The sequence below is a fragment of the Amblyomma mixtum genome, chromosome 7 (genome assembly GCF_055824585.1).
Source record: "Amblyomma mixtum isolate Tamu chromosome 7, ASM5582458v1, whole genome shotgun sequence".
In the NCBI taxonomy this organism is placed as follows: domain Eukaryota; kingdom Metazoa; phylum Arthropoda; class Arachnida; order Ixodida; family Ixodidae; genus Amblyomma; species Amblyomma mixtum.
This window is the reverse complement of record NC_143018.1, coordinates 82,818,011-82,890,099: the sequence shown is the minus strand read 5'-3', so window position 1 is coordinate 82,890,099 and position 72,089 is coordinate 82,818,011. Positions and strand designations below refer to the sequence as shown.

At 51.1% G+C, this 72,089-nt stretch overlaps 1 pseudogene; it reads right to left on the bottom strand.

The window, feature by feature from the left end:
- Positions 1–39,785: 39,785 nt before the first annotated feature.
- On the bottom strand, positions 39,786–64,709 carry LOC149336638 (uncharacterized; annotated as a pseudogene).
- Between the last annotated feature and the right edge of the window lie 7,380 nt (positions 64,710–72,089).

Sequence of the window (72,089 nt, the reverse complement as noted above, 5' to 3'; positions counted from 1 at the left end):
CTGGATCTGCAGGCCCAATACACGGAGGGTGCCAACCTCAGGTGCTGGGTCACCATTCAGTTCAATGGCAATGGGGGAGCGGGGACAGCGGTGGTTCTTAGGACGGATGAGGAGCAGTTCGGACTTCTCTGCGGAGCAAGACACTGCGATGGTCCGTGCGTAATTTTGGTTGAGTGCACACACACTTGAGTGCAGTGGGGTCGTGCGGGGACCCTGGGGCGTGCCCCGAATTCCTTCTACAATAAAGTTTTTTTTCTCTCTCTCTCGCCTCCACACTTCAACAAATCTGCTGTTATCTGATCCTCATCAGCTGCTCTTCCCTTTTGAATTTCTCCTAATGCTCTTTACTTCCCCCTTCGTAACCGGCGGGGTAATTTGTGCCGAATAAAATTACTTTGACTAAGAGTTTAGTGAAAATTATGTAATAGAGCGTAGCTGAAGATTTTTACATTTTTGCTTTGAAAAATTTCAATCTGCTATTGGAAATTGGGCGAAATTCTTCATTACACCATGCTGCGTTGGCTACAGAGGTATTGGTTAACGTAATAGAGTAGGTTGGTTTTTTAGCACGTTCCCTGTCTCGCTCTGTAACTGGTTAGTGCGATGGGGTGTTTTACGCTCCAGTACCTGTCCGAATTGCCCACTCCCGGAATCTAATCGCCACGCTACAGTCACCTGCGTGGTAGCGCGTGTCTTTTGGCGCGCGGTTCATGCGGGATTCAGTGGGCAGGGCATTTCGTACTTCGTCTCCCGCGGCCGATTCCCCAGCGGCCGTTTTGCTCGCCTGTTAATTGTTGCGGGTCTTTTTAGTTTATGGCGCAGTCGATGCGCCGCGGTCGCTGGTGGCTTTCGACGGCTCCTGGGCGCCGCCTGCTAAACCGCTTACACATCCAACACGACTGCACTCCAGAGGAGGCGGAGCGTATCCCAGTACTATGGCGCCATATGCTCTGGGTCTCCCCGCTCCCCCGTAACATGGACACCGACATGCATGAAAACAGACGACAAGCGCGGGCTCGGGCTCTTGAGAGACAACACGGCTCCCGACCCGGTGTATATTATGTTGACGTAGCAGGGCCATCGCCCACGGGATTTTACTCGGCCGCTGTCGTTAACCAGGAAATGCACGTTGATGGACTCTCCTTTCGAGCCCCGAATTCAATGCGGGCCGAGGAAGTAGCGATAGCGCTTGCTGCCGCCCACGCCAATTCGAGAATAATCATCACGGACTCCCGAAAAGCTTGTGGACATTACTTGGCAGGGGTTAGCTGCTTGTATTCTACGACGGACTGCCACTGATCCAACACCCAAACGAATCATTTGGGCTCCTGGCCACCAGGGCTTACGAGGTAATGAGGCCGCTGACGCGGCTGCCCGAGCGCTTACTCACCGGGCTCCTCATCCCAGCTCTTCTGGCTCGGAGACTAACCAGCCGCTGCTGCGATTCAGGGAAATATTAACACATTATAGCGACAACCACCGCCTTTTCCCGGCCCCTGCAAAAGGGCTGAGTAAGACGGAGGAGCGAACTTTAAGGCGCCTGCAGACAGGTACTCTACTCTGTCCTGCAATACTAAAACATTACGATCCTAACACGGATGGGCGATGCCCACACTGTGGGGAGACCTGTGATATCTTCCACATGGTGTGGGCATGTACTCAAAATCCCCACTTCCCCCCTTCCCCTACCCCTTCCAGAGAGGCATGGGAGACTGCCCTCCTCAACTGCTCCTCGCTTGAGTCCCAAAGGGCTCTGGTGAAACGGGCGAGAGACGGGGCCTCGTCGTGCGGTGTCCCGGACTAGGGACGCCGACCATGTAGCGGGGCCACTCTGTGGCTCACAAACTCTTTTTCCTAAAATAAAAGTTTTCACCACCACCATTCATTTCTGTGAATAATAGTCGTCTTGTCCTGGTTTTTAGGCCAAACTGGCGCTAAGGTGTCTTTTTAAATATTTCAATGTCAAATTATTGCCTTTTCACCCTTGTGTCAATAGGTATTCTATCCTGTTTTACATCGCCCACGAGCAATTCATATTAGTTAGAGATGTTTATGGTAGCTGTTTAATTGGCTCGCCTTACATGCTTATAGTTATGTGTTCTTGAAAATGTAACTGTACCTGGTAACCTTGGCATGTGTGCATATGTAAATAAAATTTTTTCTAAGCATTTAATATAGAGGCACGAACTCGGCCGCTTTGTTCTGCTGAGTGTGATCACAGTGCACGTTACTGACGATGCACCTAACGCTTCAACAATTACCGCACACCTTCTAGGGACCTGCGTAGGAGTTAGACGCCATGAGCACTGCCGTGCCGGTAGGGGTGCCACTTAAATCCCTCTTCCGGCCAGATCCGGGAAGAGATGTTGAGCAAGCTGGCCACGCTTTCTGGCTCGACACGCGTTTGCTGTCTACGGTGAAGTCTTGTCGGATCCTACTGGCTCAAATAAGCCGTTGAGATTTTACTGCGAAAGGACTACTACGCTAGGTTTTCAGCCATCCGCGTGCTCCCGGCGATAACCACGTTTGACCTTTAGACGTTCCTCGTAGGGACGTCGCACAGAGCGGAAGAAAAACTGGAGACCAGCTCAGCTCGTCGGCGCGGTCCCAGGGTAACCACGGCGCGCCGCGCATCTGCTGCGACTGCTGCGCCCCGCAGCAGCGAGGAGGCCCTCGCTGTGGTGACGTCATACCAGCTGCGAAAAAAAGGGCCCCCTGCTCGGCTCGTCGGCGCGGTCCCGGGTAACCACTGTGCGCGGCAAGCAGCCGCGAGGAGGCGCTCGTTGTGGTAACGTCACACCAAGCGCAGAGAAAACTGGAGACCAGCTCGGCTTGTCGCCGCAGTCGCAGGGTAACCACGCCGCTGCTGCTCTCTCTATCTCTCCTTCCCTTCCTCTTTCTAAGAGAAGATTACGTGCGGATGTGTATATATAAGGTGTTTCGACCAAGGCCTCGCTTCGGCGAGCGCGGCTTCGGCCACTTCTTTTTGAGCAGCGTCCGCTCCGGCGGACGCAGTTGTTGCAGCAACGCGCGTCTTTTCTTTCCATTTTCTCTTTCCTCTGATCTTTTAACTCTCCTCTATCTGCACGTGGCAGCGGTGGTGGCTTGGCTCGAGCCAGTAGCAGGTCCGTGCTATTTCCTCTTCATCCTTCTCTCAGTCACAACAACAACAACAAGGCCTCGTTTGCTTTCGCAACCTACTGGGCTTAACCGAGCTAAGCCTCTGCCAATTTTTTTTTGTTTTAGAGCGAGGTTCTTTGGCACCAGTTTCTGTGTTCTGGCGGCGTCCCTGACGCCGTTGTCCGTTGTAACCAGCCGTGGACGCCTCAGTCGTGCTTTAAGCTGCGAAACCAATGGAGCGGCAGTTTGGAAAGCAAAGGCGCATAACTGCCCTCTTGGAACAGTGGACACCACAATCGTGATTTAAGCTACGTGGCGGTAATGAAATATGTGCGCTGCATGCGTTGGCACTGACGTTGTGCCATTTTAAGGAGAGGAAGTGCACATAACTGGCTCCTGGGTCAGTGGAAGCCTGAATCGCGCTTATAGTTAGGTGGGGTGATGAGAGAGAGATGTGGGCTGCAGGCACTGACAACGCTGTGCCAGAAACGCGGCGCTAAAGCCATAGGCCGTGGCGTTCATTGTGCTTATTGGCGTTGGCAATGACAATGTTTTACACTCCGATCATTTTAAGGAAATAAAGTGCACAGAACTGGCTCCTGGGTCAGTGGACGCCTGAATCACGCTTATTATAGTTAGGTGGGGTGATGAGAGAGAGATTTGGGCTGCAGGCATCGACAACGTTGTGCCAGACACACGGCACTGATGCCATAGGCCGTCGGGGTACATTGCGTTCATTGGCGTTGGCGTTGACAACGTTTTAAACTCCGATCATTTTAAGGAAAGTAAGTGCGGGTAACTGGCTTGCTGGGTTAGCGGATGCCTGAATCGCGCTTATAGGCACATGGGGTGTCGAGAGAGAGATGTGGGCTGCAGGCGTTGCCGCTGACAATGATGAGCGAACTCTCGCGATCAACCATTAACTGTCACCTGCCAGGGTCTCAGGGTGGGCGGGGACTTTAATGTACATATAAAGACAAACAGGAATTTTACCAATTATGCGGGAGAACATCCCGTTCCTCTCGCTGGTAACGCCTCCTAGAGCTGCGACAATCTCGCGAAATAAAAAAAAAATTGTTTGAGGAAAGGAAAAGGCGCAGTATCTGTCTCACATATCTCGGCGGACACCTGAACAGCGCCGTAAGGGAAGGGAGGAAGGTGGGATTGAAAGAAGAAAGAGAGAAAGAGGTGCCGTAGTGGAGGTCTCCGGAATAATTTTGACCACGTGGAGATCTTTAACGTGCCCTGACATCGCACAGCACACGGGTGCCTTTTGCATTTCGCCTCCATCGAAACGCGGCCGCCGCGTTTCGATGGAGGCAAATACTTGCGCAGATCTTGTCTTTTAGAAGCAGGCATTGGTGCAGCAAGTCGAGCGTAGGTGCATCTATTTCTGCGCTGTCCAGCTCGAAGCTTGAAGAGCAGCTCAAGCTGATCGACAGGGCTTGCAAGACTGCAAAGGCCGCTGGGGCCCTGGACTGAGGGCTCCACCTACTCTTCGATAAAGAACACTTGTTGTACAATAAAGTTTTTCATTCATTCATTCATTCTCCGACCACAAAGCTTCCTTCATGACAATAAATAACTGTTGCACATACATTTCTTGCTCAAATTCATTGCTTCACTGTATAGAAAAGCTGAATTAGCTGATGAGCTGTGCTCAAATTTCTGATTAAGAAGTAACGCAGTCATCAGCGTTTTTTTGTTTTATAGTGCAGGATAATTCATCGTCTGAAGTTGGGTGTGGCGCATGATGGCCATAGCCGCCTATGTGCTGTTAAACCCAACACAACACAACATTGTATTACGATAGTGAAGACACAGATAGACGGGCGCTTTACGAGAGTAGGCGCATATTCGACGTCGTGTGTTATGACGAACAGTATGCACACGTGCTAAGTGCTTATGGCAAGAGCACCGACGCCTAAATGCGAACTACAACTGCTTGTAGTTACTTTCGTTTCTAACTTCCAAGAAGTATATGTACGCTGCATGTGCTGTGAAGCCGATCTTTAATACATGTCCGGCGTCTAGCACAGCAACCACGTCCCACAGAGCGCCGGCTACGCAAGCCAGCGTAACGAGCGGCTTACGGCACTTGGTTTGGTTTGGTTTATGGGGTTTAACTTCCCAAAGCGACTAATGCTATGAGAGACAACGTAGTGGAGGGCTCCGGAAATTTCGACGAACTGGGGTTCTTTAACGTGCACTGACATCGCACAGTACACGGGCCTCTAGAATTTCTCCTCCAAAGAAATTCTAGCCGCCGCGGCCGGGATCAAACCCGCGTCTTTTGGGTCAGCAGCCGAGCACCATAACCGCTGAGCCACCGCGGCGGCTATACGGCACTTAAGTCTTGGCACTAAATTACCACACCAATACATAAAGACGGCGCGGTGGCTCAGTGGTTATGTCACTCGGCTGCTGACCCGAAATACAGGGATTCGATCGCGGCCGCGGCGGTCGAAATTCTATGGAGGCGAAATTCTAGAGGCCGGCGGCCGCCAACCTCTTAGCCGGAGGTTCATTAAACCGGGATCAGGTGGCCTCGGATCGGGAATTCACAAAGGAGCGCATGCACTCATTCAGCGAGCGGACTCAGGCGTACAGAGCCTCACGCCAGCTCTACCCCCCGCCCCAGCACTCCGTTGATAACAAACACGCAACACTCCGGCGCAGACTACAGACACACACTCTCCCCCTCGCCCTGTACCCTAACCCACTATCATCCCTCTTTCCCCACTCCTGCTTGAGGCCTATGCCCAGAATACTTGGAGTCTTCCATCGTCATCGTCTCCCTCTGCCCGGTGGATCTTACCCCGCGGGGTCTAAGAGCCTCAAGACCATGTTGGGTATGGGGGGTTCGGTGTCATTGCTAGCTCGCTGCTGCTGCTGCTGCTCGCTTGACGGAACCGTGGTCAAGCTTCGACACCCGTTCCCAAACTGGTTGGCAGCGGTGTGATGAACCTGGTGACATGGTGCTGCATCTGCGGGTGAGTGTTTGGTTTTTGCTTTGGATCCTCCAGGCTTCAAATTCTGGGTTAATAATTTGAACAGCTGGTTGATCGGGTGTATGTGTGTAGCACAGGGGTAGTTGCTCAGAATCACCATGAGCGAGCAAAGCCAATATTTAGAAGAAGCGACCGTGGACCTGACGAGGTTGTCGAGGACAGAACTGTTGTTCTTGTGCGAAGAGTTAAGTGTGGATGTGGAGGAAAGAGCGAAAGATTCGGATATTATCCAGGCAATCAGATGTTTTGAAACGGAAGAAGAGGATGATTTTGAAATTGCTTGGGATAATATGCACAGGTGGGCAAAAGAACAGGAGGGTGAAAGAGCTGAGCAAATGGAATTTGAGGAGAGTAAAAGAGCTCGGGAAAAGCGTATGGAGAAACTAGCTGCGGAGCTGAAAGAGCTTAAACTCGAGGCTGAGAAAAGGCGGATCGAAAAGCTAAACGGGCTTAATGGGGACGAAGTAGCAATGCGTGACGCTATCTTCGTCCAGACAGGGCTCTCAACGTTCCAGTCCATAGCCGAATCGGAGAGACGTGACGCCGTAAGAAAGGATTGCGAATTTACGCACAACCGGCATGGATGGTACACAACAGAGCGCGGCCAAAGTAGAGAGGCTACAGAGACAGTCTCAGAGTTAGCTAGGAGTAACTCCGCTAGAGCTCGTTCAGAAAACGAGTGGAGAGGGCACGGATGGCGTCGGACAAAGCCGAGCCAAGAGATACTTCCTAAGCTGGCTAAACAGACCGTCGCCCCAGTCAGAGAGTCGCAAACCTGCGAATAAGGGCCGAGAAATGAGTCTAACCGGCACAGACGGTTTAGAAAAGAGAGAGCTCCGAAGAGAGGCTGTGTAGTGAGAGTAGGAACCGTGGCCGAGTTGGTTAAGCGTGAGGACGCTAGAAAAGGGCCTGTACAGGCGACTAACCAGCACGGATGTGAAAGGGATAACTTCCCCAAAGGTAGAGGTTCCAAAAGGGAAACAAAGGGGAGCCCTTTATGAATTGTGAATCGTGGACATCCGATTTGAGGCGTCACTGCGGTGACAGTGACAAAGCCAGGGTTGTGACTACCTCAGCGAAGCTGGCGTATCAAGAGTGCGAAGCTCCTGTTGAGCTAAAACGCAGTATTGAAAGCCAGGCTGAGACAGAGGAAGAGAGCCCGATTCGAAAAGAGCAGTGCGTTTCAGAGGAAAGCACTGAGAGTGATAAGCCAGCTGCGGAGGACTACCTTTAGGGGAGCGAACTGCTCAACTCCGGGCACCTGAAGGTATGTCTACCAGCTCTGTGGAGATGACCATCTGTTGCGAAGGCAAAGAGGTCAGTTTGGTGCCTAATGAAGGATCACGCGATGCATATCAAGGGCTGGAGGAAACAGTCTGTGTTCAGGCGATGCACGCGCAAAGTTCTAAGAGAAAAAAGAAAAGGGCAAGGACAAAAAAGAAACGGTTGAAATGTCAGGCCCTAAATTCAGGCACGCGGACAGGTGATAATGTTATCGGGGACTGAGCTTAGGGTGACAGATATGTGACGGTATCGCCGGAAACCTGTCCAGTAAACGCGTATGGCAACTCCTCCGACACCTCATTGACCCCACACGAACCAAATCAGCAACATAGCACCACGTGACACGCCTCACACATGAACACATTGACGATCCCGACACCCTTCTAGACACACTTCAAACCATGTACACATCTCCAGGCGGCCCTATACCTCTACCGCACTACACAGGACAAGCAAATCCAACACTCGACACCGACATCACGGAGACGGAAGTCAGAGCAGCCCTCCTGACTCTCCGCGCCAACTCCGCACCTGGTGCAGACCAAATCTCAAACTCCATGCTCCGTAATCTGGATGACCAATCGATCACCCACATTACGAAATACTTCAACCAGTGCTGGAGGGAGGGTAACCTCCCGCAGTCCTGGCGCCACGCGAAGGTAATATTCATACCTAAACCCAACAAACCACTTACACTTCAAAACCTTCGCCCTATTTCGCTAACCTCATGTCTTGGGAAGCTCCTAGAGCATGTTGTGTTAGCGAGACTCACAAGTCACATGGCGGACAACAATCATTACCCGCATAGCATGGTAGGATTTCGCCCCAATCTATCCGCACAGGACGCTATGCTGCAACTCTATCACGACATTTTCGACCCGCTTCTTCCGGGTCACACCAAGGCAGTCTTAGCTTTGGATCTCTACAAAGCTTTTGATCGCATTGAACATCAGGCGATCATGACTGCTCTATCCCCCTTGAATGTGGGTGCGCGCACGTATGCCTACATTCAAGCATTCCTCACCGACCGCACAGCTGAGATACACTTCGGCCCTCTGTCTTCCCCCTCCTACACTTTTCAGAGTATCGGCACCCCTCAAGGGTTCGTCCTTTCCCCCTTTCTCTTTAACATTACCCTCATCCCCCTCGCCCGAAAATTGGCAACTATTCCCCACCTTAAGCATGCCCTTAGCGAAAAAGAGGATGTGCTAAAAATGCATTTCGAACGTATTGTATTAATTTCATATTTATTTCGCATTTTTTTGTCCCTATGCTTAAACTGCAATACGAATGCTTTCTAAGTATACTAGGAATAATATTTTAAACGTTCTTAAAAATACGTGAAAAGTACATTTTTGCCCGCTTAGCATATTTATAATGCATTAAAAATATAATAAAAATACACATTAGAAATATACTAAAAATATACATTTAATACATTAAAAATGTGTTTACTCGGGCTTAAAAAAAGGCTACTGGGCGGCTGCATGGAATGACACGGGTTAATTCATCAACAGGAGTCTGATATTATAAGGTCACGTGATTGAATGGGAACGGCAGACACCTAGATACAGCATACCAAGACGATAGCGACACAGCAAACAACAAATCCTACAACAAGCGCTAAGCTTGGCTTGCGGTATATATACCCAGCGAAAGCGACGCACTATTTTGCACGGTGATGCCTTTTTTTGCACAAATACTGTGGGCTTCCAATTTATCGCAAAAGTACCCTACTGGTTGCGTTCGAATCTGGGATTAATTGAGAACGGAATTGCTAGTTGAAACTTGCGTCAGGCACAGGTCAGGAGTCGAACTGTCAACCAACAGATACATGGGCGTGTAAAGGAGCCGGTCTGCCCTGCCACACGGGGTCCTTTCCGCTGGCTTATTCGGACCCATAAGTACCCAAGGCGCTTTTGCTGGTATAATGCTATCACGTTCTCACACGGAAATGTTCGAATGACATTGAGTGGAATGGCATTCGAGAATAGCAATGACATTCGGACTCGATGGACTGCCGCGGTGCTGCACGACACTTTCGAAACGCATTCAAAAGCCTCAGCTCGTTTTCAGTGTACAGCGACGACGACGACAGCGGTCACACTAGTCCGACAACGACAGTATATATCACGCTGAACAACAGCATGTAATTATAGTGAAATATCTAGTTTACTATAATATGATTCTAGAGGGACACGTTTTTCAGGCCAACGACACCGACGAATCCGGTCGGCGGACGGTCAGCCTTGTCGGCGGCTGAGCGAGAGCACGGTGATGAGGCGGCGGTGTGTGTATGCTCGCGCTTCTAAATGAGCGAAACGAACGGCTATATTTCACGTGTGCATACCTGAACACTCACCAGCGATAAGCGCTTGCCAAATCAGTTTCAATCGACGACGGCTCTGTTCCCTTCCGCGATAGGCCCAGCGAGTTCGCAGGGTTGGATCTGTGATTTCGGTGGTTGTGAAGAGCGAATCACAAGCTTTAGCGAATGCAAATGGTCACCAGGTGTAGTTTTGGCAACAGTGACCTGAAATCAACTATTGCTTACATCGCAGGGCACGCGTACGATGAACGGGAATCGCCGGTGTGACCCAGACTGCCGAGCCGTGCTTTACGGCCAGCAGCAGTCGTCGCCGTCGCTAGCTTGTGGATACAAGTTAGGCCGTTTCAGTTAAAGCGAACAGTCGCCATACATACTTCTGGATAAAGTAGTTTAAAAAAAATACTGGTCACGTCGGAGAAAGCCGGGACAAGAAGCGAGAAGCGCCAGTCCTGCGCGATGCCAACAACCCGGCTTTCTCAGGCGTGCGATCGCATCATCGCTTCCCACACACTGTAGCACTCTGCCGCCGCGGTGGCTCAGTGGCTATGGTGCTCGGCTGCTGGCCCGAAAGACGCGGGTTCGATCCCGGCCGCGGCGGCTGGAATTTCTTTGGAGGAGAAATTCTAGAGGCCCGTGTACTGTGCGATGTCAGTGCACGTTAAAGAACCCCAGGTGGTCGAAATTTCCGGAGCCCTCCACTACGGCGTCTCTCATAGCCTTAGTCGCTTTGGGACGTTAAACCCCATAAACCAAACCAAACATTGTAGCACTGCGTAAACAATCCCGAGTACAACCAGTAAAAACGAAAACAGATTGTTTATTAGAACCAAAGCGCAGACTGCGTTTTATGTTATGTAAACAAGCGATGTAAACAACAGTATGAGTGCAGTCGTCCTCATCGGCGCACTCCCGGGGAAATTTCATGCTGACGCGGTTAATATTCATTGGCGTAATATTATCTTCAAGCACTCCCTTAGACAAGAACACGTGTAGCATCGTTAGATGACATTCGTCTGGAAGGCATTCGAACCGCCCGTGTAGCAGGGGTACAAGTGGTGATCACCTTCCTGCTAGAAGTTACCATAAACGAAAGGATGACAAGAAAGGGAAAGTTTTCACTCTTCGCTGAAACGTCATTTCGAGCCCTAGATTGTTCCACGGTAGCTTGAAGTGTAATGCAAATATGTTTACGCGGACAACCCATTTGTTAGAATTTAAATATACTTCAGACGGATTAATTGCGTATTTACGAAAGTACACTTTAAATAGATGGCCAGCACCAAAATGCGATGTCCCGAAACTCGATTTTGAGCATTAGATTGTTCAACGACAGCTTGTAGTGCGCTGCAAATGTGCTAATGCGGACTGCCAATTTGCTAGAATTTCAGCGTTCTTTGGACGAATTAATTACGTATTTACGGAAGTACACTTCAAATACATTGACGACACGCAAATGCCATTTCCCGAAACACGATTTCGAGCACTCGACTGTTCATGGCAGCTAGAAGTGTGCAAAGACGTTTAAAAGGACTGCCCGTTTGTTAGGATTGAAATATATTTCGGATGAATTAATTTCATATTTACGAAAGCTCACTTTTAATACATTGACAAGATGCTAAAACTGCATACATATACGTTTAGAAGGGCTGCCCGTTTTCTAGAATTGAAGTATACTTTCGATGAATTAATTTCATATTTCCGAAAATACACTTTTAATACACTGTCAAGATGCTAAAACTGCATGCATATTTTTTCATGTATTTGAAAAGTGCTCGAAGTATGCTTTAAGTGAGGTATTTTTGGCACATTTTAAAAATATATTTCGAATACCAAGCATGAAATTTCAGAAACGTATTTCCTACATATTTTTAGTGCATTCATGAATAAAAATATGTTTAAAATACATTTTAAATAGACCTCCGTATATTCCAAACGTATTAGTTTTTGCTAAGGGCACACTCTTTATGCCGACGATATCACCCTGTGGACCACTCACGGCAGTGACGGAGCCATAGAGAAGACCTTACAGGAAGTAGCCACCCTCACCCAAAATACGCACGGACCATCGGACTGTCTTGTTCCCCAGAGAAGTCCGAACTCTTCCTCATCCGGCCTAAGAACCACCGCTGCCCCCGCTCCCCCATTGCCATTGAACTGAATGGTGACCCAGTACCTGAGGTTGGAACCCTTCATGTATTGGGCCTGCACGTCCAGAACGATGGCAAAAACACCACCGCCCTCAAGAAACTCAAGCAGGTTGTAGGCACCATATCGCACCTGATCCGCAGGGTTTCGGAATGTCATAGAGGCATGAAGGAGCGCGACCTATGTCGCCTCATTCATGCCTTTGTCCTCAGCCGTGTGCTGTACACTACCCCATACTTACACCTATCCAAACATGACATAAACGCTTTGGATGCTTTGATTCGCAAGGCATTCAAGGTAGCACTTCACCTTCCCCTCAACACACCCATAGACAGATTACTAGGCCTGGGCATCCACAATACGATCGGGGAACTGGTGGAGGCCCACCGAGAGGCCCAATACATCAGGCTCACACAAACCTCCACAGGTCGGTATATCCTGGACTCCCTCGGAATCAGAATACCTGCCAACGACCCAACCCTCCTCGCCATCCCACGATCTTTTCACCGGGAACTCCTCATCAGGCCGCTCCCGAGGAACATGCACCCTTCCCACCATGAGCAGCGTCGCAGTGCCCATGCGAAGGCACTCCATCGAGCGTACGACCCCCAGCCGGACGCCGTATGCGTGGACGCTGCCTGCACGGGTGATGAAGCAACAGCAGCTGCGGTGGACTCCTCTTCATCCGCCCTCCTCACACTACCTGTCCCTCCAGACACGTCCCCAGAGGCTGCAGAGGAAGCCGCCATTGCCCTTGCTATAACCCGCACGGAAGCCCGGTACATTTTAAGCGATTCTAAAACTGCGATTCTAAATTTTGCTCGAGGCCGAGTCCATGTCCCTGCTTTTGACATACTGGACTCGCCCGATGCAGCCCCACGCCGCCAATTGGAGCTGATATGGATGCCTGCGCACTCCGGGAATCTCGGAAACGAGGCCGCCAACCTTAGCCCGAGGTTCTTTAAACCGGGCTGAGGTGGCCTCGGATCGGGAATTCACCAATGAGCGCATGCACTCATTCAGTGAGCTGACCCAGGCATACAGAGCCTCACGCCAGCTCTACTCCCCGCCCCGCCCCTCGCTACATAAGACACGCAGCACTCTGGCGCAGATTACGGACACACACTATCCCATCGCCCCTTACCCTAACCCACTATCATCCCTCCTTCCCCACTTACGCATGTGCCCTATGCCCAGAACCCTTCGCCTCTTCCCTCCACATCCTTTCCCTCTGCTCGGTGGACCCTCCCCCCGGGACCTAGACAACCTCAAGACCTGGGAGGACTGGGAGCTCCTGCTGCGCTCGGAGGACCTGGCCGCGCAGACTTTCGCCACCGGCCGGGCTGCCAGTGTTATGGACCTCAGGAACATAAACACTTGAGTGCAGTGGGGTCGTGCCCCGAAATCCTTGTACAATAAAGTTTTTTTTTCTTCAACAAATCTGCTGTTATCTGATCCTCACAAGCTGCTTTTGTTTTTTGCATTGCTCCTAATGCTCTTTACTTCTTCCTTCATAACCGGCGGGGTAATTTGTGCCGAATAAAATTACTTTGACTAAGAGTTTAGTGAAGAATATTAATAGAGTGTAGCTGAAGATTTTTACGTTGTTGCTTTGAAAAATTTCGATCTGCTATTGGAAATTGGCCGAAATGCTTCAGTGCACCATGCTGCGTTGGCTAAAGAGATAATGGTTAACGTAATAGAGGAGGTTGGTTTTGTAGCACGTTCTCTGTTTTGGTATGTCGGTACTTAGTGTATAAAAGCACGAACTCGGCCGCGTTTGTGCTGCTGACCGTGATCAGACTAACGATGCATCTAATGCTTCAACAATTCACGCAGACCTTCTACGCCATGAGCCCTGCCGTGCCGGTAGGGGCGCCACTGAAATCCCTCTTGCGGCCAGATCCGGGAGCAGATGTTGGGCGAGAGAGAGAGAAAAAAAACTTTATTGCACAAGAAATTCGGGGCACGCTCCAGGGTCCCCGCAGAACCCCACTGCACTCAAGTGTTTATGTTCCTAAGACCCAAAAAACTGGCAGCCCGGCCGGTTGCGATGGTCTGCACGGCCGGGTCCTCCGAGCGCAGCAGGGTCTCCCAGTCCTCCCAGGTCTTGAGGTCCTCTAGGTCCCGCGGGGGAGGGTCCGCCGGGCAGAGGGAAAGGATGTGAAGGGAAGAGGCGAAGGGTTCTGGGCATAGGGCGCATGCCGGAGTGGGGAAGGAGGGATGATAGTGGGCTAGGGTAAGGGGTGAGGGAAGAGAGTGTGTCTGTAGTCTGCGCCAGAGCATTGCTTGTTATCTAGGGAGGGGTGGGGCGGGGGATAGAGCTGGTGTAAGGCTCTGTAGGCCTGCGTGTCAGCTCGCTGAATGAGTGCATGCGCTCCTTCGCGAATCCCCGATCCGAGGCCACCTGAGCCCGGTTTAAAGAACCTCGGGCTAAAAGTCTGGCGGCCTCGTTTCCGGGATTCCCGGAGTGCGCGGGCACCCATATCAGCTCCACATGGCGGGGCGGGGGTGCATCGGGTGAGTCCAGTATACCAAATGCAGGGACATGGACTCGGCCTCGAGGAAAATTTAGAATGGCAGTTTTAGAATCACTTAAAATGTACCATGCTTCCCTGCGGGTGATCGCAAGTGCAATGGCGGCTTCCTCTGCAGCTTCAGGGGAGGTGTCTGGAGGGAGGGGTAGAGGTAGAAGGGCGGATAAAGTGGAGTCCACCACAGCTGCTGTCGCTTCGTCACCCGTGCAGGCAGCGTCCACCCATACGGCGTTCGGCTCGGGGCCGTACGCTCGATGGAGTACCTTCGCACGGGCTCTGCGGCGCTGCTCATGGTGGGACGGGTGCATAATCCTCGGGAGCGGCCTGATGAGGACCTCCTGGTGAAGGGGTCGTGTGATGGTGAGGAGGGTTGGGTCGTTGGCCGGTATTCTGATTCCGAGGGTGTCCAGGATATACCGACCTGTGGTGGTTTGTGTGAGCCTGATGTATTGGGCCTGTCGGTGGGCCTCCACCAGTTCCCCGATCGTATTGTGGACTCCCAGGCCCAGTAATCTGTCTGTGGGTGTGTTTAGGGGAAGATGAAGTGCTACCTTGAATGCGTTGCGAATCAAATAATCCAAAGCATTTATGTCATGTTTGGATAGTTGTAAGTATGGGGTAGTGCTGGTCTCCAGTTTTCTCTCCGCTTGGTGTGACGTCACCACAGCGAGCGCTTCCTCGCGGCTGCGGCGCGCAGCCGGTGCGCGGCGCGCCGTGGTTACCCTGGGACCGCGCCGACGAGCCGAGCTGGTCTCCAGTTTTCAGCCAGCGTTCGTTCCGTCGGACGCGGTTGTTGCGACACGCGTCTTTACTCTCTCTTTTACTCTGTCCTCGTATCTTTCTACTCTCTTCTATCTCCACGTGGTAGCGGTGGTGGCTCGGCTTGAGCCAGTTGGCAGGCCCGTGCACTTTTCCTTTTCATCCTTCTCTCAGTCGCAACCAAGAGAGAAAGAGAGAGAAAACTTTATTTACACAGGAATTCGGGGCACGCCCCAGGGTTCCCGCAAGACCCCACTGCACTCAAGTGTTTATGTTCCTGAGGTCCATAACACTGGCAGCACGGCCCATGGCGATGGTCTGCACGGCCGGGCCCTCCGAGAGCAGCAGGGTCTCCCCGTCCTCCCAGGTCTTGAGGTTCTCTAGGTCCCACGGGGTAGGGTCCGCCGGGCAGAGGGAAAGGATGTGGAGGGAAGAAGCGAATGATTCTTGGCATAGGGCACATGCGGGAGTGGGAAATGATGGGTGATAGTGGGCTAGGTTAAGGGGTGAGGGGGAGTGTGTGTCTGCAGTCTGCGCCAGAGTGTGGCGTGTTTGTTATCTAGGGAGGGGTGGGGCGGGGGGTAGAGCTGGCGTGAGGCTCTGTAGGCGTGGCATACAGAGCCTCGAGCAAAATTTAAAATCGCAGTTTTGGAGTCACTTTATATATAGCACCCAAGGCCTCGTTTGCTTTCGCAACCTGCCGGGCTTAACCAAGCTAAGCATCTGCCAATTTTTTTATGTTTTAGAGCGCAGCTCTTTGAAGCCCGTTTCTGGGTTTTGGGGGCGTTGCCGACGCCGTTGTTCGTTGTAACGAGCCGTGGACACCTGAGTCGTGCTTTAAGCTGCGAACCCAATCGAGGGGGAGTTTGGAAAGCGATGGCGCATAACTGCCCTCTTGGAACAGTGGACACCTCAATCGTGCTTTGAGCTACGTGGTGGTAGTGAAATTCGCCTGCAGAAGCGGAAGGAGCCGCCATTGCCCTTGCTCTGGCCCACTCCACCATTGACAAAAACGTAACTGAAAGTTGCACTGACTCCCAGGCCGCCTACCGCCACTACCTAAAGGGCGTGGCGACGCCGGCAGCACATCGTATTCTTGCCACAGTCACCTCTCTCGACCGAACGGTTACTCTGTCGTGGGTCCCTGGGCATGCCTCGATCCCCGGTAATGAGCGCGTTCATGCGCTGGCCCGAGAACTCTCCTCCCGGACCCCGGATGATCAGGGACCAACCAGAAACGCGGTCTGCCCAGGTGAGACGCGAGGAGTTGGTGCTGTCATTCCGTCTGGTTCTAGACGATGACCGGGAAGGCGGCGTCGAGCTGCGTCCGTTGCTTGTGCTGCGTTGATCGCAGCGGGAAAGCCGCGATGAAGAAGGGGGAGAGAGAGCGTTCTTCAGGGACGCTAGTTTACGGCCCCGTGCCTTACAGTTGCCAGTTCCGGTCATATGAGGGCCTCCGCAGAGAATGCAGTTGGGGGTGCATGCGGGCACATCTTCTTTGGGATAGGGCTGCCCGCAGCGGGGGCACTTATGAGACCTTGGATGGACGCACACATCCGCCTGATGACCTGGGACGCGGCAGTTCGTGCAAGCGTCTATATGCCCTCGGTACGGTGTGCATCTGTGGGGGGCTGGGACAAGTCCAGCCCGGAAAGTTAAGATGGAACGCGTGGAGCCCATTAGGCGGGCGTTCACGATGAGGGCGTCTGGGTTGCCGGTGAGCAGGTCTTGCAGGAGCTCTGACGGGGTCTCATTCCAATAAGCATTGGAGATGACTCGGCGTACTGCTCCGTCCGGCGGGGCTATGTAAGGTGCTACGGCGAATTCCTTGCCTTGGTGTGTGATGGTGTTCACCCGAACCAGAGCGAGCGCGTCATCCTTTAGGGGCGTGCTTAAGGTGCAGGTGTTGTTGACCGGGTGTACCCTGATATGGGTACGCGCTGGCTCCTTAAGCTGGGACGCCGCTTGGAGGATGGCCTCTCGTAGTTGTCGGGGTGGAAGGAGGTCCAGCTGCAGCCCGCCTCGTGATCTAAAAACCTTTAGCCCGAGGTTCTTTAAACCGGGCTCAGGTGGCCTCTGATTGGGGATTCACGAAGGAGCGCATGCACTCATTCAATGAGCTGACCCAGGCGCACAGAGCCTTACGACAGCTCTACCCCCCGCCCCACCCCTCCCTAGATAACAAACAAGCAACACTCTGGCGCAGACTACAGACACACACACTCCCTTTACCCCTCACCCTAGCCCACTATCATCCCTTCTTCCCCACTCCGGCATGCACTCTATGCCCAGAACCTTTCGCCTCTTCCCTCCACATCATTTCCCTCTGCCCGGCGGACCCTCCCCCGCGGGACCTAGAGAACCTCAAGACCTGGGAGGACTGGGAGACCCTGCTGTGCTCGGAGGACCCGGCCATACAGACCATCGCCACCGGCCGTGCTGCCAGTGTTATGGGCCTTCGGAACATAAACACTTGAGTGCAGTGGGGACGTGCGGTGACCCTGGGGCGTGCCCCGAATTCCTCTGTAAATAAAGTTTTCTCGCTCTCTTTCTCAGGCACCCAAGCCTGCGCAAGAAGCCTCATCGGTCTTCTCTACATATCACCAAATCACCACATTTTACAAACTCAGCCGCATGACACCGCCACCACCCCACAGTACCTTGTCGCCCTCATCCTGCGCCACATGGCGACAATTGCAGACAGGCTGTTTTATTTCCCCCCACCGTCTCTCATGCTTTCACCCCAACTTTCCTCCTGAATTTATCGCCTGTGGCGTGCCGAAATCCACACTTTTCCACTACCTTTGGGAATGTCCTTCCCAAAAGGCAGTAACCCCCATCCCCAATCCCACTCAGTCTTCCTGGGAGGCTGTTTTACGGACCGCGCAGCCCGCCGGCCAGAAATGGCTGGTGGATCGGGCTTCACGTGAAGCACAAGCCCGTGGACTCCTGGACCAGTAGGGGACCACCCTGGAAGAGTTTTTGTGTGTGTGTTTAATAAAGTTGTTTCCATCCATCCATGTGCGCTGCATACGTTGGCACGGATGTTGTGCCATTTTAAGGAAAGGAAGTGGACATAACTGGCTCCTGGGTCAGTGGACGCCTGGATCACGCTTAAAGTTAGGTGGGGTGATGAGAGAGAGATGTGGGCTGCAGGCATTGACAACGCTGTGCCAGAAACGCGGCGCCGTTGACAACGTTTTACACTCCGATCATTTTAAGGAAAGTAAGCGCGGGTAATAGGCTTGCTGGGTCAGCGGGTGCCTGAGTCGCGCTTATAGATACATGGGGTGTAGAGAGAGAGATGTGGGCTGGAGGCGTTGCCGCTGACAACGGTGAGCGAACTCTCGCGATCAACCATTAACTGTCACCTGCCAGGGTCTCAGGGTGGGTGGGGACTTTAATGTACATGTAAAGACAAACTGGAATTTTACCAATTATGCGGGAGAACATCCCGTTCCTGTCGCTCGTAACGCCTCCTACAGCTCCGACAATCTCGCGAAATAAAAAAATTGCTTTGTGGAAAGGAAAAGGCGCAGTATCTGTCTCACATAGCTCGGCGGACACCTGAACAGCGCCTCAAGGGAAGGGAGGAAGGTGGGATTGAAAGAAGAAAGAGAGAAAGAGGTGCCGTAGTGGAGGCCTCCGGAATAATTTTGACCGCGTGGGGATCTTTAATGTGCCCTGACATCGCACAGCACTCGGGCGCCTCTTGCATTTCGCCTGCATCGAAACGCGTTTTCCGCGGTCTGGTACGAACCGGGCCGCGGCGGCCGCGTTTCGATGGAGGCGAAATACTTGCGCAGATATCGTCTTTTAGAAGCAGGCATTGGTGCAGCAAGTCGAGCGTAGTTGCATTTATTTCTCCGGCCACAAAGCTTCCTTCATGACAATAAAGAACTGATAGTGGAGTGTTTCTTGAAGGATAATTTGTGAAAAATAACAAGTCTTCTTTGATTGCACATACATATGTTGCTCAAATTCATTGCCTCACTCTATAGAAAAGCTGAATCAGCTTATGATCTGTGCTCATATTTATCATTATGAAGTAACCTAGTCGTCAGCAATTTTTTTTTGTTCTCTAGTGTAGGATAATTCATCGTCTGAATTTGGGTTTGGCGCATGATGGCCATAGCTGCCTTTGAGCTGTTAAACCCAACACAACACACCATTGTATTAAGATAGCGAAGACACAGATAGACTGACGCTTTACGAGAGTAGGCGCATATTCGACGTCGTGTGTTATGACGAACAGTATGCATACGTGCTAAGTGCTTATGGCAAGAGAAACGACACCTACCTGCGAACTACAGCTGGTTGTAGTTACTTGCGTTTCTAACTTCCAAGAAGTATATGCATGCTGCATGTGCTGTGAAGCCAATCTCTAATACTTGTCCGGTGTTAAGCACAGTAACCACGTGCCACAGAGCGCCGGCTATGCAAGCGAGCATACCGAGCGGCTTACAGCACTTATGTCTAGGCACTAAATTACCACACCAGTACATAAAGCCGGCGCGGTGGCTTAGTGGTTATGTCGCTCGGCTGCTGACCCGAAATACACGGGTTCGATCGCGGCCGCGGCGGTCGAAATTCCATGGAGGCGAAATTCTAGAGGCCCACGGCCGCCATCCTCTTAAACCAAGGTTCTTCAAACCTGGATCAGGTGGCCTCCGATCGGGGATTCACGAAAGAGCGCATGCACTCATTCATTGAGCTGACGCAGGTGGTGGTGGTGATCTTTTTTATTACTCCCCAAAACAGGGGAGCAGTCCAAGGACCGGTTGCACCGGTTTAGAGGAGGTCGGCGGGGATCCCTTGGGATGTCGCAGCCTCCACCGCGCGCTGGATAAGCCGGCGTTGGTCTGCCGGCTCGGAAGTACGCAGGAGAGACTCCCACGTCTCTGGGGTGTTGAGTTGTTTGTGTTGTAATGTGTACAAGTCCACACAGTGTGTATGAGAGTGGCCGGAGTTGAGCAGTGTTTGCACGTGGGGTCTATCTGTTGCGGAAAGATCCTGCTGTATAAGAGGGGGTTTGGAGAACTGCCAGTTTGTAGTTGGCGCCATTGGACGGCCCCGCGTCTTGTTAGATCACGGTGTGCGGAAGGATAGAGACATCTTTCGAGCCGGTAGTGCTGGAGAATGTCCGTGTACGTGGTGAGTAGCAAAGCGCGTGAGATATTAGTGTCAGAGGAAGCAGGGAGGCTGATCATGCACTCTCGCGGCAGCTGAGATCTCGGGCGAGAGTGTGCGCCTGGGCGTTTCCGCTGAGCGACTCGTGGGCTGAAGCCCAAAGGAGTAAGCGAGAGTTGGAAGAGGGTGCAGTAGAAAGGAGAATGTGTAACGCCTGGCAAGAGATACGGCCAATATCGTAGTTGCGGATAGCCTGTTGAGAATCACTGATGACGATTTTGGTATTAGGGTCGGCTAGCGCTAGCGCAATGGCAACCTCCTCTGCTGCGGTGACTGTTTCTGTATTGCGAATGCTGGAGGCTGTGTACCAGCTGCGGGGAGGGGCGAAAGCTAACGCCACCGTCGCTGGCTTCGAGGCATGGTAAGAGGCGTCCGTATACGTGATGGGACGTCCGCTGAAGCGTTTCTCGAATTGACGTTCACGGTCGGTCCGTCTCTCGGCATGGTGTTCCGGGTGCATACGTTTGGGAATGGCAGGAATGCGGAGATTTTGGCGATATTCCGAGGTAAGTTCAGCATAACTAGTGGCCGCTCTCGGCGGGGAGATCCCAACTTGCTGCAGTACCGCTTTGCCAGCGTGTGTGAGCGAGAGCCGCTTGTATTGGGCAGTGAGGGTTGCTTCAATAAGTTCGCTCACGGTATTGGAGATTCCGAGAGCCATGTGCTTATACGTAGCTGTGGACTTGGGAAGGGCCAAGGCCGTCTTGTACGCTTTTCGGAGTGATGCCTCTAGCCGTTCGCTTTCGGCACGAGTGAGACATGGGTAGGGTGCAGAGTGGGTGATGCGGGAGCAAATGAAGGCTTGAACGAGGCGCAGGAGGTGGGACTCTTGCATACCATGATGCTTGTTGGAAACTCGCTTAAGGAGGCGTCCGATCTGTACCACCGACTGGTCGATGCGTTGGAGCGTGGTGTTGTTGCTACCGTTGGCCTAAGGCGCGCGAGCTCGCCCGAGGCTGCTGCTGCACTTTAGCAAAAATAAAATAGGTTTGCGCTTTTCTTTGCCTAATCTCGATGAGAAGTTTGAATTCCGAGTGTGGAAAACTGTACAGTAGAGCTTTTCACTCAATCTTTCTGGGAAACCTTTAATCATCTTTTTAAAGGGCAAAGGACATTCCTTGGAGGGCTATCCGCTTCAAGCTGTCGGTAATTATCCGGCGCTGGCCAGAAAAAGCGGAGCTGGCCAGCAGAGTCTGCCAGTATGAGTACGGCCTCCGATGCATTCCCTAAAGACGAAAAGGGCGTGAAAGCGTTCTTCGTACTTTAGGGACATTTAGACGGTTGATTGAGGTTTAACGTACCAAAGCAACTTAGGCTATGAAGGGCTGTCGTAGTGAAGGGATGTGGAAATTTTCAGCACCTAGGGTTCTTTACCATGCACTGACAGCGCACAGTAGACGGGCCTCTGGAACTTCGCTTGCATCGAAGTTCCACCGCCGCGGCCGGGATCGAACCAGCGTCCTTCGGGTCAGCAGCCCAGCACCATAACCACTGAACCACCGCGGCAACTACTGACATTTTGAGCTTGAACTTGAAAGCCGGCATAAGTGCGCTATATACGACTGAGATAAGAACTATGCAGCCAGGTTTTGTAGTGAGAGCTCCATTACCCGCAGTCTCGCCATTTCGCTGTGAGCCTTCGGCTCCACTTGTGCGAATGCGCGAGGAAGCGTGACGTAGCAGCCGCGCAGATGGTGTGCCGCGCCACTCGCCTCCGACTGAGAGAGAGATTGCGCATGCGGACAAGTAGCTGGCGCGCCATGCTCTACTGTGCGTGCTCGGCAAGGGGAGGAGTAGGGTAGCGGTGTATAAATGCATTCATTATTACAGCGCAACGACGCCAGAGAACAAAAGGGGGACACAACAGCGCTGACTGTCAACTAAATTTTATTCGAGACCAGTAGGATTTTTATACCACCTGGCGATCAGAACAGGAAAAAACATACAAGAATACCTACAAGGATGCGCAAGGGTACAAGAACGGCGGTTAGCCGGCACGTGTCAGATTTCACATCCTAGATATTTGATCTCTTTATGGAACAATGCCACTGATGGTGCGCATATGCACTCGTCCTGCAATCTTATAATCATACTAGCTTCTATTATCACTCTTGTTAATGCGTCTCGGTGTTTCCTTATGACACTGCATTGCCTGTGCATAGGTTCAAATTTATCGTCGCTGTCATCTTGTGCGCTGCAGTCCCTGCAATGTTTGGCTACGTGGCCTGAGGTAGCAACACGTGCGACATGGTCACTGTGCTCTTTTAGCCTTTTGTTGAGACAGCGGCCAGTCTGCCCGATGTATTTCTTCCCACAGGACATGGGTGGTGGTGGTGGTGAAAACATTTATAGTGCAATAAATTTTTACAGAGATGTGATTGGGATAGGCCCTATTGGCCCTTTCCCCTAACAATACTAGGTGGAGCCCCTATTCCGGGGCCCCATTGGCAAGCAACGCTGCCCGCGTCCGGTGAACCAAGGCCTTTTGGGTCTTTAGGTCCTGAAAGCCGAGCAGGGCCGCCTCCCAGTCCTCTCTGGTGGGGTTGGGGTTGGGGGGATAGATGGGTTTGATTGACACGCCCAAACCATGGAGAAGGTGTCAGCCACCTCCCCACAGAACTGGCACGTGCCATCAAAGGATGCGTTGAAATGTTTAAGTACCGCCGGGCACAGTACAGTGTTAGCAAGAATTTTGATGAGGAGGCGCTCGTCAGCGCGATCCAGTCCCTTACAAGGGGCTGGGTAGCGCCGGCGCTCCTCCTTGTAGTAATCGGTGATGTGTTTGAATCACGGTGCAAGAATACTGAGGTGTTGACTCTGCGCCCGCTCGAGCGTCCAGATTATGTTCGGCCGCGGCGGGGCGGTCCTTGCAGTTCGGCTGCAAGCCGACAGATGGCGCCGATGTCAGCGGGCCCAGTTGAGCGGTGCTGGCGCTTTGAGCTTCCGCTGCTCCAGCTCGATTCTCACTATGGTGGCGTGAACTGAATTCAAAACTGTAAGGAAATTCCTTGCTTGAAGTTAAAATCAGTAGTGTGCCAGTCTGAAAACTATGTTTGTATGAAATTATCTTGTGTAAAGCAGTTAAAGATATGGACTCGGTCGAGCAGCACTCGAAGCCCATTCACGTTTCGCTTCCTCGCTCGGTTCCTGTTTCATTCGATCTACTCATAGATCTAAGCACAATGAATGTAAGTGGGGGTCCTGGTACCATTTTCCGCTCGCAAAGGTAGAAAATTACCGCACCGGAAATTTTCATGCTCCACTCTGATCGGCCGCCGCGGTGGCTCAGTGGTTATGGTGGTCGGCTGCTGACCGGAAAGACGCGGGTTCGATCCCGGCCGCGGCGGTCGAATTTCTATGGAGGCTAAATTCTAGGGGCTCGTGTACTGTGCGCTGTCAGTGCACGTTAGGACGGGCACAATTTTCATTAAGCTCCTTTCTACAGGAGGCAAAATGGCTCTTGAAGGACTCACGTGTGCAAGAGGAGCGTTCAGCCAAGTACGCTTTCGAAACTCACAATGAGGTGAAAAAATATGAGGAAATCACCATCTTAGATGTTTTGGACTGTCCTGTACTCCCACAATTTAAAAAGAAAAAAAATTCAGAACTTTATTAGACACCATATGCCCAGAGCAAACAAAAAATGCTGTAACTGGTTGAATGTTCAAGATATAATCAGTGTCAGAGCGCGATAACAGCACTTTTCGATGTAACCTAAACAGCAAATGTAGCAAAAAAATTGCTGAGGCTCAGCTTGGCTAAGCCTGGGGAGTGCGAAGCATATTAGTGGCTAGGCTTGGTAATGCATGGCTTTCCTTGGTTGAATACTTGGTCATTTTAATGCAACCACTAGAAGCCTTCGTCGTGGGGGAAGACAACGGCATGGCTACAGCGGAACGCCGACTAACCCCGAGACGCGCGTTGGGTGAGCGCCTGGATTGCCACGGAAGCCGCGTCTGCCTGCCCGGTGGAGCGAGCGTTTCACCTACACCGAGTGTGAACGCGCGTTCGAAATGCGCGGGAATGCGCGGGTGTGACGGCTAGGGGTCCCACGAAGACGGCGCGAGGTGGAGGCCGGCTCTCTCATCCGATGTCACGTGGTGTGACGTCACGGTGTCACGTGGCGTGACGGCTAGGGGTCCCACGGAGACGGCGCTAGGTGGAGGCCGGCTCTCTCATCCGATGTCACGTGGTGTGACGTCACGGTGTCACGTGGCGTCACGGCTAGGGGTCCCACGGCGACGGAGTGAGTGGTAGCTCTAGCAATATGCTTCGCATAAAAATGTGGCATGTTAAAACATATTAATGACAATTCCGGATAAAAGGAATTTTCTAGGTGGCTTCCGAGGTGGCTTTCTAGGTCTCTCTTGCCACGTGAGATACTTGGGACAGTTCAAAAATAAGGTAGGAACTGCATTTCTGGAAAGCACGGGCCTCTTTTCCGCGTCAAGTAGAACTCTTCCATCGAACTCCGCGTAATATGCCCGGGATATCGCGTCCTCTGCAAAATGCTTGACGCACACATAGTCTGTGGGCATTAAAGTCCGGCCTGCCCTAGGAATCAAACGGCGCCACTTATCCGAACGAACATTGTCGGAAGTAGCTTTGAGTAATGGCATACGCTACGCACAAGTCCGGTAGCCCGAACTGCAGTTGGGCACGAAGCACTTTCTTCCCATTGCGCAGCACTCGCAAGATGTGGGCTACTCTGCCGAGGATAGCCAAACATACGGTCTTGTTGAAAAATAAAAGAACGCGTTAAAAAACAGCACAGAAGTGCAGCCGCACACTCATAAATGTGGCAGGAACACATGCGCAGAGCCGCGCCACGCCGGACCGAGCCGCCAAGCGTGGATGGATGGATGGATGGATGCACAGGAGCGCCCCCTTTGAAACGGGGTGGTGGCAATTGCCACCATGCTCAGCTTTTCTTCTTTATTTTTTTTGTTTACTGTGTTGGCAATTCTCATTAAGAATCGCCACCATCTTTACCTACGGTTTTCCACAATTCTAACCTTATGCCACATCTCTGCTTTTCAGCCACCAATCCCCGCCTTTCGCAACACCCTCTAGGTTAGCGACCGGTTGCCATGGCAACACCCGCTCCCTCCCCTGAACATATTGTGGCCGCGAGCAAGCGGCGCGCTCGCACGCGGCGGGAGGAGAGTGTCAACACCTTAGTATATTATTCTTACACCGTGGTTTGAATGTAAGGGCCAGATTGTCTGATTGGGAGAACATGGGCAGTGAATACACCACACCTTCTAGACACGGGTTAAAATAAAGGCCAGCGCTCACCGGTAAATTGATAAATTGGTTTTTGAGGAAAGGAAATGGCGCAGTATCTGTCTCACATATATCGGCGGACACCTGAACCGCGCCGTAAAGGAAGGGAAAAAGGTAGGAGTGAAAGAAGGAAGAGAGAAAGAGGTGCCGTAGTGGAGGTAGGTAGGTAGGAAAGACTTTTATTGCTCTAGAAAGGTGCAAGTAGCAGACGTGAAAGAAGAGGACCTCTTCCTTCTTCTCACAGGGTCGGTGCCCCTATTCCAGTGCCCCGCTGAGCTTCGCTGCTCGCTGGGCGTGCCGGATCAGACTTTGTTGGCAACCCAGATCGCCGCTGGAGAGCCGGCTCTCCCCCTGTTCTGCACTCGGGTCTTTGCGAAAGTTGTCGCTTTTACTGCATTCCCACGTGATGTGGTACAACGATGGTTTGCTGCCACACCACGGGCAAGTGTCCCGATATTGCGTCGGGTAAATCGTGCTAAGGATATGCAGGTTTGGGAATGTTCCTGTCTGCAATCTTCGCCAATACACTGCCTCTAGTTGATTTAGATCGGGATGAGGGGGCGGATAGCGGATCCGTACCCCCTTATGGTAGTTGAGAATGTCTGAGTACGTAGGGCTGACTCGGTCGGGTAGATCGTCCGATTGGGAGGAAGCTCGGCTCGTATACCCTCGAGCTACCTCGTCGGCGCGTTCGTTCCCCGCTATGTCGGTGTGTCCTGGCACCCAGTAAATGCTATGTGTGACTTTTGGTGGGGTCGCGCTCTGGAGGAGCCGGAGCGCGGCGCGACCTATGCGGCCGTTCATGTAGTTACGGCACGCTTCTCTCGAATCTGTAAGGATGGTAAGGGACATGTTGCTTCGATAACCGGCTACCGCCGCTAGAGCTACGGCCAGCTCCTCCCCTTCGGTTACCGTGCAATCCCTCACTGAGGCGCTAGCTAATTCCTTTAAGTTCGAATCAATAACTACCGCCACTGTGCTGTTATGTGAGCTTCCTGTATACGGAGCCGCGTCCGTGTATACCGTTGTGGATTTTGTAGCTAGATTTTGTTGTACATACCTCGCCCGGGCTGCCCTACGGGCCGCATGCAAGTTGGGGTCCATTTTCCGGATAAGGGAGCGAACCTTTAGCGTCTGGCGAATTGCGTCCGGTATGCTCGCAGTACGATTCTCGAATTCCGCCGTTCGGCCTAGCCCCAGTCGCCTAAGGAGCGAGCGCCCCGTAGGAGTCTGCTGGAGCCTAGCTAACTGTGTGACCAGTTGGACTTCTTTGATCTCTTCGAAGGTATTGTGAATTCCAAGAGCCAGTAGTTTTTCGTTGGAGGTGTTCATTGGTAGATGCAGGGCTGTCTTGTAAGCTTTGCGGAGTATGGTATCTGCACTATCCACTTCTCCTTTGTTGAGGTTGAAGTACGGGAGGGCGTAACCCACGCGACTGACCACCAGGCTCTGAACCAGGCGCAGGGTATCCCCCTCTCGCATGCCGCTCCGCTTCTGCGACACGAGCGTGATCATTCTGGCGACCTGAGTGGTCGATTGCTTGAGAAGGCCGAGCGTATGGCCGCATCGCTGGTTGCTCTGCAGCCACATTCCCAAGACTCGTATTCTGTCTCGTTCGGGAATTAGCTGTCCTTCGAGGGAGACATTGAGGGACCCTTCCTTGTGTTTCCCTTTGTGGACTCGCAGGAGTTCTGATTTTTCGGTGGAGCAGGCGAGGCCTCGTGCACTGACATATTCTTCCACGCAGGTAGCCGCTGCTTGCAGTCGTTCTTCTTTCTGGCCGAGCGACCCAGTGGTAACCCAGACCGTGACGTCGTCAGCGTATATTGCGTGCTGTATGCCTTCGATCTTCTCGAGTTGTCTCGCGAGGCCGATCATGGCCACGTTGAAAAGTAGTGGCGAGATGACGGACCCTTGAGGTGTGCCTTTGTTGGGGGTCGAAAATTTAGCGCTCCGGAGTAATTTCGACCACCTGGGGATGTGTAACGTGCACTGACTTCGCACAGCACACGGGCGCCTCTTGCGTTTCGCCTCCATGGAAACGCGGCCGCCGAGGTCGGGTTGGCACCCGGGTACTCCGGCCCGGTAGACGAGCGCCTTGCCACCGCGGCGGGTGTCGGCAGATCCTCGCACGTGGAACTGGCAGCTGTGTTAGGCAGGTGGTCAAAGCGGTGTGCAATGCGCCGCTGGTTGGCCTGCTCGAACCGTCGACACACCTGCAGAACGGAGTCAACCGTAGAGCAGTCCCGGCATAGTAGAAGATGGAAGGCATCGTCGGCAATGACTTTGAGAATGTGGCTTATCTTATCGTCTTCGGTGATGTTGTTATCAAGGGCAGAGGGCCAAGACGTCTTAGATGTAGGTGATATATGATGCAGTCGCCATTTGGGCGCGAGCTGAAAGTTCTTTTTTGGCAGAAAGCTGACGACCAACTGTCATCAGAACAGGTCGCGGAGCTTCTGTTTGCAGACATCCCTACGAGGCAATTTCTTCTTCGTGGGTTTCGAACCAGACGCGTGCGGTGCCGGCAAAATAAAAAATGGCTGAGGCTTAGCTAAGGTTAAGCCTAGTCAGATGCGAAGCATATTGATGGCTAGGCTTAGTAATACATGGCTTTCCTTGGTTGAATACTAAACCATATTTGTAGAACTACTGACGGACTCGGTGGCAGCACTAGTGGAAGCATTGCTGACAAGTTCCTCGCTTTGTTCTTCACTTGTTGCAGAGTGATTGAGTGAGTAGAAACTTTATTGATTTATAAGATTTAGCCTGCGGTGGAGGTCTTCTTCAAGTCTTCTCTTCAAGTCTTGAGGTTGCCTCCTTAGCCTTGGGTGGTCCCCTAGTCCAGGGCTCCACTGAGTCTGGCCACCTCGCTTGCGTGTGCTATGAGTGCCCTTTGGGCCTCTAGCTCGCAGCTGGTGAGCCGGCTCTCCCATTGCTCCGCACTTGGTGTGTCGTGTTTGTGGAACGATATGTTTCTGTCGCATTCCCATGTTATGTGGTATAGTGTTGGCCTCGCTTCGCACCAAGGGCATGTGGCGCGGTATTGAGTCGGGAACATCTTGCTTAGTATATATAAGTTGGGGAAGGAGCCTGTCTGTAGCTTCCGCCATTTTGCGGCTTCTTCCTTGCTTAGCTCTTTGTGTGGGGGGGGGGGGGTATTTGTATCTTAGCCCCCTGTATAAACTTAGTGTTTCAGAGTACCCAGCCCCTAGGCTAGTCCAGAGCTCCTCCGGGGCTTGTGACCCCCCAGCTCGGATAGTAAGCCCTCGAGCTAGTTCGTCCGCCCTTTCGTTGCCCCAGACCCCCGCGTGGCCTGGTATCCAAATTATGTTATGTTTCTCTCTCCTCCCCGAGGGTGTCCCCTCGCTGAGGATCCTGAGTGTCGTTTTGCCTACCCTTCCTTTTGTGTAGTTTCGACACGCTTCTTGTGAGTCTGTTAAGATATTCAAGGGTCTCCCCTTTCTATCCCCCTCCCTCATTGCTAGGGCTATCGCTATCTCCTCCGCCTCTGCTACATTTGATGCCCCGGCCGTGAGGCTCGTTATGTGTTCTCCCTGGTGGTTGACGACTACCGCCACCATTTTATTTCCTCGTTCACCATAGTGCGGGGAAGCGTCGTTGTATACCGTGCTGTCCCTGCGCCCTATTGTTTTTTCATAGTATTCTGCCCTGGCTCTCCTCCTGCTGGCATGGAGGTTTGGGTCCATGTTGCGGGGGATGGGTTGTACGCTTATGTTTCTTCATAGTGCGTCTGGTATGTTTGCCCTGTTGTTGTGATGGTTCTCCGTCTCCCGACCCAACCTAGTCAGAAGTGCTCGTCCGGTTCTTGTGTCGCTGAGTCTTTGAAGTTGTGCCTTTATTTGGCATTCACTCAGCTCTTCAGAAGTGTTGTTTAGCCCTAGTTGCATTAGCTTCTCGTTGGACGTGTTCCTGGTAGATGTAAGGCTATCTTGTACGCTTTGCGAAGGATAGCTTCTGCTTGCTCTCTTTCAGCTTTGATGGTTACGTGGTATGGTAGTGAGTATGTTATTCGACTGACTATGAGGCTGTTCACCAGTCTGATTGTGTCTTCTTCCTTCATGCCATGACTTTTGCTGGCTACTCTATTTATCATTCGGCCTACTTGCTCCGCCGCTTTGCGTAGCAGGCTGAGTGTGTGGCTGCATTTCCTGCTACCTTGCAGCCACATACCGAGTATTCTTATCATTCTTTGTTCCGGTATGTTCTGCCCTTTTAGTTTCACCTCGAGGTTAGCCTCTGTAGGGTGCCTTCCTACTCTGAGAAGTTCGGACTTTTCGGTGGAACATATTAGTCCCCTCTTCTTCATGTATCCTTCAATGCAGGTGGCTGCCGCTTGTAGACTTTGTTCTTTGCTTCCTAGCGAGCCTTCGCTGGTCCATATAGTGATGTCATCCGCATACATTGCGTGTCTGATTCCTTGTATCTGGCTGAGCTCTTTGGCTAGGATGATCATTGATATGTTGAATAGCACTGGTGATATCACTGAGCCTTCTGGAGTTCCCCTGCATGGTGTTTGAAAGACCTCGCTTCGTAGGTCTCCCAAACCCACCGTTGCAGTTCTGTTTGTGAGGAAGCTTCTCACGTAGTCGTGTTTTCTTTCCGCAGTTGGTGGCGTTGATGCCTTCCGTGATTGCTGCGTGGGATACCTTGTCTCGAAGGCCCCTTTGATGTCCACGGCCATGACTACGTTTTCCCCTTTGCTTGGCATTGTTTCTAGTACTTCTTCTTTGAGCTGAAGCAGCACGTCTTGGGTCGATAGATGTTCCCTGAAGCCGAACATGGTGTTGGGGTACCATCCTCCGTCTTCTAGGTGTCTTTGTATTCTTTTAGTGATGATTCTTTCGAAAAGCTTGCCCAGACACGATGTTAGCGAGATAGGTCTGAGATTTTCTATCTGCAGTTTTTTGCCTGGTTTGGGTATCATAACGACTTCCGCGTGTTTCCACTCTTTCGGAACCGTTCCCTCTTCCCAGAGTTTGTTTAAGTATTTTGTGAGCTGTTCTACCGCTTCATCGCTGAGATTTCTTATCAACGAGTTCTGGATCTTGTCCGCCCCCGCTGCCGTGTTCTTTGTCGTTGCCCTTATGGCTTGAATAACTTCTTCTCTTGTTATCGGTTTGTCCATGTCCTGGCTTTCTTTCCCTTGGTATTCTCCTTGGTAGGCTTTCACCTGTTCTTTTCCGTAGCATTTCTCTTTTACTGCTTGGATTAGCTGCTCCTCCGTCCCTTCGTATTGGTGGATCAGTCTTTGTATCGATTTGTTACTTTCTGCTTTGTTCTTCGATGGGTCCATGAGCTTCCTTAGTATTTGCCACGTTCTGGCCGTGCCTAGGGTGCCATTCAGTGTTGTGCTGAATTGTTGCCATCCCTGTCTAGCCACTTGTGTTGCGTATTCTTCCGCTCGCCTGGTGATTTCTGCTATCTTCTTTTTTAGTTTCCTGTTAAGCTTCTGTTTCTTCCAGCGTTTGGTTAGGCTTTTCCTTGCCTCCCATAGGCCGAGGAGTCGTTTGTCTACCTCTGGTGCCTGTTCTGTGCGGTTAACTTCTTTGGTATATGTATCTCTTATTTGTTTAAGTTGTTGGCTCCATTCTTCTAAAGACGTGATGTCGCCTTTGATGCTTTTGCAGTGGGTGAGGAAAGCGTCCCAGTCTGTCAGTCTTGCCTTGCCTATTTTCCTTCTGATGCTTTCGGCTTCAATGGCCACTCTGATTATAAAGCGGTCGCTGCCTAGGGTCTCCTGTGTGTTTTCCCACTCTGCTTGTTTAGCTCCTCTGACAAAGGTAGAACAGCTACGGGTTAATGCTTGCTCTTGCACTCAGTGAGCACTGAAGGCATATAGTACTGCAGCCCATAGCCGTCCACCTCCTGCCTACTCGACAAACACTTTACGTTCAATCCCACTCAGTCCCTGCGGCGAAGGCTGTTTAGGTCCAAAATTAACATATTGTATTCTTTTACCATGCCCTAGAGGTTCTTATTCTTTCCGCGCTTGGAGTGCCTAAAAAGTGACGAAAAGCTTATGAGTACCCCAGTTCGGCCACATATGTGCACCCCACGCCAAAATCATAAAGGCTCCACACAGCCTTAGCACCCGTGGGACTCCTAAGCCTCGAATGGGTGACCGCAAGAGTTCTCTTTGTCCTCGAGGGACTTCGAGCGCTGAGAGAGCGCAACAAGGCACACTACACGAACCAAAAATAGATATGGTGGATAGTATATCTTTAACAAATGCAGCACACTCATTTTACTCTCCGGGATTCACCTCTTGCACCGTAACTGGGAGTGAACATGAGAGCCTCAACACATTCGATGTGATGAACAGTATTCGTGAGCAGTGCCCTGGCCTTCTGCACCCTCTTACGTAGTACAACCCTTGGCACGTGCCTTTGCACGGACGCCCATCGCTGATATGGAAGCGGATACGGCGCCTTGTACACTTCCTATTTATGTAAGCTGGAACACATGGCACAGCTTATATAAGGTTACGTAAGACGTGTGACGAGAGCTGTACCGGTCCTCTGCACTCTTCACGCCTGATGCCTTTTTTGTTTTCTTACCGTGCCTTCCTTCGTTAGGGCGCAGTTGAAATTAGCCAAGGCCCCATGCCGGCCTGAATCTGGGTCAACCGGATCAAAGCTCCGCCCTCGTCATCACCTTCCTGATCCTATTCTCCTTCCTTATTTTTCATTAGCCTTAATTCAGAGTTTGCAGGCTAGAGCAAGGACAAATAGGGGCCCTGCGTTTTATAACGATGCTTTTCGTGATTAGTTTTTCGTTTTGCCTATTTACCGCCGGTCAGCTAAGCTTTCGATATTAGGACCGAAAACAGATATTTGTTTTTATATATCAGTGGTGACGTCAGTGAGAAAAGTGCAAGTGAGGAATAATCATGGCGTAGAATCGTTGCGAAATGCGGCCCATAGTCGACAGGCTCTGTGTTTTGCCTGGTATTCAAGTTCTCTCTCTTCGTCTCTCCGATCACCTCTGCAGGCGAGTCGAGCGGCTACTCGAGAGCCGAGATGATGAAGCTCTACGACGCCGACGGGAACGTGCCACTCCACTCTGCCGTCCACGCTGGAGACATCAAGGTGAGGGAGATGTAACGGGAGCACAAAGCTAGATTCAAAGCAGGTGCTCCCTTGAATTGTGTCTGTGGTGCACTCTATCCTAGTTTCGTTATAACCGATTGTTCAGCTCTTTTTTGGCGGTAGTAGGAGGTAACTAAAAAAAAAGCAGTTGGTAACACTGGACCATGGTCTGCAGCGTCCTGTATTACTCCGCTAATCTTTCCCAATAGTAAACGAAATGACTTTTTAATATTTGGCTAAAATAAAGACGCCAGGCATTAAAATTCTAGAGTTTAAATTTTTTTTTCTTGTGATTAGCTTCTAGGTGACCACAAAAGTTTTAAGAACGCACTACTTTTTTTGTCGTGTAGTGATTCTGTGCGGCGGTTCTAAATGTGGGCTGAGCCGCACTGCAGACTTAAGTTGCATCCAAATACAGCTTCTGTTGGGCCGCAAAAGAGATATTTATTACTCAGACGGCATGATGTAAAAATGAAACGTTCCTTTCTCGCCACTCGAGTCAAAGTCATAACGTCAGTGATGAAAATTATTCCGTGATCATCGATGGTAAGGGAACGGCGGTTTGACCTAGTCTCAGAGATACGCCAGTGGTAACTATACCTGCATTTGTTTTTAAGGCCTTTTATAGATAATGAAAATTCTGCTTTCAATTAAAGTAGCCTCTTTTATGACAAGAACGTGGTATTCTGTCGACTCAGGCCAATTAATTGGTCCTTAATGTCTCATTAACGGCTGCGTCAATGCAATTTTTGTCCTCAGAATTGTGTGCTCTGGTTTAGCCCGCAAGGTGAATTGAATCATGGCCAATTAATCACTTGAAACGAATTAAGCTGAATAAAGTTCAGCCTACGCTCGCGATAAAATGTTGTATAGTGCGCTCGCTGAAGCGTCATGCACACTGCCCAGTTAAAGGCACACTTGGCCCTACTTGGATTGAGCGCAGCCGACGAACGACAGAAGCTTTTTCTATTTGACATAAACGCTTACATCAAACGTGAGGTGGCGAAAGAAACCGCGAATATTTGCAGTTGAAACGGCTGCGGAGGAAGTGTGCAGTATTAGAGCGCACGAAGCTTCCTTAGAACGTCTATTAAATGCCATGTTCTCTTCTGAGTGCTTCCTTGAAGTGAAATTGCAATTAACGAGCCCGAAACATCGCATTCATTATGTATGAGCACCGTTTTTAAAATGCATGCTTTCAGCTAACGTATATGCCAGACATCATGCAGTGTACCAAATTGTCGATATCAGCTAAAAACAAAGTGGACGTAAATTTGATGCTACACAACTTGGCAAAAAAGAAATCAATTATGGGGATGAAAGAGGGTGAGCCACATGTATATTGTTGATGTACACGCCACCCTAGGTACACTATTGATGATATTCTAGTTCGCACCGATGAACGATGAAGAGCGACGTACAAAACACATGCTGAAGGCTGTACGCAGGAGTTACTCGTATGCCCTTGAGCAATGTCAGCAATATATTTGCCGGGCAAATTCCCGCTTGTAAATAGAATCTCTCTCTTCTGTTGAGCATATCATTTCTGACGCAGTTCTCGATTTCTTGGCTGCTTAACTAGAATAAGAAAAACTGGCATACTTAATAAACTTTCATGGGTAAACAGTAGGAATGGTAAAGAACCCAGAAAGAGACGCCGGTGAACTGTTAACTGAGTATTTTTTGTTTTTCCTCTTCGATGAATAATATTTTCAGAACATATTCCACACCATGGGCTACCTAGTGACTTTGACCATTCCCTCTTTGAGTCGTGTCAACAATATCATTTTAGTACCAGGTTAATCGATAACGCTGCTCAAGCACAGCGTTGCTCGCCCGAGACTTTGTCAAGCTCTATTAGAGCCTCTTCGCGGACTTGAAACTGGTTCGGTTTGGTTCATGGGTTTTAACGTCCCAAAGCGACTAAGGCTACGAGAGACGCCGTAGTGGAAGGCTCCGGAAATTTCGACCACCTGGGGTTCTTTAACGTGCACTGACATCGCACAGTACACGGGCCTCTAGAATTTCTCCTCCAAAGAAATTGAACTGCCGTGGCCGGGATCGAACCCGCGTCTTTCGGGTCAGCAGCCAAGCACCATAACCACTGAGCCACCGCGGCGGCATCGGACTTGAAACTAAACGCGGCGTGGCTTGGATGGCGGCCTTCGCAGGCGGTCCAGCTGTGCCTGGAGAGCGGCGCCCTGATCAGCACCCAGCAGCACGACCTGTCCACCCCTGTCCACCTGGCCTGCTCCCAGGGCGCCATGGACATCGTGCGGCTCATGTTCTCGCGGCAGCCCGACCAGAGGGTCCACTGCCTCACCTGCAGCGACGCCCAGCAGATGACGCCACTGCACTGCGCCGCCATGTTCGACCACGTCGAGCTGGTCGAGTACCTCGTCTCAGAGGTCTCTGCTCACCGCCACTCTCTCTCTCTCCCCGCGTTTCGATGTTAATAGACACCTTTAGCATTACCGTGTACCGTGTTCCCGTTACCGGTATCGCAGTACCGGGAGCCCGCGCGCAGCCAATGAGCATGCCCAAATCTCATTTACGTCGCCAGATGGCGCCAAGTACCCGGCAGCTACGCACGGATCGGGACCAATCAGCGCGTGCTCACCGGTGGTAAGCGGGCTACCGGTACTCCGGTAATGGTAACCGTAACACGGTACACGGTACGCTAAAGGTGTCTAATGACTGATTACTCTATTTTACGGCTCTAAGTGTGTACGGAGGAAGAAAGTGAGAAATCTGAATAAGTTATTGAAAAGGTCGGCTGGAGAAAACGTGTCCCTAGCCTCCCACTGGACGCACTATAGTAGAAAATAAAAGGAAGTTTCAGATTGGAGACAATTGTAGATGGAAGCAGAGTGTAGACTGAAGTTGATGACGTCATAATAGAGTAAATTTAGAGTAAACGGTGTCGGATTTGCAGCATGTGTTATCCAAAAGCTCCCGCGTTCGTCTGGGGGCGCCAGGAATATATAGAGGTAAATGGAGAAAACCTATTATCTGTGCAGTATAAGTAGGCCTAAAATACACAGTGAAAACAATTCTGTAGAGTTGTTTCGTTTGTAAAATTTGAATGAGATTTTCTGCCTCTGTTGATAATTTTTTCACCATCAAAAGACACTTTTATTGATGAGAAGTTTTGATTTGAAAATGGATAATCTTTTTCCCGTCACCTGATTAAAATTTGCGACTTTTAAGGCTGATGCCAAGACTGCTATATGGGCTGTGTTTTCTAATACTACAGGTGGATGGTGATGTGGTTAGGTAGCAGAGATCCGCAATAAATAGTTTTGACGGCCTTCGCAGTCAGCTTGAAAAAAATTGTTCGCTGGTGGAGTTACCTGTTTTTCATCGTTTATTTTCATGCTTATCGAAGCTTCATTTTCTTTGACAATAGCATTTTTATAATTGGAATACTGTAATCGCTCGATAGATGTCAACTTCACTTTGTTTCCACGGTATTCATCAAGAAGCCCACGCTGTCAAAATTAGTTCATATTACGCTGACTCTTTCTTTCCGCCTTCTTTCATCCCCTTCATCCCTCAACGCAGGGCGCCAGCATGAATGCCACGGACAAAGAGGGCCGCACTGTTATCCTGCTGGCGGCGGCTCGCGGCGCCTGGAAGACGGTCACGGCGCTGCTCAGGCTGGACGCCGACCTGAGCGTCAAGGACAACCTGCGCCGCAACCTGCTGCACCACATCGTCTTGAGCGGAGGGCTGCTCGACGACTTTTACGGGGAGATCAACGAGGTATGTGCGCACGGCTCATTCGAAGTAGTCAGTATTCCTAACCACAACGCAGCTATGGAGTATAGCAATTCCCGTGACAATGCCAATGCGTCCACTGCGTTGAAACCTTCGGACGTCTGGAGTAAACCAGGAAGTGTCACTATGAGCTCTTATAAATTGATTTTTTATCTGCAGTCGGCTATAACCTAAATATGGAGTGAAGATTCGCCGCTTCGGGGCGTGGTAGTGTAATATTTTCCCTCTATCATTTCAAGGACGCCTCCAATCCGTATGTTCTTTTTCCTTGCGACAATCCAGGCGTCTGGAGACAATCCAGGAAGTCTCATTATTAGCTCTTATAAATGAATTTTTTTTCTTCAGTCGGCTATAACTTAAATACGGAGCGGAGGCTCGCCGCTTCGGGGCGTGGTCATATAATACTTTTCCTCGATGCTTTCAGGGACACTTCCAATGCTTATGTTCTTCCTCCGTGAGTCAATCCAGGCGTCTGGAGACGACCAAGGAAGTCTCATTATCAGCTCTTATAAATTGATTTTTTATCTGCAGTCGGCTATAACTTAAATATGGAGTGAAGATTCGCCGCTTCGGGGCGTAGTCATATAATATTTTCCTTCTATCGTTTCAAGGACACCTTAAACCCTTATGTTCTTCTTCCTTGCGGCAATCCAGCGCCGTAGACGTTCCAACTGCTCTTTTTTCTTCTTCTTGGAGCACTTAGAAAAGTTTTCGTGGTAACAAATGGCATGGCCTTGGTCACGTCGGCCTCAGTATAGCTGTCAGAATCTGATTGTATTACCAGTATTCCAAGGAGCAGAATACTAGTGAAGAGAATACTTTCAATGACTTCCTGTTTCCATCTGCTTGAAGTTACCAAACGCTTCTATAATGCTGAAAACGAGTGAAGTTTACTGAAGGCGCAGTGGAGATAAGTTCGAAGCGCTGAGAGGATGCAGTCCGGAACTGTCTTTGACTGCAGCTATATCGTACTGCCTGATGTCCCGGAAGTTGGGAAGAAAACAAAAAAAAAGAAGCAGTCGACAGCAATGAGGTAGCCCCTCCAAGCGCAACAACAAATCAAGGAAAACTGATCGCCCTATTCTTCGTCGCGTCGGAAAATGCTTCACAGCAGTGCACGTATTGTGGTGTGAGTGACAGGCCTAGGTCCTTAGGCATGCATGGGAAGCATTCTGGCCCGACGTCGCTCTTCGTCAATAGAGCTGGACAGCCGCTCCTGACCCAGGGATTGATCGCGCTCGCAACAAAGGACTCACACTGCGACAGATGAAATGCGATGCTTGCACTGTATAAGCCAAGCCAAGCTTTAATGCTAGTTTTGTTGTTGTCACTGGTCATGAACAGACGCAGTTGTCATTATTCAGTGCTGTGCCTTATATTCGAGGTCGGGTCTTCTCGAAGATTCGCAGTGTAGAAGAAGGCTTCTTCGTCGAAGCTGTTTCCGGACGACCCGTCAGACGCCAGTACACTAACACAATAACAATAATACAATCTGGCGGGCTAGTTGGTGGGAATCCATACGATTTCAGCAGCGCGAACACGGTTAGGACACGGTTGTCAGCGCTCTGTCCTGTCCGCCCTCTGTCTTTTCCTAACCGTGTTCGCGCTGCTGAAATCGTACTGAAGTTACGTCGCTAAAGCAATGCAGTGTCTTGCAAGCTAGTCCTAGTTTCAGCTATTCATGATTACGGTTGAAATCAGGAGCGTTCGCTTAACTTGAGAGGCAGCTTGCAATTTTACTATCTTCTGACTATGTGGAGTCGATGATCGCAACTACTGACCACGTAATAGGGCTGGTCAGTCACAAATTATTTATACCGGAAACAGTACTCACAGTGCGTCCACGGTGCGAACTACGCGATCAAAGTGAGCGTAAGTGAGGCGTAGAGCTTAGAAATAGAAGCAGAAAATCACTGTGCCGAATTGCATTCTTTCTTTCTTCTACTGATCTCAGACTACTCTAGAAATCGCAGCCTATAGTACAAAAATAAGTCTTCATTAGAAGCCGGCATGGACATGGACACAGGCACGAACTCACAGGCCGGCATGCAGCAGTAACAACGCAAGAACACCATGAAATAAAATAAATTCCTTTGCTTCCGCCTAAGCAAATAGGTACGTGTGGTGCCTCTCAGGTAGAAGTTTCGAGCGAAGCAAGCAAATGAAAGAAGGACTGCAGCATAGTCGCGAATTCCACTGCCCGTCGTTGAATTCTTGCTGCTTCACTCATACTGGTCTCGTAAAATATGTTGTCATTCAATGTCACATGTGTCATACAGATGCAAAGTAAACACGCTTTATCAAACGCAGTGTCAAAACTCGTTAATCCGGCTGTGGCCAGGAAGTTAACAAGTAAGCAAGGCGATATATTTTCATGTTTATTTCTCCGCAACCGTTGCGAATGGGCTTTCAATGTTGTAACAAATTTTCGCTAGCTTTGTTCGCAAGCATCCTTTGAAGTCCCCAGGAACCGGAGTGCGTATCGTTTTTGATGCGACTGTGACGGCAGTGGACGGTTTATTTTTCTTCTTTAAGCGATGGTCTTCCAACAACCTGCAAAAAGGGTGAATCAAAGTAACAAAATCACGTACAAAACAATCACTTCCATCTCTAATTTATTGCTACCCTTGCCGTTCCTAACTTTTTGCAAACGGGTGTCAGACGAGGAAGGCGAAAACCATCTTCGTCCTCAAGCTTTCGAAAGCAGGCAAAATGAAAATGGTGCAGTTTTCATCTCAATTCCAATGGCATCTCAAAAGCCTGTTATGCGACCTCATGTTTGCCTGTTCTCGCTTTTTGTCTTCTTTTTTTTTCCCCAGCGATTGAAAGACTTTGCCCAGCTGTTGAATGAGCGGGACATCCACGGATGCACCGCCATGCACTACGCGTCCAGAAACGGCCAGCTGAAGACCATCGAGAGCTTGCTCCACTTCGGAGCCATCGTCAACCTCAAGAACAACGACAATCAGTCGCCCCTGCACTTTTCCGCAAGGTGCGTCATAAGAAATCGCTGTCAGTGTCCTTCAGCACAGCTTGACTACTTAAAAGGCTTCGCCTGAAATTTGGCAAAGGTGCAAATCCAGATAGTTACAAAGGTGCCGCCATTGACTAGAGCTTAGAAGGCTGCTGTTCTTCAGTGAAAACACCCTTCGGCATGCGGAGAAATTGTTGTACTGGGAATTTCATCAGTAGAGCATACAATGTAGGTCAACTAAGCAGCAAAGCTAATGGGTTAGTTTTTGTCTGAAAAGGCGTACATTGTACAGAAAGCCTGCCTTTTCGCAGTGCTTTATAGCATGATCTATAGGCCAGAAAAAATTCCATGACTTTTCAGTTCATATGTTTATTTAATGAAACAAATACGACGTCAAACAGAAGGCTGCGGTCTCCAACCGACTTTGCGCCACAACACGGTTGCACCTAGCGGCGTACGCAGCACTTCTATAGTGCTACGCCAAAATTCCTTGGTTAGGCGGAAATGTTGAAAAGACCCTGTCAGAAATCTCTTTTCGTTGAACGCTGCGGCCATCCCTCGACAGAAATGATAGCAGCGGCAAGGTTATCGCGATGTCCGGTGCTTTTTTAATGTATCAAATGCCTATTTTCACGCGGTTTTAAACGCCGTCGATAAGGGAACCCAAAATTAACAAGTACTGATCACGATAGCTCTCTTAATTACACCATACATCGCGGCTAGGGCGATCATTCAGATTTCGACAGGGTTTTCCTAATGGGGGGGGGGGGGTGCATTTTTTTCCACCACCTCAAGTGGTCGTTATCAAGCTGGCCGTCGACGACAGCGCCCCATATTCATGTTAGGAATCATTACCTAGCATTAACTATAAGCTGATGCCCTGTATGAATTAATTAAATATAATTCAAACTAAATTGCATGATCTATCACCGTTAAGAATCCAGCATGTGCTCCAAGATCAGGCATGATCGCAAGGCAAGAGTTAGAAGTTAGAAGAGAACACCCTTAGGAGACTACAAACCAACACATACCCAACACCAGCCAAATTACACCAGTGGTACCCTACACTATACTCTCCGCAGTGTCCACATTGTGGAGCGGTAGCTAACCTCTACCATATGGTGTGGGCATGCCAATATAAGCCCTTAGTTGACCCCATTCCCAACCCCTCGGAGGAGCAGCGGGAGGCTATTCTGCTCAGCGATGATCCTGACCGTCAGCACTGGCTGGTGGGGAGGGCCAGCGCAGCAGCAGCAGCAGCCAGTGGACTACCGGACTAAGCGGCCCACCCACATGTTCTGAGAACATTGAAGAAATAAAGATGTTTGTAATCAATCAATGTAGAACGTTGTCGCCGAGCCGCATATTGAGCACGCCGCTTAGCCAGACGTTCATCCCGCTCTTCATCGGTCTCGGTGGCAAGGCATCGCGATGAATGGGTGGTGGCGTTCCTCCCTTCCTGTAGGTGCGGTTCGGGTGTCCACCGAGATGACAGAGAATTACTGCGCCATTTCCTTTCCTCATAAAGCGTTGCGTTCAAAGGGCAAGGCATCGCGCCGAACGGTTGGTGGCGTTCCTCCCTTCCTGTACGGTGTGGTTCGGGTGTCCACCGAGATGACAGAGAATTACTGCGCCATTTCCTTTCCTCAAAAAGCCTTGTGTTCAAACTGTAAGGCATCGCGCCGAAGGTGTGGTGTCGTTTCTCCCTTCCCTTATGGTGCGGTTCGGGTGTCCACCGAGATGACAGAGAATTCAAACGCGGCAGTCCCTCTGGTATCAGCGGGTACTTGTAACCGTCGGAAACACTACAGACCTTTGCAGTATGGGCTCCCTGGGCGCTGCCATATTGTTCACAGGACTGTCGTGAGCACCCCTCTCTAGCACGGTGGAAGCGGCGGCGAAACCGGTTTCCGACAGTCCAGAGAGGAGGCTTTTCGACAACTCCCTCGCCCGATGCAAAGGTCTATACAGTGGAATCTTTTGCTCTCGGAGGCTACCCTTGCACGTATTGCACACCACAGCACTGGCTAAAGTCTCTTCGTTCCAATCCCGATAGGCTAGAATTAGCGTAGGAAACATCACGGCAGTCACTGGCGTTTGTCTTTATGCCATAGCCGGTCACACACCGAACATGCATAGCCAAACGGATTGTTAAAGATACGTCTGGTAAACTCACGCGTTGCAGACTCAAATTCACCCACTCTTCTGGCATGTTCCACACGACGTTCTTCTAGAACAGCCTCGCTGGTTTGCAAACGGCTAACCGCCTCTTCAGCAAGTCGTTTCCTCCGCGTCTCCTTTTCCCTTTCTCGCCTCGGGCGTTCTTTTTCAAGTCGCTGCAGTCGCTCTTCAGAAGTTTCCCTGCCACGCCTATTCCGTTTCGTAGCATTCCAGCGTTCCGAACTTGTAGAACTACTGACGGACTCGGTGGCAGCACTAGTGGAAGCATTGTTGACAAGTTCCTCGCTTTGTTCTTCAGTTGTTGTAGAACGCTGTCGCCGAGCCGCATATTGAGCACGCCGCTTAGCCAGACGTTCACCCCGCTCTTCATCGGTCTCTGTGGCACGCTGAAGCTTTCGCTTCTCGTTCAAATCAGCCCTGCTTCTAGGCGGCATGCCAACACCTGGCTGCCTCGTAAGTTGTTGTTGTTGTGACTGAGAGAAGGATGAAAAGGAAATTGCACGGGCCTGCTACTGGCTCTAGCCAAGCCACCACCGCTGCCAACGTGCAGATAGAGGAGAGGTAAGAGATCAGAGGAAAGAGAAAAAGGCAAGAAAAGACGCGCGTCGCAGCAACAACTGCGTCCGCCGGAGCGGACGCTGCTGAAAAAATCAGATAAGCGGCCGAAGCCGCGCTCGCCGAAGCGAGATCAGATACACAAGTGCCCGGAGAGTTGTTGTTGTTGTGACTGAGAGAAGTATGAAAAGGAAATTGCACGGGCCTGCTACTGGCTCAAGCCAAGCCACCACCACTGCCACGTGCAGATAGAGGATAGTTAAAAGATCAGAGGAAAGAGAAAAAGGAAAGAAAAGACGCGCGTCGCAGCAACAACCGCATCCGCCGGAGCGGACGCTGCTCAAAAAACAGATAAGCGGCCGAAGCCGCGCTCGCCGAAGCGAGAACAGATACTCCCCTCTCAACTGTTGACTGGGCACTGCCCGGAGTTGTTGTTGTTGTGACTGAGAGGAGGATGAAAAGGAAATTGCACGGGCCTGCTACTGGCTCTAGTCAAGCCACCACCGCTGCCAACGTGCAGATAGAGGAGAGGTAAGAGATCAGAGGAAAGAGAAAAGGGCAAGAAAAGACGCGCGTCGCAGCAACAACTGCGTCCGCCGGAGCGCACGCTGCTCAAAAAATCAGATAAGCGGCCAAAGCCGCGCTCGCCGAAGCTCAGCTTTATACCGCTGCTGTAGCGTCACGTGGTCAGCTGCAGCGCCTCTGAAGCTCAGCTTTATACCGCTGCTGTAGCGTCACGTGGTCAGCTGCAGCGCCTCTGATGTGGAGCCTCCACCGCCGCGGCGGACCGCGCGAGCCGGCAGCCCATCTCTCCTCTGCTGTGACGTCATGTTGTCACATGGTGTCACGTGGTCACGCTAAAGGTCAATGGTAGCTCCACCGCCGCGCTCGACGGGCTGTAGTGTAGCTCTAGTAATATGCTTCGCATAAAAAGCACATTGGAGAGCATTAGCGTGGAGTCCCACCTGCTGTCCTGCCTAACACGCTCATAAATCGAGAGCCAGTCCTCCACGTCTTCGCTATCTGTACCGCAGAATGTGCCCGGATCGCGAGGGTGGGCTACGACGGCAGTTGGCGTGGCAGGCGCAGACGAGGGGGGGGGGGGGGCGTCGGTAGCCATCTCGAAGGATTGGCTCGTCGGATCGTCGGCTCGTCGGGTCATCGGCATGTCGGCTCGAACCCGAGACCTGCACCAAGAGATGTTACGGGGATGTTACGGTATTACGGTTACGGTAAGACTGTATTGACGGCTGCGCTCAGATGGCCAGCACTCAGCTCAGACTCCTAGGGCCCAGCTCCACACTGTCAGCGTCGTCGTCGTGCAGCGCATCGCCACTTCGTTGTTCGCGATCCGTTTACTTATTCAGTAACCAGTTCACCAGTAACAATATTACTACCTACTATCCAGATAGACATCGCCTTTACCCTAGCCCATGTAAGGGCCTCAAGAAGGCGGATTAGCGGCTTCTTCTCTCCCCTTTCGGCAATACAATGCTGTGCCCGGCAGCACTAAAACATTTTGAAACCTCCTTTAGCGGCAGCTGCCCGCACTGTAGTGTGGTGTCTTCTTACAACTATCACATAGTGTGGGACTGCCCCTCCAACCCGGCCATTCCCCACATCCCCAACCCAACCCGGAAGGACTGGGAGGTGACCCTGCTCAGCTACCACGACTTACAGGCTCAACAGGCCTTAGTTGGGCGCGCCCGGGTGGCGGCCACCGTAACTGGGGTCCCAAACTAGGGACCTCCACCTAGTGTTTGTAAGGATCGGTCCCTTACGGGCTGATCCAAACATACCTCCTGTCCCTTCTCGAGGGAGCTGGCACACACGTTCTCAGAACTGACTCAACAAGCACGCCTTTCCCGTCGACTCTATCCCCCTCCCCTCTCCCGCCGAGGGAGAGAGAGAGAAAAAACTTCCCCACTGCACTCAAGTGTTTATGTTCCTAAGGTCCATAACACTGGCAGCCCGGCCGGTGGCGATAGTCTGCACGGCCGGGTCATCCGAGCGCGGCAGGGGCTCCCAGTCCTCCCAGGTCTTGAGGTTCTCTAGGTCCCGCGGGGGAGGGTCCGCCGGGCAGAGGGAAAGTATGTGGAGGGAAGAGGCGAAGGGTTCTGGGCATAGGGCGCATGCCGGATTGGGGAAGGGAGGATGATAATGGTCTAGGGTAAGGGGTTGAGGGGAGAGAGTGTGTCTGTAGTCTGCGCCAGAGTGTTGCTTGTTTGTTATCTAGGGACGGGTGCCGATCCCACTACCAAGAAATCCTCCGGAGGCCACTCCAGACCCGAACTCTTCCTACCCCTCAGCGTCTATCCTACTTCCGCCATGTTTCCCCAGCGGAGAGCTCTCTGCGGAGAATCGCACGCCACCCTGGACCATATCCTCTTCGGCTGCCCTGCGGATTCTCCCCCGCAGGGACAGCCCGCCATCGGTACATGGGAGGAATGGGAGGCCCTCCTTGCATCGCAGGACCCGGACACACAACTTCGCTGTGTGAACCGGGGTGGGAGTGCCATGGCCCTACGTGGCCTGGACACATGCGCGTAATGTGAGGGCTGTGCGGTGGCCCTGAGACCTGGCACAGTCCAAACTCGCTCGCATAACAAAGTTTTCCATCCATCAGTGGTTATGGCGCTCGGCTGCTGACCCCAAAGACGTGAGTTCCATCCCGGCCGCTGCGGTCGAATTTTGATGGAGGTGAAATACTAGATGAACGTGTACTGTGCGATATCAGTGCAGGTTAAAGAACCTCCGGTGGTCGAAATTTTCTGAGCCCTTCACTACGGCAACGCTCCGATCAATCCATAAACCTTCCTTACGTCGTGTTTCGGGAAGGAGAAGTTGCAGAGGCGCGCGCTTTGCCCGGAAGCCGCGGCAGTTCCAAGTTAAAACGGGTAGATAATTAATGTTCCCCCCGCCATATTGGATGGTGGGGGGATTGAGGATGGAAGTAAGACGGGTGTCAATTAGTATGTGTGGCTCAGGATAGGTGGTTTGTGCTTGCGGAGGAAGGATGGGGGGAGTAGAGGGGGATTGAAGTTGGGTGAAGCGATGGTTAAGATTATGTTCCAAGAGCTCCATCAACTTGGTAAGCATAGCGTCCATGCGCTGTTTTTCGGTGAGGGTGGCGGCAAGGTGATTGAATCTGGCCTCGAGGCGTGCGCCTAGCTCTTTTAGTTTGTGGCCAAATGTGGCTTCGAGTGCTGCTAATTTAGCGTCTATTTCTAGGGGCATGGGAGGACATTTTCGACCCGCTTCTTCCGGGTCACACCAAGGCAGTCTTAGCTTTGTATCTCTCGAAAGCTTTTGATCGCATTGAACATCAGGCGATCATGACTGCTCTATCACCCTTGAAAGTGGGTGCGCGCACGTATGCCTACATTCAAGCATTCCTCATTGACCGCACAACTGAGATACACTTCGGTCCTCTGTCTTCCCCCTCCTACACTCTTCAGAGTATCGGCACCCCTCAAGGGTCCGTCCTTCCCCCCTTTCTCTTTAACATTACCCTCATCTCCCTCACCCGAAAATTGGCCACTATTCTCCACCTGAAGCACACTCTTTATGCCGACGATATCACCCTGTGGACCACCCACGGTAGTGACGGAGACATAGAGAACACCTTACAGGAAGCAGCAACCCCCACTCAAAATTACGCACGGACCATCGGACTGTCTTGCTCCCCAGAGAAGTCCGAACTCTTCCTCATCCGATCTAAGAACCACCGCTTCCCCCGCTCCCTCATTGCCATTGAACTGAATGGTGACCCGGTACCTGAGGTTGGCACCCTCCGTGTATTGGGCCTGCACATCCAGAACGATGGCAAAAACACCACCACCCTCAAGAAACTCAAGCAGGTTGTAGGCGCGATATTGCACCTCACCCGCAGGGTTTCGGGAAGTCATAGAGGCATGAAGGAGCGCGACCTATGTCGCCTCATTCATGCCTTTGTCCTCAGCCGTGTGCTGTACACTACACCATTCTTACAACTACCCAAACATGACATAAACGCTTTGGATGTTTTGATTCGCAAGGCATTCGAGGTACCACTTCACCTTCCCCTCAACACACCCACAGACAGATTACTAGGCCTGGGAGTCCACAATACGATCGGGGAACTGGTGGAGGCCCACCGACAGGCCCAATACATCAGGCTCACACAAACCACCACAGGTCGGTATATCCTGGACACCCTCGGAATCAAAATACCGGCCAACGACCCAACCCTCCTCGCCATTCCGCGATCCCTTCACCGAGAGCTCCTCATCAGGCCGCTCCCGATGAATATGCACCCGTCCCACCATGAGGAGCGCCGCAGAGCCCGTGCGAAGGCACTCCATCGAGTGTACGGCCCCGAGCCGGACGCCGTATGGGTGGACGCTGCCTGCAGGGGTGATGAAGCGACAGCAGCTGTGGTGGACTCCTCTTTTTCCGCCCTTCTCACACTACCTCTCCCTCCAGATGCCTCCCGAGAAGCTGCAGAGGAAGCCGCCATTGCACTCGCAATCACCCGCACGGAAGCCCGGTACATTTTAAGTGATTCTAAAACTGGGATTCTAAAGTTTGCTCGAGGCCGTCCTGCTTTTGGCATACTGGACTCGCGCGATGCACCCCCGCCCCGCCAAGGGGAGCTGATATGGGTGCCTGCGCACTCCGGGAATCCCGGAAACGAGGCCGCCAACCTTTTAGCCCGAGGTTGTTTAAACCGGGTTCAGGTAGCCTCTGATCCCTCTGATCTAGGATTCACGAAGGAGCGCATGCTGTCCTTCAGTGAGCTGACCCAGTCGTACAGAGCCTTACGCCAGCTCTACCCCCCGCCCCACAGCACTCTAGCGCAGACTACAGACACACACTCTCCCTTCACCCCTTAACCTAGCCCACTATCATCCCTCCTTCCCCACTCCGGCATGCACTCTATGCCCAGAACCCTTCAGCTCTTCCCTCCACATCATTTCCCTCTGCCCGGCGGACCCTCCCCCGCGGGACCTAGAGAACCTCATGACCTGGGAGGACTGGGAGACCCTGCTGCGCTCGGAGGACCCGGCCGTGCAGACCATCCCCACCGGCCGTGCTGCCAGTGTAGGCTCCCCAGACCTTTGCCGAAATTACCAACCTCTACAGAGAGATGAGACGCCAGTTCCCGCCTCCACACCCCGACTTGAATCGAGCGCAAGCCAGCTTGCTCCGCAGGTTGCAGACGCACTCCATCCTTAGCCATTCTAGACTTTCACTCATCACAGACGGGGAATATGACCCCGTCTGCCAAAATTGTTACCAGGGAGAAATCGCCACCGAGGCACACATCCTCTGGGGTTGCGCGGGAAATCCGCCCCCTCGAACCTTACTGCCAGCTCCCTCCGAAGAAGGATGGAACCAACTCCTCAAAAGGCCAGACAAGAGCATCCAACTGGCACTCATTTCGTGGGCCCAGGAAGTCGCCCCCACCTGGGGGCCACACCAAGCCCACCTGCCCTAAATCCCTCCAATCTATGGCAATAAAGTTGTTTCTCTCTCTTATGGACCTTCGGAACATAAACACTTGAGAGCTTGTTGATGCCGGCTTCATGTTTTTCCAAGCGTGTGTTAATCGTAGCTTCTATCCTGTCAGCCATGGACTGTATCAACTGTGCATGGGCATCAACAAGCTTTTCGAACTTGTACCGCATCAGGAATTGCCTCGCAAGCAGCGCGCAGTTGAACCCGCTGCCTGTCCTCATCCACTCAATCCAGACCAGCAACATGGCGCAGAACAATAACACGCGAAAACGTCGGCGGCGACACCAGACCAACACACCAGCAGAAACAATTATATGGCAATGGAACTGTCGCAGCATACGCCGAAAACAAGCACAACTAGCCGCATATATAGCAAACTCCCCTAATCCCCCCCCATGTCATCGCTCTGCAAGAGACGGAAACAAATCGCATTCATATCCGCGGTTATCACACGGCAGCCCTTACACCACGTACGGCAATCTTGACACTCGCATCCATGCCGGTACTAGACCGCACACCGACAAACACGCCCGACAGCAAGGGCACTCAATATACCGCGATAGAGCTAAGCTCACCAGGACACACATATGGCCTCACTATTATTAACATATACAGCAATCCTAAAGATAAAGGAAGAGTTATTCCGGGTATCCTGGGCTCCTTGCGTTCCTCAAACCTTCTTGTGGTGGGTGATTTTAATGCACGTCACACGCACTGGGGATACAACTCGGATACCCCCAAAGGTAATCTGATTTCTACCGCAATGGCTGATTACAACCTTAGCCTGATCACAAACCCCACCGTACCCACTCGCATTGGCACAAGCGTCACCCGCGACACCACACCCGATCTTACATGGGCCACACAGAACATAATCGTTAAATCTCACACGGTGCTCCAGGATAGCCTTGGAAGTGACCATTTTCCAGTCTCCACTATTATGTCTTATGAATCCAAGATTTTCAACCCTCGTTCGCAGCTTCTCACTGACTGGGATAAATTGCGCTCATATTTGGCAACTGATTCGACAGAACCCCGTACTGTCACTGACTGGACAGACCGTCTGGTGAAGGCCATCCAGGCGAACAGCAAAAGCATTAAAAATACCCCTAAGGCACCGCAGGTTGATCCGCTTCTGGCTCATCTATGGGAGGCCCGACAGGGACTTCTCAAGCGCTGGCGTCACCAGCGACACAATCGTAAATTGAGACTCCGCATAGCCGCTCTCACTCGCGGGGCAGAAGAATACGCGAACACGCTAGCCCGCGCAAACTGGGCAACCTTTTGTAACGACCTGAAGGGTACATTAAGCACTAAACGCACGTGGTCCCTCCTACGCGCTCTCTTGGATCCAACAACCACTAAATCTCAGACACAAGTAAACACACAACGTCTAATACAACTAGAGCTCCAAAAGGGCACCGACGTAATTGGCCAACTACGGGACACTTATATACCCACATCTCTTCAGTCGGCAGATCCACCCAATCTACCTCCACCTAACCCAGAACTTGATGCCGACATCACCTTAAACGAAGTCCGCCGAGCACTCTTTAGTATTCGCCGCTCTACGGCGCAGGGGCCGGATGGCATAACGTACAAGGCACTACTCAATCTGGACGATGTCTCCCTCCAGGAACTCACGGAGCTCTTTAATAACCACTGGCAAGCTGGGACGCTCCCATCAGCCTGGACCCATGCCAGCATGCGATTTATACCCAAACCGGGCAAAGCCCTCACTCTTCAAAATTTGCGCCCCATCTCCTTAACGAGCTGTGTCGGCAAGCTCTTCGAGCACGTCATTCTCAATCGCCTGCAACCATTCCTAGAAACAACAGGCTTTCTCTCAAACGTTCAATTCGGCTTCCGCCCAAACATCTCGGCGCAAGACGTACTTCTCGCGCTTAAAGAGTCCCTCTTTTGCACTAAGCGTCGTACAGCCTCTACGCGAGCCATACTGGCCCTGGATATCCATAAGGCTTTCGACACAATAAGCCATGACCATATCCTCACGACATTAGCCACCACGGGGTGTGGCACCCGCATATGGCAATATATTCGGGCCTTCCTTCAGGGGCGCACGGCAGACCACCACCTTGGGGATATTGCCTCCCAGCCTTTCCCCCTGCCTAACCGGGGAACCCCACAAGGGGCGGTTCTATCACCTTTACTCTTTAACATTGCCCTAGCGCCACTGGCAAAGGCCCTTGCTGCTGTCCCAGGGCTCCACACAGCCATATACGCAGATGATATAACCCTCTGGACAACGGGAGGATCCCTTGGAACAGCCCAGGATATCCTGCAATCTGCCATAGACATCACCACCACTCATTTAGCAAACACAGGCCTCCGTTGCTCTCCAAATAAATCGGAACTCCTGCAGCTGAAACCCCTCCCCAGTGACCCCCCGATTGAACTGCACATGTACGGGAATCCAGTGCCCATTGTGCCTCAGGTGAAGATTCTCGGCCTTCTAATTAACAACACACTCGATGCAACCGCCACCCTTCAGCTCTTGCAGAGACAGACCAAACAGGTCGCTGCACTTATCAGGCGGGTGGCAGCACGCAATCATGGGCTGTCTGAACGCGAGACCCTCAATATGACAAATGCACTAATCATTAGCCGCATTACATATCACCTTCCATACCACATACTCACTCAGCGGCAAAGGCAACAGGCAGACATCCTAATACGCACGGCTGTCACCTCTGCCTTACGTCTTCCACGGACGGTTAGCGCGAAACGTCTCCTGGCCACTGGTACCCACAATACAGTGATGGAATTAATAGAGGCTCAGCGCACCAACCAATTAGTCCGCCTGAGTCGCACGGAAACAGGACAATGCCTACTGCGGCAGCTACGTCTCAATCCACCAATTCCCACCCCAACAAGTCCTACACCTTACATGATTTCTCTGCGCACGCAGGATCACATATATCAGAAGCCCCTACCGCGCAATATGAGTGCTAGTCTCCATCACGGTAGGCGGCAGGCACGAGCGAGCTATTACACGAAAACATGCAGCAACCGCTCCGATATCCTTTATGTCGACGCGGCACAAAATTCTAAACCAGGATATTTCACGGCAGTCGCAGCCCATGAAGACGGCACAGTGGGGGCCGCTGCCACTATTCGAACTAATTCGCCTGCAGAGGCGGAAGGAGCCGCCATCGCACTTGCTCTGGCCCACTCCATCATTGACAAAAACATAACAGAAATTTGCACAGATTCACAGGCCGCGTACCGCCACTACCTACAGGGCGTGGCGACTCCGGCAACACACCGTATTCTTACCACGGCCACCTCTCTCGACCGAACGGTTACTCTGTCGTGGGTCCCTGGGCATGCCTCGATCCCCGGTAATGAGCGCGTTCATGCGCTGGCCCGAGAACTCTCCTCCCGGACCCCGGAGGATCAGGCACCCAACCCTGCGCAAGAAGCCCCTTCGGTCCTCTCTACATATCACCAAATTACCACATTTTACAAATTCAGCCGCATGACACTGCCACCACCCCACAGTACCTTGTCGCCCTTATCCAGCGCCACATGGCGGCAATTACAGACAGGCTGCTTTATTTCACCCCACCGCCTCTCATGCTTTCATCCCACCTTTCCTCCTGATTGTAACACCTGTGGCGTGCCCAAATCCACACTTTTCCATTACCTTTGGGAATGTCCTTCCCCAAAGGCAGTATCCCCCATCCCCAATCCCACTCATTCTTCCTGGGAGGCTGCTTTACGGACCGCTCAGCCCGCCGGCCAGAAATGGCTAGTGGATCGGGCTTTACGTGAAGCACTAGCCCGTGGACTCCTGGACCAGTAGGGGACCACCCTGGAAGATTTTTTTTTTGTGTAATAAAGTTGTTTCCATCCATCCACTTGAGAGCAGTGAGGTCGTGCGTGGACCCTGGGGCGTTCCCCGAATTCCTGTGTAAATAAAGTTTTCTCTCTCTCTCTCTCTCTCTCGTGTTTCGGGTGTCCACCGAGATACGCGAGGTCGTTACTGCGGCCTTTCCTTTCTTGAAAAACGAATTTCGCATTTCCAGTTATGGTGTCCGCGGTGTGAGGTAGTTGAGGTAGTCTGCTTTTCTTTTCCTGTAAACTGCAGTACGCCACACGGAGATATATTTTGTGCCAAATAAAATACTGACATTCTAGCGTTGACGGCTCGGCTTATTACGTTGACTAAGAATTTAGCGGAGAATGTGTTATACACCATACATGAAGGTAGGTGAACTTTTTACTTTCAAATTTATTGTATGATTTTGGAAATTTGACGCAGTGCTCTGACACGCCATTCTACGCTGGCTACGGAGGCGTTGGTTAACTTAATGTGGACCGCTGGTTCGCTAGAGCGTTGTGCGTGATTACTTTACTCGGCCGCGTTTGTGTTACTTCCCATGTCCCGCACTGCTCAATCCTGTAATCAGGGTGCACGGGTACAAACGTTTATGCGCATTCCCTGCTGGTGGGGGTTGGGGCGGGGGTGGTGTAAAACATTCATTTTTACTATTTACAGGTGAAGGATTGCTTGGACCGGGCCTGAAAGATCCGGCCCTCACAATTACTAGGATGGGTCTCTAGTCCGGGACCCGTGTTGCCTCCATGGCGGCCCGGGCTCTTGTCACCAGGGCTTGTTGGTCCTGGAGAGTAGAGCAGCCGAGCGTCTTGTGGCCAGTTCCGAGGACAGCTGCTGGGCGAGCTGGCCGCATTTGCTGGCGTCTGTACGCGTTTGCCGTCCAGGGTGCCGCATTGTCGAAGCCGACTGGGTCATGTTAGCCATCGAGATTTCATGTTTTTGTTCTCTAGTGTTTTAACGCGAAAGCCTTTAAAGCCTCGTCGTTGCCGACAGAAGGTTTTGGACAGAAGGTTGTCAGCAGAAGGCCGTTAGTAGAGGTGTCGGGCTTTTTCTAGTAAGACCAGAAGAAGATCTTTGTCCAGGTTGTGATTCGAACCACCATCCTTCCGTTCTGCAGCCGAGCGTGCTAATGGCTACGCTACTTCCTGCCAACTCATATGTAGTTCTGGTCTAGGATGCTGAAGAGTGTTGGCAGAAAGGCGTCGAAGCAGACGGATGCCTCCCAAACGCCCTCCAGTGTCTCCAGCATTTAAGATTCACAAACATTTGTATACTTAACTAACATATTAATCACTCATCAGTGCCACAAGCAGCTACACCGCGCTAAATACTTTCGCCTCACCGCACTTTATTTCAACAAAGTCTCCCCCCTGAATGTTTTTCTTCTCTGGTATACGATATTGCATTGTCTGAAGTCGTGCTTGGTGCATCATGGCCATAGCTGCCTATGTGCCATTATACCCAACACAACAATGTCTAAAGAGAGTCAAAACATAAAGAGGTGGGCGGTATACGAGAGTAGGCGCATAATCCACGTCGCAGCGGTATGACGAACAGTGCGCGTACGCGCTAACTGCTTACAAGAGCAACGACGCCTAACTACGAACTACGGCTGGTTGCATTACTTGCTTTTTGTTTTTAACTTCCAAGAAGCATATATACGCTGCTTGTGCTGTGAAGCCAATGTCGAACACTTATCAGGCGTCTAGCCCAATAAGCGTGCGCCACAAAGCGCTGGCTACGCATACAAGTGCACCGAGCTGCTTACAGTAGTTAAAAAGTCTTGCCAATAAACTACCACGCCATTACACAACTTCGTGCCCTGTTTCTCAAGGGTGTTGACAAAAACGTCGGACACTCGATGAAATTACATTCAGGAAATCATCGTAACGCGGTCGTGCACAGTGAAGAAAGGGGGGAGAGTAGAGTTATCGCCTTATAACCATTATTCGGGAATCCATCGCCGAAGGCATTAAAAGTTCTCGTATCAAAAGCACCGTTCAGTGACGCTGATGTGCGGCACAGTGATGCTTACGGTGTCTGTGAGCATCACTGTCCCACAACATTTGTTTTAATTTGATGGTCTGAGTAGCATTTGGACACACCATCAAAAAAAAACTCATAGTAATGAGGCACATTTTAAAATGTTCAGGTTCAGATGGGATCTTTTTGAACTCATAACTGCTGCACAACAGGTGATGTTGTTTGAGTAACGTTTGCTCCCACATTTGTAATTGGGAATTTTTCTCTGAAAAAAAAGAACTAGCTACTACAATAAGTCAATTATTTCTTCCGGAGGCACTGGTAGGGTAGGCTGTACGTGATTCGACTAACTACTAGGCTTCTGACTAGTTTTAGTGTGTCCTCTTCACGCATGCCATGTCGCCTGTTGGTGATGCGGGTGATCATGCGTGCGTGCGACTTGTACCGTTGTTGCTTTCAGCAGGGTAAAAGTGTGAGTACTGCGCTGGTTGGATTGAACCCAGATGCCCAAAATTCTTATTGTCGTCTTTTCGGGTATGGGCGTCCCTTCTAGGTAGACGTTGAATTTTAGGTCCTCGTTGGTTGGGACGGTCCGGTTTCGCTTGCCTCTCCAGACTCTCAGCAGTTCCGATTTCTCGGTTGAGCTTGCGAGTCCTCTTTCTGAGTGGTATTGCTCTACACAAGAGGCCGCTTGCTGTAGCCTTTCTATCATCCCTCCTTCCCTACTCCGGCATGCGCCCTATGCCCAGAACCCTTCGCTTCTTCCCTCCACATCCTTTCCCTCTGCCCGGCGGACCCTCCACTGCGGGACCTAGAGAACCTCAATACCTGGGAGGACTGGGAGACCCTGCTGCGCTCGGAGGACCCGGCCGTGCAGACCATCGCCACAGGCCGGGCTGCCAGTGTTATGGACCTCAGGAACATAAACACTTGAGTGGAGTGGGGTAGTGCAGGGACCCTGAGGCGTGCCCCGAATTCCTGTTGTAATAAAGTTTTCTCTCTTTCTCTCTTCCTTCTCTCCGAGACAGCCCGTGTTTATCCAGTCTGTTATATCGTCAGCATACACTGCATGCCTGATGCCTTCGATGTTCTCTAGTTTTCGAGCTAAGCCTATTATAGCTATGTTGAAGAGTAGGGGTGAGAAAACTGACCCTTGGGGTGTTACTACCACGCAACACGTCTGCAGAAAAACTCATGGCACTGGGATTACATAACACCTTTGAGGAGCTACGTGAGGCGCAGCTTGAGTCGCAAAAACTCAGGCTGTTACAAGCAACGACTGGAAGAGCGCTCCTGCAGAGGCTCGGATACCGCAAGCAGATGCGATAAATGTCGATGACGGCAACGATCCCCGACGAGCTTCGCAACACACTCAGGGTAGCGCCGATACTAAAAAACATGGATCCCAACCTCCATCGAGGCAGAAGAGAAGCGATGGCCGAATTCATCGAGAAAACATACGCTCCTCAAGCCACGACCGTGTATGCAGACGCGTCGTGGAGAGGAGGAGATACCAAAATCGCTGTAGCAGCGGTGGTCGATTCGTTTTTACGCGAAATGACCAGCGCGTCTCTTCGAGGCTGCACAGCTGCAGAGTCCGAGGAAGTAGCCGTTGCTCTAGGGGTGGCGGAGGGGTATAGAACCGGGCGGTCACTAACAATACTCACGGACTCTCAAACAGCCTGCCGAAATTGCATGAATGGCAGGGTAAGACGTCACGCGCTCCGTATACTCCTCGCAGCGAGCGACAAAATTAAAAACTAGGAAGAACAAAACGACAAGATCCCACACAAAATTGTGTGGGTAGCGGGGCACACGGGGGTGGCAGGGAACCAAGAGGCCGACAGGATAGCTCGAGGATACATTACTTTCCGAGCATACGACGAGACCGCGGAACTCGAGCAAGCACCCAGGGAATGCTCGGCCATACTACAAAACAATAGAGGCAGAATAATGCGATATCCCCCTCCGCACAAATCTCTCAGCAGAGAGGAAGCTGTCACTTGGAGACAATTACAAACAGGCTCTTTCCCAAACCTACATATACTAAACAAAATGCACCCTACGCTATACGCGGAAAAATATCCCTGGTGCGACGAAAAACCTACTCTATACCACATCACATGGGCCTGCCAAAACATAGACGTGGTCCCCAAAATACAAAACCCGAGTGCGGAGCAGTGGGAGACTCTGCTGTCCACCGACCGCTGTGAAGACCAACAAGGTCTGGTACAGCGAGCTCAACGGGCGGTAGTGACCAGCGGAGCCCTGGACTGAGGGCAACAGAAAATTGATTAGAGGCGGACGACTTCGACAGAGTAGGCTCCTGGGAGTAAAACAAAGACGTCTCTGAAGATGCCCCCAAACCGCAGGAAAAAGCATTAGTGAACATAAAGTTTTCCCTTCCTTCCTTCCTGACGCCTGTCAGCGTGGTGATTTGGGAGCATTTTTCTGCGGTGTTCGAATTTTGGCTGTAGAGTATGTCGGGCTGTTTATGTCATATGTCTTCCCATTAAGAAAAGGTTAGATGAAGAACTAGCTCTTTTTATGCGAAGCATATTACTAGAGCCACACTACAGCCCGTCGAGCGCGGCGGTGGAGCTGCCATTGACCTTTAGCGTGACCACGTGACACCACGTGACAACATGACGTCACAGCAGAGGAGAGATGGGCTGCCGCAGCAGAGGAGAGATGCGCTGCCGGCTTGCGCGGTCGGCCGCGGCGGTGGAGGCTCTACATCAGAGGCGCTGCAGCTGACCAAGTGACGCTACAGCAGCGGTATAAAGCTGAGCTTGCCTCGCTCTCCGGGCTGTTCTCGTTTCGGCGAGTGCGGCTTCCGCCGCTTATTTGTTTTTTTCAGCAGCGTTCGCTTCGGCGGACGCAGTTGTTGTTGCGACGCGCGTCTTTCCTTTTTTTCTCTTTCCTCCGATCTTTTAACTCTCCTCTATCTGCACGTGGCAGCGGTGGTGGCTCGGCTGGAGCCAGTTGGCAGGCCCGTTCAATTTCCTTTTCATCCTTCTCTCAGTCACAACAACAACAGCAACAACTCTCCGGGCACTTACGAGGCGGCCAGGTGTTGGGATGCCGCCTAGAAGCAGGGCTGATTTGAACGAGAAGCGAAAGCTTCAGCGTGCCACAGACCGATGAAGAGCGGCTAAGCGGCATGCTCAATATGCGGCTCGGCGGCAACGTTCTACAACAACTGAAGAACAAAGTGAGGAACTTGTCAGCAATGCTTCCACTAGTGCTGCCACCGAGTCCGTCAGTAGTTCTACAAATATGGTTTAGTATTCAACCAAGGAAAGCCATGTATTACCAAGCCTAGCCATCAATATGCTTCGCATCTGACTAGGCTTAAACTGAGCTAAGCCTCAGCCATTTTTTTGAAGAAAGCAAATGGCGCAGTAATTCTCTGTCATCTCGGTGGACACCCGAACCGCACCTACAGGAAGGGAGGAACGCCACCACCCATTCGGCGCGATGCCTTGCCACAGAGACCGATGAACAGCGGGATGAACGTCTGGCTAAGCGGCGTGCTCAATATTCGGCTCGGCGACAACGTTCTACATTGATTGATTACAAACATCTTTATTTCTTCAATGTTCTCAGAACATGTGGGTGGGCCGCTTAGTCCGGTAGTCCACTGGCTGCTGCTGCTGCGCTGGCCCTCCCCACCAGCCAGTGCTGACGGTCAGGATCATCGCTGAGCAGAATAGCCTCCCGCTGCTCCTCCGAGGGGTTGGGAATGGGGTCAACTAAGGGCTTATATGGACACTGCGGAGAGTATAGTGTAGGGTACCACTGGTGTAATTTGGCTGGTGTTGGGTATGTGTTGGTTTGTAGTCTCCTAAGGGTGTTCTCTTCCAACTTGTTGAGGGATTTGTGTGGTGCAACAACTGAAGAACAAAGCGAGGAACTTGTCAGCAATGCTTCCACTAGTGCTGCCACCGAGTCCGTCAGTAGTTCTACAAATATGGGTTAGTATTCAACCAAGGAAAGCCATGTATTACCAAGCCTAGCCATCAATATGCTTCGCATCTGACTAGGCTTAACTTAGCTAAGCCTCAGCCATTTTTTTTTATTATATTATTAGTAACTACCACTGTGTCGAAGAAGGCTTAAAAATAGGGGTGTGCGAATATCAAATTTTTCGAATACGAATCGAATACGAATACTTGATCCCGAATATCGAATCGAATATCGAATAATTAAGGACAGACGCATTTAACCACTACAAAACATTTCTTTGAGCACCCAAGAACATCACAGTTGAACTATCGATGATTAAATGAACACTAAAGGTGTGTGTGGCTGCACAAAAAGTATCAAAGTCTCGAACATTATTCTTAGAAGAGAGGAAATATCAGAGAGGATGGCTGGTACACAGCATTGATTAAGGCTAGCTTGCCATCAGCACAAAAGCACGTTGCTGGGATGAACATAAAAAGTTGTCGTGAAGGAAAACCAGCTGCTCCACATGGTCAGGCAGTAGTTCTCTTCTAGCTGAAACGACTCCTCGAGCAACAGAAAATGCCCTCTCACTTGGCACTGAACTGACACGTATTGCGAGGTATTTCGTGCAGAGCTCTGACTACACCAGCTTTGCAGGTATAGCCACAAAAAAGCTCACCAGCGCAGTCAGCTACGGCTGGCCCTTGGAAGGAAAAATTTTCCTTCCTCGAAGGAAAAATTCTAACGAAAAATTTTCCTTCATCCATGCGCATTGCTCTGGGCGCCGCCATGCTGCTATGTCTCTGTCGATAGGGCTTGCGGACCGAAATGAGCGCCGGTGCTCACAATGAATATTCGACTAGATACGAATATTCGCGTCGGGTCGAATATTCGAGAGAACACGAATACTTGGTTCTCGAATCGAATACGAATACTAAAAATATAATATTCGAAATATATTCGAAAATTTCGAATATTCGCACACCCCTACTAAAAAAGAAATATTACCCTCTACGGTGGCTTTTCTGCGTTTGCTTTCAGCTACGGAGCAAAAGGCCTTTGGTTCAAACGCTGTTCGTGTCGACCGTGTTTTCTCAGAAGCTGAACGCAGAGATATTCTTGCGCCGTGAAACTTAATGTTTGTTATAGTACTTCGGTTGGCCGAACCTAATCAGTAAATCTCCGCAAAAGGATCATTTATACCTTGCGTGCAGTTTCGAGACATTAAGCCTCAAGCCTCCCAATCCAATTATCTCAGAGTTCTAAACCAGAACAAAGTAAGCCATAACAAAAGCAACCCACACGAGGTGACTATATTTTGGCGGAGAATATTATGCTCCTGAAACAAAGAGCATTGTAAGCATTGTGGTGATACCTACGTACGAAGCATCATGCTTCAGTGCATTTGCTGTTAGTTGTAGAGCACCGTTGGACTTTACTGACAGTGAAGCATACTGTAGCGAACAAAAAGTGTGGTATTTTAGTTTTCTCAGCATAGCTGTTATGCGCCCGTCCCTGGTTTCCGCGTCATCATCGGCATTGCCGACCATCGTAATTGTCTGCAATTTTTTGGCTAAAAGTATTGCACCGCACTAAAACTAGCGCATGACTTTCATCAGCAGCCACCGGCCGGGCTGCCAATGTTATGGACCTCAGGAACATAAACACTTGAGTGGAGTGGGGTCGTGCGGGGACCCTGGGGCGTGCCCCGAATTCCTGTTGTAATAAAGTTTTCTCTCTCTCTCTTTCATGAGAAGACAATATAACACTTTTACTCAATAGCTAGCAGTATTTTCATCAGAGTACGCCACAGTTTATTCCTAGAGCAATTTTTTTCAACAACTATTTTCTGTGCTGCGGGAAGATATTCGCGGTATTATGTTTTTTAACGCCCTTGACGCCTTTTAACGCCCTTGATAAAAGGCGGCATCCTGTGTTATAGTGTGTACTCGCAGGTGGCACAGAAAATCTTAGCGACGGAAAAGAATAGAGTGACGTCATCAAGCGGCTTCATGATGCACACAACAATCCGAGCACCGCCATTTCAGACAATCCTATACTTGTCGTTTGTGTACAGGGTCTTTAATATTTGGGGGCCGGGTTTTAAAAAATACCTATGTAAAATCTACTACCCCATTCGAGCTGAAATAACGTTCACAAAGTAGCAAAATGTGGTCTACGTTATCTGATAAGGGATTCAAGAACGGTACTTTCCTAGATTTTCCGGAATGGACGGAAAACTGCTTTTGGCGGCGTGCACAACTTTCGCAGAAGCGAGTCGAGAAGCTGCGTTGACATGGTGCGCCATCTGTTGAGCGGCGAGGCAGATTGTGCAACGAGCAGACGATCTGCACCTTCGAAGCAAGAGCGTAAATTGCTGGGCTAGTTGGTTCATAATGTTGTCAGGGTGGAACCAGCGGAACACAGACGCAGGATGTGTACCTCCTTTTTCTTGTCCTGCGTCTGTGTTCCGCTGGTTCCACCCTTCGAAGCAAGCGCGCCAACAGCCTTGCCGGAGATGGCGGCTGCCTCGCCGCTCGACAGATGGCGCACCATGTCAACGCAGCTTCTCGACTCGCTCCTGCGAAAATTGTGCACGCCGCCGAGAGCAGTTTTCCGTCCATTCCGGAAAATATAGGCAAGTACCGATGTTGAATCCCTTATCAGATAACGTAGACCGCATTTTGCTACTTTGTGAACGTTTTTTCAGCTCGAATGGGGTGGTAGATTTTACATAGGAATTTTTTAAAACGAGGCCCCCAAATATTCAAGGCCCTGTAGATATACCCCCAACTGACTGACCTTAATGCGGCACCCGTTTTCCCGACAGCACTGGCATTAGCAATGTGACGCAATCGTTTGTCGTACAGCGTTGTGGGTGGTGTTATACGATGCCTCTTGGCATAGAGCTTACATGTGCTATGCAAATGCGAGGCATCCTTGCGACAAGGATTTGGCCCGACGACATATGCACCTTCAGTTGAATGCCTTCTCATACTCTTTTTCTCTTCCCTTAAGGCGCGGCTGAGCTGATCACTTCGAAGTGAGGCAGATACGGGGCCATTTAGTTCGCTCAATAAAAACCGTATTTTTATTCATAGTAATCAGCGGCCCTCCTATTCGGCTTGAACTCTCGCGTCGACGAAAGAGAGAGAGAGAGAGCTTTTGCCGTAACGCGTTACGGCTGCCATTTTATGATGCCTGCAACCTAACTCGTAGAGTGTTTACTAAAGACACCCTCATCCATAGCTGCGGACATAGAACGTCGAAAACTAATTCGAAAACATTATATGCCTCATGAGGCGCAAATATCTGGCGTTGTCCACGCCAGACAGTCCGAAAACCCACGTGAGGTCATGACGCCCTCGGCAGTGGCTACATCATAAGGAAAGTCAGAAAAGGAAAAATTTCGTTATTGGAATTTGTCCCGCAGTGGTTTTTGTAACCTGGCCTGCGCGACGAGATCCACATTTCTCGCCACTTCATAGAGCGCTGAGCCACCACCCCAGCACAACGCCGCGGGCGCTAAACTGCGTGTTTCTTGCACTGGATTTGAGTACTGTCTTCATCAGCTTCTATTCGGGCAGCGCTAGCAGATAACTTCGGTGCCCACTGCATTAGTGTAGTACGTCATCGCCGTAGCCGAGCACTTCGCGTACATGCTTTTGCATTTACAGTACGCAAGTAGTCTTAAGTGCCTACCGTAATTTATTCACGAGTGGCATGTCATGCGTGATCGAACGGGAAGCATGGCAGCTGTACGAGAGCCCTCTCATACTTTCTTCGGCATCACAACTGACAGAACTGAGGCACTTGAGCACTTAAGCAGACTAGGACAGGGAAATGACGGACTTGCTATGGAATTTCCTTTTTCTGGAGTTGGTGAACGCAAATTAGGAGTGTTCGATCCGAAAGTATAAATTCCTTAGAAATTAGATTTAAGAACATCCACAAGCTGCCAGATGAATAATAATAACTGTAATTAAAACACTGATGTGTTATTCGTTCACTGGCATGAATTTATTTCGGACACATGTTGAGTTTATACACCGCAGTATCACGAAAGAAAGAATTCTCTCTGCATATTGGTTGGTCACCACGTCTTTGTACTGTTCCAGGTTTTATACGGCAGCGCTTCCTCGTTCCTTGTACCGGTGTATCGCTTTTCGGCCATCCCAAACACCTGTACCAGCCGGCGGAGCTTGGCTTCTCCCATGCCATGGTGTATGTTGGCAACGCGCCTTATAATGCTCGTTGTATGCTTAATACAGACCTTTAGTTTGTTAATATTGCCGGTGTTAATCACATTGATTGCTTTGCTTGAGAAGTCATAACACCTTGATTGCGGCAGCCTGCGGTATGCACTGCTCGTAAGGGTACTACATCTTAGGAGGGGTGTTCGCCGGGCCCGGCTTAGCTTCTCAGGAGGAGTAACACAGATTTTTTCTAAAAGCAGGATAAGCCTGCACCATTAATTTATTGATCTATCATGTCTAATGCGTATTGCAGCGTCGTCTCTATTCCGGCTTTGTTTTCTCTCGTGATCCATACTGTGATGTCGGCAGAGAAAAACATGTGGGAGAGGTAAGGTATTCGGGCTAGCTTGGACGGGAGTGGCAGTAGGGGCAGGTGGGCCAGTGGACGTCTGAATTGCGCTTATAGGTACGTGGGCTGATGAGAGAGAGATGTGGGGATATGGGCTGCATGCGTTAGGTCTGACAGCGGTGAGCGAACTCCCGGGATGAACCATTAGCTGCCATCTGCCAGCGTAGCAGGGTGGGTTGGTTTTTAATGTACATCTAAAGACAAACACGAATTTCTTACCACTTATGCGGGAGAACAACCCGCTCCTCTCGCTCGTAACGCCTCCCACGGCTGTGACAACCTCACGAAGTACTTGCATAGACCTCGTCTTTGAGAACCAGGCATTGGTGCAGCAAGTCGGACATATATCCGCCTATTTCGCTGTCCACAAAGCTTCCTTCATGGCAATGAAGAACTGTTAGTGGAGTGTTTCTTGAAGAAGGAATATGTGTGAAAAATAAGTTTCCTGTAATTGTGCATACATGTCTTGCTCGAAGACTTTGCATCAGTCTATCGAAAAGCTGCAACAGCTGATGAGCTGCGCTCGAATTTCGCAGTAAGAAGTAACTTAATCGTCAGCAATTTTTTTTTAAAGCAGCCGCGGTGGCTCAGTGGTTACGGCGATTGTCTATCGAGCCGCAGTACCCAGGTTCGAACCTGACCGCTGCTGCCGCGTTTCGATGGAGGGGGAACGCAAAAGGCAGGTTAAAGTCAGTGCAGGTTAAAGATCTCCAGGTGGCCGAAATTTTTCCTGAGACCTCCACTAACGTCCCCTTTCTCTGTTTCTTTTTGCACTCCCAATTTCCTCCCTTCCCTTACGGCGCGGTTCAGGTATCCACCGAGAAATGTGGGACAGACACTGCGGCCTTTCCTTTTTTCGAAAAAACGATTTTCCATTTTACGTGAATAGTTGAGGTGTTGGCAGCAATATGAGAATGCTTTCTTTCGTTCCTCAAAAGCCTTTCTCTTTCAGTGGGCTGGCTCGTGTGTATTACTCTCCCACCGTCGTAAGTTATGCTGGCCGCTGGGCGTGCATGGTTCACACATGGCGCGCTCCATACCATGGCCAGTCAAGAGTTGGTGATGGTGGTAATAACACTTATAAGGGACAGGAGGTATGTTTGGATCAGCCCATAAAGAACCGATCCTTACGCGGGTTCGATCCCGGCCGCGCAGGTAGGATTTCGATCGTGGCGAAATTCTATAGGCCTCCATACTGTGCGTTGTGAGTGCACATTAAAGAACCCAGGTGGTCGAAATTTCCAGAGCCATTCATTATGGCGTCTCTCTTAGCCTTAGTTTCGCTGGGACGTTAAACCCCATAAAGCAAACCAAACCCTACAAGCACTAAGTGGGGGTCGTTAGTTTGGGAACCCAGTGGTTCTGACCGCCTCCCGGGCGCGCCCGACTGAGGCGTGTTGGGCCTGTAAGTCGTTCCAGCCGAGCAGGGTGGCCTCCCATTCTTCGTGGGTTGGGTTGGGGATGCGGGGAATAGCCGGGTTGGAGGGGCAGGCCCACACCATGTGATAGGTGTCAGAACACACCGGTCTTCAGAGCAGGCAGCTGCTGTTAAAGGAGAGGTCAAAATGTTCTAGCGCTGCCGGCCACAGCAAAGTGTTGGTGAGGAGGCGGGAAAGGAGCCGCTCATCGGCATTTTTGAGGCCTTTGCGTAGGCCGGGGTAAAGCCAAGCGGTGTGACGTCATACCAAACGGCGGCGGCGGCTCCGCGGCGAGACTTGCGGTGTGACGTCATGCCAGACGGCGCGGCGAGCGCGCGGCGTCCGCCAGCTGTGGCGATCTCTAGGCAACGGCTAAAGGTCGGTCTCTGTGTCTCCTCAGAGCACCGCCGGAGCGAAATTGCAAGTTCATGGCCAATGTAGCTTTCGCTACAGAAGGCGGCGACCCGACTGCATTTCTGACAAGTGTGTGCACTGGTTTTTAAGGTGCGCCTCCTGGAGCTCCTGGAAAGTATTCACCACCCCTAGGGTCATAAGCCGGCTTTTTGGAATAGCGATGGGGCGGTCAAGAGCACGCTTAGCAATTTTGCGAAAGACGACCTCAAGGGCATCCTCTTCTTCTTTCCGCAGTTGGATATAAGAGGTCGAATAGAGAATTCGACTGGTTACGAGGGAGTTTGCTAGCCGCAAGGCATCCTTGCTTCGTAACTCCCTCGTTTGTTGGAAACCCGGCGGGCCATGCGGCCAACCTGGTCGCCACCTTACCGAGTTTGACCAATGTACTCGTAGTGTCAGGCCGTCTGTGTTTGTGGATGTAGAGTCCGAGTGCCCGTACCCCGTCAATTTCGCATATGGGACCACTCTCAAGAGAAAGAGACATTTTAGTTAGTTGTGCATTTTTTTGAGGGCCTGAGGTGCACAAATTCCGATTTTTGAGGTGAGACCACAGCGGCGGGCGTAGCGAGCTACTATCATCGCCGGTATTTGCAGGCTGGTTTCAATAACCCCCGTGCTGACCTGCGTAGCCCACAGGGCAATGTCATCGGTGATCAGGGCGTGCTGCACGCCGGCGATACCACCCAGCTGGGCCGTCAGGTGCATCATAGGCATATTGAAGAGCAGCAGGGAAAGTACCGCGCAAGACGCGGCGGGGATACGCGATTTCTTGCTGTGGAAGCATGATGACGCTTCCTTCATGATCAGCGTTCTCATCATCAGCCTTCTGCACTTTAAATCTCCTCGGCGCACCCCAGTCTTGCTCTTCGTTCTCCTCTTCGCCATCCTTTCCTTCCGCGCACTCATTCTGATACCGGGTATACGCTCGTGTACAGAGAAAACTAACTGCACTGGCTCGCCAAGCAGGGTGCTCTAGTGCTGAGGAGGAGGACACGGGTTCAAACTCCGTCGTGACAGCCGTGTTTCAATGGAGCAGAATTGCAAACAACCTCCGTGTGCTGTGCAATCTGAGCGCATGGTAAACATTCAGAAACGAAAATTAAAAATGGTTTTTGAGGAACGGAAAGGCCGCAGTAATTGTCTCGCATCTCACCGGACACCCGTAACGAGCAGTTAGGGAAAGGAGAAAGGTGGCAGTGAAAAAAGAAAGAAAGAGCTGCCGTAGCGGAGGGTTCCGGAATAATTTCGACCTCCTGGGGATCTTTATCGTGCACTGAACTCCCACAGCACAAGGAAACAGTACTTCGAAGTTCTCCCATACGGCAGCACATTCTCTCTTCCGCCTTTTAGGTATGAGACAAAAAATGAGTTCGGGCCCGGGTAATCGAACCGCATAGTTTTAAACCATTTTGGCCTCTCCGAGACACACGCCAGCCGCCTTGCTCAAGCGCTGGCCCTGAACGAATTACACTACATACATACCTTACTGCCCCCCTGCAAGTACACAAAAAGACAAACTAACCTGGGCCTTCAATACACTATATAAAGCTACACTAGAACTCCCCCCTCAGGCTTCAACAGACACCCTGTACAGAAGAGGCCTTTTCCATCCTCTTCAAGCCCTCTTTAACTTGCACTGGGAGAGACAAATTATCCGCCTGTCCAGCTCACCAGCTGGGCGGTGGATACTATCACAGACTCCCTACGCACCTGTATCTTTCCCAGACGCACTGCAGTCTCCGATCTACCCCCCTAACCTCCGCCTCGCACGCATCCCACGCACCATGTCCGCCCGCACACGCGCAGGCCGCCGCCAAGCATACGCATACAACCACAAGCCACCCTTGGGCGCTACGGCGGTGGACTACACAGACGCCTGTCTCACGGAAACCGCGGGCTCTACAGCAGCCTCTTGCTACACCCTTGCCTCTCTACAACCAGCACTCACACAACCGGTCCATACACCTCCCCACCTTCCACACTCGCCCTAGAAATATACTGGATCGCCGATGCCATCACACACTTTGCCACCCTTCCCCCGCCCCTGCATACGTTGTATATACAGACTCGCAGGCAGCTCTGCACGCCTTCCACGAAAGAGTCCTCTCTTTCCCTACCCGATCGGCCTTAGATGCCGCCCTCATAGCATTAAGCCCACGGCCAGTGACCTTTCGGTGGATCCCTGGTCACATGGGCATTACCGGAAATGAGGTGGCTCACCAGCTTGTCTGCGGAACTATACACCGGACTCCGGCGATCCCATGGACGAGCCGATCGATGGAGCAAGCGGTCAAAGCTTACAAACGCACTGTCGACGAATACTACACGCAGAAAAATTGGACTTAGCGGATTTACCACAGCCACACCCATCCTTATCGATCCGTGAAGCTCGCATTCTTCACCGAAAAAAGTTTAATCTCTTACTTACACCAGCTAAACTTTATCTGTACCGGTACACTTCCACAACTCAGTGCCCAAACTGTCCACACACATATGCAGGCATTGAACACTGCCTTACAAACGGCCACGCAGCCTTCAATTCCCCCGCCTATCATTTCCCTCCACCTTCACCGTGGCCCATCTGGTTCGCCTCCCTGGACTAAAACTGCAACGTGCCCTCGTCGCCTTAGGCTAGGATTTATTCAGCGCCTAACAGATAGGATGTTTTAATAAACGTGTCGCACCGCCACCACCACCACCTTCACGTTCTCCATCCCTTACGAAGTGGTGCAGCTGATGTGTAATTCTTGAAGCGGGAGGGGGTGCGCTTTTCTTTTCTTCAAAACTGAAGTGTGCCACGGTGGTTCAGTGGTGAAGGCGCTCGTCTAATGAGCCGGAGTACGGGTTCGAATGCGACCGCGGTGGCCGCGTTTCGATGGAGGCGGAACCAAGAGGCGCTCGTGTCCTGTGCGATGTCAGTGCACGTCAAAGACACCCAGGTGGTCGAAATTATTCCGCACACCTCCACTGGCACCTCTTTCTCTCTTTCTTCTTTCACTCCTATCTTCGTCCCTTTCCTTACGGCGCGGTCAGGTGTGCGTCGAGATATGTGAGACTGCGCCATTTCCTTTCCTCAAACACCAATTTACCAGTAGGTTGCCCTCATCATCATCATCAGCCTGACTACGCCCAATGCACGGCAAAGGCCTCTCTCATGGATCTCCAATTAACCCTGTCCTTCGCCAGTTGCGGCCACCGTATTCCCGCGAATTTCATAATTTCATCCGCCCACCTGTTTACGCCACTCCCTTCTACGCTTGCATTCTCTAGCAATCCAGTCCGTTAACCTTAAGGACCAGCGGCTTCTTCCCTTCGCATTACATGACCTGCCCAAGCCCACTTCTTCCTCTTGATCTCAACTAAGATGTCATTAACCCGCGTTTGTTGTCTCCCCCACTACGGCCGCTTCCGATCACTTCACGTTACACCTATCATTTTTCTTTCTATAGCTCGCTGCGTTGTCCTTAAGCTGAACCCTCTTTGTTAGCTTCCACGTTTCTGCCCCATCGGTGAGTACCGGTAAGATACAGCTGTTGAATACTTTTCTTTTGAGAGTTATTGGTAAACTGCCATATGCGCTCCGCTCCATTCTTATTCTTTTAGTAATTTCCCTCTCATGTTCCCGATCAGCTGTCACTACCTGCCCTAAATAGACATATTCTTTTACCACTTCCAGCACCTAGCCACCAATTGCGAACTGCTGTTCTCTTGCTAGACTGTTGAATATTAGTTTGGTTTTATACAGCTTAATTTTTAGCCCCACTGTTTTGCTCAGCCTATCTAATTCATTGATCATGCTTTGTAGTTCATGTCCTGAGTGACTTAGCAAGGAAATTGGATCAGCGAATCGCAGATTACTTAGGTATTCTCCAATAACTCTTATCCCCAACAGTTCCCATTTAAGGCCCCGGAATACCTCCTGTAAACAGGCAGCACACGCGAGATCGTGTCTCCGTGCCGGACACCATTCCTTATTGGAATTTTATTACTGACTTCATAGAGACCTATGGCAGCTGTGCCATCGTTACAAGTAGCTTCCAATATTTTCACATAACACTATTTTCACATTTACACAGGAACTCGGGACACACCCCAGGGTCCCCGCACGACCCCACTGCACTCAAGTGTTTATGTTCCGAAGGTCCATAACACTGGCAGCACGGCCGGTGGCGATGATCTGCAAGGCCGGGTCCTCCGAGCGTTGCAGGGTCTCCCAGTCCTCCCAGGTCTTGAGGTTCTCTAGATCCCGCGGGGGAGGGTCAGCCGGGCAGAGGGAAAGGATGTGGAGGGAAGAAGCGAAGGGTTCTGGGCATAGGGCGCATGCCGGAGTAGGGAAGGAGGGATGATAGTGGGCTATGGTAAGGGGCGAGGTGAGAGTGTGTGTCTGTAATCTGCGCCAGAGTGTTGCGTCTCTGTTATCTAGGGAGGAATGGGGCGGAGGGCAGAGCTGGCGTGAGGGTCTGTATACCTGGGTCAGCTCACTGAATGAGTGCATGCGCGCCTTTGTGGATACCCGATCCGAGGCCACCTGAGCCCGGTTTAAAGAACATTGCCCAGAAGGTTGGCAGCCTCGTTTCCGGGATTCCCGGAGTGCGCAGGCACCCATATCAGCTCCACATGGCGGGGCGGGGGTGCATCGGGCGAGTCCAGTATGCCAAAAGCAGGGACATGAACTCGGCCTCGAGCAAAATTTAAGATTGCAGTTTTAAAGTCACTTAATATATACCGGGCTTCCGTGCGAGTGATAGCAAGTGCAATGGCGGCTTCCTCTGCAGCCTCTGGGGCCGTACGATCGATGGAGTGCCTTCGCACGGGCTCTGCGGCGCTGCTCATGGTGGGACGGGTGCATATTCCTCGGGAGCGGCCTAATTTCAGCGGTCCATTTCAAAACTTTGTAACTGCCGTTGAAGACGCATAATAGCTGTGTATTCTTACCCTGTTGTTAACAGTTCCTTTCTTGTATGATATTTCATTTCTGATTTTAACTTTTTGTATTTCTCACTTTGTACATTTTGCTGCGTTTTGTTTCCTTGCATTTTGTGTTTTTGCTACTCCTGCCATAGTGCATATAAATTGCGCTGCAGTATGTATAAATAAATAAAATAAATAAATAAAATGAGAAGCTCCCGGTGAAGGAGTCGTGGGATGGCGAGAAGGGTTGGGTCGTTGGCCGGTATTCTGATGCCGAGGGAGTCCAGGATATACCGACCTGTGGAAGTTTGTGTGAGCCTGATGTATTGGGCCTGTCGGTGGGCCTCCACCAGTTCCTCGATCGTGTTGTGGAGGTCCAGGCCTAGTAATCTTTCTGTAGGGGTGTTGAGGGGAAGATGAAGTGCTACTTTCAATGCCTTGCGAATCAAAGGATTCAAAGCGTTTATGTCATGTTTGGATACTTGTATGGGGTAGTGTACAGCCCACGGCTGAGGACAAAGGCATGAATGAGGCGACATAGGTCGCGCTCCTTCATGCCTCTATGATGTCCCGAAACCCTGCGGATAAGGTGCAATATCGCGCCTACAACCTGCTTGAGTTTCTTGAGGGTAGTGGTGTTTTTGCCATCGTTCTGGATCTGCAGGCCCAATACACGGAGGGTGCCAACCTCAGGTACTGGGTCACCATTCAGTTCAATGGCAATGAGGGAGCGGGGACAGCGGTGGTTTTTAGGACGGATGAGGAGCAGTTCGGACTTCTCTGCGGAGCAAGACACTCCGATGGTCCGTGCGTAATTTTGGTTGAGTGCACACACACTTGAGTGCAGTGGGGTCGTGCGGGGACCCTGGGGCGTGCCCCGAATTCCTTCTACAATAAAGTTTTTTTTTTTCTCTCTCTCTCACCTCCACACTTCAACAAATCTGCTGTTATCTGATCCTCATCAGCTGCTCTTCCCTTTTGCATTGCTCCTAATGCTCTTTACTTCCTCCTCCGTAACCGGCGGGGTAATTTGTGCCGAATAAAATTACTTTGACAAAAAGTTCAGTGAAAATTATGTAATAGGGCGTAGCTGAAGATTTTTAAGTTTTTGCTTTGAAAAATTTCAATGTGCTATTGGAAATTGGGCAAAATGCTTCAGTACACCATGCTGCGTTGGCTACAGAGGTATTGGTTAACGTAATAGAGGAGGTTGGATTTGTAGCACGTTTTCTTTCTCGCTCTGTTGGTACTTAATCGCCTCCTCTTTGACAGCTTCTGCATGGCGTTGTCGACGCAGTCCAACTGCTCATCCCGAGGTACTTCGCTTTGCGCGTCAAGAGCTGTTGACCCCTCAAGGTGCCCCTGCCTTTACACCTACCGCAGGGGCTATGTCCCAACCCAGTGGCAGGAATTTCAGTGCGTTTTATAACCATTTCAGGAATATTGCTCAGTCGCTCCTTCTACTTGATCGCAATGTAGTTTCCGCAAACCCATTTTTAGCAGGCTTGCCTCAGGTTTCCACTGAACTCCATGACGGCCTTATGGCTCTGCCAACAACAAGGGAAATCAAGGAGGTGTTGGACTCCATGAAACGAGGCTCAGCACCTGGACCAGACGGCCTTCCTGTGGAGTTCTATTTACAATTCTGGGATATTGTAGGCCCCATTTTCTCGGAAGTGCTAAAATTATGCTTCACTCAGCAAGTTCTCCCTGAATCATTCAAAAGAGGCCGCATTGTCCTAATTCCTAAAAAGTCTCCTTTCTCGACATGTCCGGCAGATTGGCGCCCTATCACCCTACTAAATTCAGATTACAAAGTACTAGCAAAATTACTCGTTCGTCGTCTGCGGTCTCTCCTCCCGTTGCTTATTTCCTGCCACCAGGTTTGCTCCATCCCGGGCCGTGAAATACATACTTTATCTTCTGTAACGCGAGACATCCTAACGTATACTTTACGGCGGCGCGCACAGGGTCTTCTTGTTTCCCTTGATCAAGAGAAGGCGTTCGACTTTTTAGAGCACGAGTATATTTACGGGACGCTGGATGCCTTCGGTTTCCCAGCTTTTTTCGTGCTTCTCATTAAAGAGATGTACAGAGATATTTCAAGCACTCTGTTCCTCGTTGGCCGGGAAAGTACCGCGTTTGATGTTCGCCGTGGCGTCCGTCAAGGTTGTCCGCTCTCCCCCCTTTTGTTCGTCTTAGCATTAGAGCCTTTCCTCTTGGCAGTGAATCGCCACTCCCTTATTAGAGGTCTGGCTTTGCCAGGGAGCGAAGCGGTACGCGTCACTGCTTATGCAGATGACATCACTCTGTACTTAGCTGATGAACGCAGCTTGCTTGAAACACTAAATGTTTTTCGTGAGTACGCCTCCTTGTCTGGAGCTGCTCTTAATTACTCGAAGAGTTGTTACTTTTTTGTGGGGTATACCCAGACTCGTATTTCATCTGCAATACCTTTGCAGTGGTGCGCGCAGATGCGCATTTTAGGTGTGACCTACGACTGTGCTGGAATATGGGATGGTGTGTGGTCTTCGGTCGTCAACGACATTACAGCTCGTGTGCGAAGGGCGCAGACATTCGACCTGCCTCTGCTTGAGAGGCGCTACCTGGTTCAGTCAGTCATTCTCGGTGCCTTCTGGTACCTTTGCTATACTGTTAAACCACCCCTCCGTGTCATAAGGCGGGTGTAGACTACAGTTTTTTCTTTTTTTTGGTCAGGCGGTACCGAGCTTGTGGCTCGTGCTGTTCTTGGACAACCACGGGAGAGAGGAGGTTTTGCCTTTCCAAATTTGTCTGTTACGTCCTCGCTGTTAGCTTTAAAGGGTATTTTGCGTATCCTGCTAGGAAACGCGTCTCCGGCGCGAACCCTGACTCGGTACTTTTTGGGCCCTTCTTTGCGCTTTTTGGATCCCGCGGCCCCTGTTAATCATGGACCTCAGTCAGAGCAACCTTCCGCTTTCTATGCCTCGTCAGTGGGCTTTTACAGGCATGTAACAGCAGTAGCACCTGATGTCAACATCGTCGCAGACCGTGTGGTGGACATTATGGGCTCGCTATTGTTGCCTGTTGTGCCGGCGGCTCGCCGCTCACTTATGCGCCGCGTTCAGTGGGCGCGCTTAGCGTCGACACCTGTCCCAGACCATCTACGCGACTTTGTCTGGAAACTTGGCTGGGCAGTGCTCC